The following is a 72,089-nucleotide window of genomic DNA, read 5'->3' on the forward strand; positions in this document are numbered from 1 at the left end:
CAGTCAGAATGGCTGCTATCCAAACGTCTACAAGCAATAAATGCTGGAGAGGGTGTGGAGAGAAGGGAACCCTCTTACACTGTTGGTGGGAATGCAAACTAGTACAACCACTATGGAGAACAGTGTGGCGATTCCATAAAAAACTCGAAATAGAACTGCCATACGACCCAGCAATCGCACCCCTGGGTATACACACCGAGGAAACCAGAATTGAAAGAGACACATGTACTCCAATGTTCATCGCAGCACTGTTTATAATAGCCAGGACATGGAAGCAACCTAGATGTCCATCTACAGACGAATGGATAAGAAAGCTGTGGTACATTTACACAATGGAGTATTATTCAGCAATTAAAAAGAATACATTTGAATCAGTCCTAATGAGGTGGATGAAACTGGAGCCTATTATGCAGAGTGAAGTAAGCCAGAAAGGAAAACACCAATACAGTATATTAACGCATATATATGGAATTTAGAAAGATGATAACGATAACCCTATATACGAGATAGCAAAAGAGACACGGATGTATGGAACAGTCTTTTGGACTCTGTGGGAGAGGGTGAGGGTGGGATGGTTTGGGAGAATGGCATTGAAACATGTATATTATCATATGTGAAACGAATCGCCAGTCCAAGTTCGATGCATGATACAAGATGCTCGGGGCTGGTGTACTGGGATGAACCAGAGGGATGGGATGGGGAGGGAGGTGGGAAGGGGGTTCAAGATAGGGAACATATGTACACCCGGGGCAGAGTCATGTTAATGTATGGGAAAATCAATACAATAGTGTAAAGTAATTAGCCTCCAATTAAAATAAATAAATAAATTAAAGAGGGGTCGACGGGAAGATGGCGGAGGAATAGGACAGGACGGCCACTTTCCCCCCAACAAAATCAACAAAAGAACATTTGAACGCTGAGTAGATCCCACAAAAAAAACTTCTGAATACCGGCAGAGGACATCAGGCACTCAGAAAAGCAGCCCATAGTCGTCGAAAGGAGGTAGGAAATAGATAAAAAGAGAGACAAAAGAGGGAGGGACGGAGCTCCCTCCCGGGAAGGGAGGCTTAAAAAAAAAAAAGAGAGAGAGAGAGAAGGTTCCAAACACCTGGAAACACTGGCGAGTGGAACCTCAGAGGGCCGCATAACTGGGAGACAAAAGACATAAATAATTAAAACTCACAGACTAAGTGCTCAGAGGAAACTCTCAGCGGAGAAGCGGCTCAGACGCCCGCGCCCCTCACTAGCAGGTGGGGGCTGGGCAGGGAGGCGCCGGCAGCAGCGCTTAGAGGGAGAACCAGCGCCAGCGGCGGCGCTTAGAGGGAGAGCCGGCGCCCGCGCTTGGAGGGAGACCCGGCGGCTGCGCTTAGAGGGAGAACGGCTGCGTGCTTGGAGGGAGAACCGGCAGCGGCGCTTAGAGGGAGAGCCGGCACCCGCGTTTGGAGGGAGAGCCGGCGCCCGCGCTTGGAGGGAGAGCCGGCACCCGCGCTTGGAGGGAGAGCCGGCGGCTGCGCTTAGAGGGAGAACCGGGCTTGGGCGCGCCAGCCCCCAGCCCCCGCCGACGCGGGCGGGGAGGGCAGCCAGCGCTGGGGCGGGGGCAGCCGCGGCCCCAGAGAGGCTTCCCCTGCCAAGCTGCAGGCAGGCTTCCTTGCTGGCCAGGACTTCTTGGGTTCGGGCCGGTCGATATCCGCCTGAGAAACTGCGCCGGTTGTACTCCCAGAAAACCGAGCGGCGGGGACCGGGAAGGCGATAAGTCGCAGCGACTGCGCTCGCCAAACGCCTGGTCACCTGAGCTGCTAGGACCGGGGAAGGCACAAAACGCAGGCCCAGCCAAGTCTGTGCCTTTGTCGAGTACCCGAGGACCTGAACCTGAGCCGCTCAGACCTGGGAAGTGCATGCAACCCAGCACCAGCCGCGGACAGCTTGCAGCAGAGCAAACTAAAGCCTAAGCAGCATAAACAGGGAAAGCACACACGCCTCGAGCGGGAGCATTCCCAGTGTAGCGGAGACACCGCGAGCACTCCCCACAGACGCCAGGGATATTTGTTAGTTGTTCCTCCCTCCCTACAGCAGGACTGAATAGGAGAGCCTGGGGAAAAAAAAAAAGTGTCCACCACCGCATTCTGGTGTCAGGACGGGAATTAGACACTGAGGAGACCAGAAAACAGAAGAGGGAGAAGCCTTGAGCCTCCTGCAAGAATAAGACTGAAAACCAGAGGCAGAGGCTTAAGGCCAAATCCTGAGAACACCAGAGATCTCCGGTTCCAGAGAACATTAATTGATAGGTACTCATCAAAGGCCTCCATACATACACTGAAACCAGGCACCACCCAAGGGTCAACAAGTTTCAGTGAAAGACATACTACGCAAGCTATCCAGCAACACAGGAGAATAGCACTGAACTTCAATATACAGGCTGCCCAAAGCCACCCCAAACCCACGGACATCTCAAACTCATTACTGGACACTTCCTTGCACTCCAGAGAGAAGAAATCCAGTTCCACCCACCAGAACATCTACTCAAGCTTCCCTAACCAGGGAACCTTGACAAGTCACCCATCCAACCCCACACACAACGAGGTAACTACATAATAAAGAGAATTCCATAGACTGTCAGAAGACAGAAAGGCCACCCGAACACAGCAATATAAGCAAGATGAAGAGGGAGAGAAATACCCAACAAGTAAAGGAACAGGATAAATGCCCACCAACACAAACAAAAGAGGAAGATATAGGGAACCTACCCGATAAAGAATTTCGAATTTTAATTGTGAAAATGATTCAAAATCTGGAAAGCAAAATGGAGTTACAGATAAATAAACTGGAGAAAAGGATGGAGAAGATGGAAGAAATGTTCAATAAAGAATTAGAGGAAATAAAAAAGAGTCAATATACAATGAATAATACAATAGACGAGATCAGAAACACTCTCGAGGGCACAAACAGTAGAATAACGGAGGCAGAAGACAGGATAAGCGAGCTAGAAGATAGAATTGTAGAAATAAATGAAACAGAGACGGAAAAAGAAAAACGAATTAAAAGAAATGAGGACAATATTAGAGACATATGGGACAATATTAAACGCCCCAACATTCGAACCATAGGAGTCCCAGAAGAAGAAGACAAAAAGAAAGACCATGAGAGAATACTCGAGGAGATAATAGTTGAAAATTTCCCTAAAATGGGGAAGGAAATAATCACCCAAGTCCAAGAAACACAGAGAGTCCCTAACAGGATAAACCCAAGGCGAAATACCCCAAGGCACATATTAATCAAATTAACAAAGATCAAACACAAAGAAAAAATATTAAAAGCAGCAAGGGAAAAACAACAAATAACACACAAGGGGATCCCCATAAGGATAACAGCTGATCTTTCAACAGAAACTCTTCAGGCCAGGAGGGAATGGCAAGACATACTTAAAGTGATGAAAGAAAATACCCTACAGCCCAGATTACTATACCCAGCAAGGATCTCATTCAAATATGAAGGAGAAATCAAAAGCTTTACAGAAAGCAAAAGCTGAGAGGATTCAGCATCACCAAACCAGCTCTCCAACAAACACTAAAGGATCTTCTCTAGACTGGAAACACAGAAAGGGTATATAAACTTGAACCCAAACAATAATGAAAATGGCAATGGGATCATACTTATCAATAATCACCTTAAACGTAAATGGGTTGAATGCCCCAACCAAAAGACAAAGGCTGGCTGAATGGATACAAAAACAAGACCCCCATATATGTTGTCTACAAGAGACCCACCTCAAATCGAGGGACACATACAGACTGAAAGTGAAGGGCTGGAAAAAGATATTCCACACAAATAGAGACCAAAAGAAAGCAGGAGTAGCAATACTCATATCAGATAAAATTGATTTTAAAACAAAGGCTGTGAAAAGAGACAAAGAAGGAAACTACATAATGATCAAAGGATCAATCCAAGAAGAAGATATAACAATTATAAATATTTATGCACCCAACATAAGAGCACCGCAATATGTAAAACAATTACTAACAATTATGAAAGGGGAAATTAACAATAACACAATAATAGTGGGAGACTTTAATACCCCACTTACATCTATGGATAGATCAACTAAACAGAAAATTAACAAGGAAACACAAACTTTAAATGATACAATAGACCAGTTAGACCTAATAGATATCTATAGGACATTTCACCCCAAAACAATGAATTTCACCTTTTTCTCAAGTGCACACGGAACCTTTTCCAGGATAGATCACATCCTGGGCCATAAATCTAGCCTTGGTAAATTCAAAAAAATTGAAATCATTCCAAGCATCTTTTCTGACCACAATGCAGTAAGATTAGATCTCAATTAGGCGAGAAAAACTATTAAAAATGCCAACATATGGAGGCTGAACAACACACTGCTGAATAATGAACAAATCATAGAAGAAATCAAAAGAGAAATTAAAATATGCATAGAAATGAATGAAAATGAAAACACAACAACCCAAAACCTCTGGGACACTGTAAAAGCAGTGCTAAGGGGGAAGTTCATAGCAATACAGGCACACCTCAAGAAACAAGAAAAAAGTCAGATAAATAACCTAACTCTACATCTAAAGAAACTAGAAAAGGAAGAAATGGAGAACCCCAGGGTTAGCAGAAGGAAAGAAATCATAAAAATTAGGGCAGAGATAAATGCAAAAGAAACAAAAGAGACCATAGCAAAAATCAACAAAGCCAAAGCTGGTTCTTTGAGAAGGTAAATAAAATTGACAAACCACTAGCCAGACTCATCAAGAAAGAAAGGGAGAAGAACCAAATCAATAAAATTAGAAATGAAAAGGGAGAAATCACAACTGACAACACAGAAATACAAAGGATTATTAGAGAATACTATCAGCAATTATATGGCAATAAAATGAATAACTTGGAAGAAATGGACAAATTCCTAGAAAAGGACACCTTGCCAAAACTGAACCAGGAAGAAATAAAAAATCTGAACAGACCCATCACAAGCACGGAAATAGAGGAAGTAATCGGAAAGCTTCCAGCAAACAAAAGCCCAGGTCCAGACGGCTTCACAGCTGAATTCTACCAAAAATTTAGTGAAGAGCTAACACCTATTCTACTCAAACTCTTTCAGAAAATTGCTGAGGAAGGAAAACTTCCAAACTCATTCTATGAGGCCACTATCACCCTAATCCCAAAACCTGGTAAAGATCCCACAAAAAAAGAAAACTACAGGCCAATATCACTGATGAACATAGATGCAAAAATCCTTAACAAAATTCTAGCAATCAGAATCCAACAACATATTAAGAAGATCATACATCATGACCAAGTGGGCTTTATCCCAGGAATGCAAGGATTCTTCAATATCCGCAAATCAATCAGCGTAATACACCACATTAACAAACTGAAAAATAAAAATCATATGATTATCTCAATAGATGCAGAGAAAGCCTTTGACAAAGTACAACATCCATTTATGATAAAAACTCTCCAGAAAGTGGGAATAGAAGGGACATATCTCAACATAATAAGAGCTATATACGACAAACCCACCGCAAACATTATCCTCAATGGTGAAAAACTGAAAGCATTTCCCCTAAAGTCAGGAACAAGACAAGGGTGCCCACTCTCACCACTACTATTCAACATAGTGCTGGAAGTTTTGGCTACAGCAATCAGAGCAGAAAAAGACATAAAAGGAATACAAATTGGAAAAGAAGAAGTAAAACTTTCACTGTTCGCTGATGACATGATCCTCTACACAGAAAACCCTAAAGACTCTACCAGAAAACTACTAGAGCTAATCAATGAATACAGTAAAGTTGCAGGATATAAAATCAACACACAGAAATCCCTTGCATTCCTATACACTAATAATGAGAAAATAGAAAGAGAAATTAAGGAAACTATTCCATTCACTGTTGCAACGAAAAGAATTAAATACTTAGGAATATATCTACCTAAGGAAACAAAAGACTTGTACATAGAAAACTATAAAACACTAGTGAAAGTAATCAAAGAGGACACTAATAGATGGAGAAATATACCGTGTTCGCGGATTGGAAGAATAAATATTGTGAAAATGAGTATACTACCCAAAGTAATTTATACATTCAATGCAATCCCTATCAAGCTACCAATGATATTTTTCACAGAACTAGAACAAATAATCTCACAGTTTGTATGGAAATACAAAAAACCTCGAATAGCCAAAGCAATCTTGAAGAAGAAAAATGGAACTGGAGGAATTAACCTGCCAGACTTCAGGCTCTACTACAAAGCCACAGTCATCAAGACAGTATGGTACTGGCATAAAGACAGAAATATAGATCAATGGAACAAAATAGAAATCCCAGAGATAAACCCACGCACCTATGGACACCTTATCTTTGACAAAGGAGGCAAGAATATAAAATGGACAAAAGACAGTCTCTTTAACAAGTGGTGCTGGGAAAACTGGTCAGCCACTTGTAAAAGAATGAAATTAGAACACTTCCTAACACCATACACCAAAATAAACTCAAAATGGATTAGAGAGCTAAATGTAAGACCAGATACTATAGAACTCCTAGAGGAGAACGTAGGCAAAACACTCTCTGACATAAATCACAGCAGGATCCTCCAAGACCCACCTCCCAGAATATTGGAAATAAAAGCAAAAATAAACAAATGGGACCTAATTAAAATCAAAAGCTTCTGCACAGCAAAAGAAACTCTAAGCAAGGTGAAAAGACAGCCTTCAGAATGGGAGAAAATAATAGCAAATGAAGCAACTGATAAAGGATTAATCTCCAAAATATACAAGCAGCTCCTGCAGCTCAATTCCAGAAAACTAAGTGACCCAATCAAAAAATGGGCCAAAGAACTAAACAGACATTTCTCCAAAGAAGACATAAAGATGGCTAACAAACACATGAAAAAATGCTCAACATCCCTCATAATCAGAGAAATGCAAATCAAAACCACAATGAGATACCATTTCACACCAGTCAGAATGGCTGCTATCCAAAAGTCTACATGCAATAAATGCTGGAGAGGGTGTGGAGAGAAAGGAACCCTCTTACACTGTTGGTGGGAATACAAACTAGTACAGCCACTATGGAGAACAGTGTGGAGATTCCTCAAAAAACTGGAAATAGAACTGCCATATGATCCAGCAATCGCACTCCTGGGCATACACACCGAGGAAACCAGAATTGAAAGAGACACATGTACTCCAATGTTCATTGCAGCACTGTTTATAATAGCCAGGACATGGAAGCAACCTAGATGTCCATCTGCAGATGAATGGATAAGAAAGCTTTGGTACATATACACAATGGAGTATTTTTCAGCCATCAAGAAGAATGCATTTGAATCAGTTTTAATGAGGTGGATGAAATTGGAGCCAATTATACAGAGTGAAGTAAGCCAGAAAGAAAAACACCAATACAGTATACTGATGCATATATATGGAATTTAGAAAGATGGAAACCTGAAACCTGTGTACGAGACTGCAAAAGAGACATAGACATATAGAACAGTCTTTGGGACTCTGTGGGAGAGGGTGAGGGTGGGATGGTTTGGGAGAATGGCATTGAAACGTGTATATTATCATATGTGAAACGAATCGCCAGTCCAAGTTCGATGCATGATACAAGATGCTCGGGGCTGGTGTACTGGGATGAACCAGAGGGATGGGATGGGGAGGGAGGTGGGAAGGGGGTTCAAGATGGGGAACATATGTACACGCGGGGCAGAGTCACGTTAATGTATGGGAAAATCAATACAATAGTGTAAAGTAATTAGCCTCCAATTAAAATAAATAAATAAATTAAAATGTTTTAAATAATTTTTAAATGCTTCCGTTTTAAATTTTCTTTTATTGTTTTTATTTTTTCCTCTTTTGTCCCTAATTGTCAGGCTGATACGGAAAATAGATCTATTTCTTGGATAAAATCAGTATTAAGATGATTTTTGACCTTTATATTCAAAAATATATTATTACAGAGAAAACTGGTTATACACTTTTTCCTGCTGATTTATGTACTTTGAAAATATTATTTTGTTTGATCCAAGACAGTATAATGCAGAAATAAAGGTTAACACTATGTCTACTCAAAAAAAATGAACAGATCTGGTAGCCATGGGTCAACATCCCACATAGTGATTGCCCCTCTTTTCATGAGGCGTGCATTCTCCAGCTGGCCTATTTCACTCTTTTAGATTACTGCCTGGACTTGATGGGAATTTGAGTTTGTGTGCCATGTCCCTTGTTTTACTCTGTCACGACACGGCCACAGCTAATGACTGAAGTTGAATCTTGGCTCTCTCAAAGAGAGAGAGCTGTGTCCAGGCATTTCTGGATAATTTCTGAGTATCCCGACTATTCTGTATCTTCAGAAAAAGCAGAAGTGAAAAGTGGAGGGCAAGAAACTCCTGATGACATTGTTTGAGTCTCTGGATCAAGCTGGATCTGAAGCCGGGAGCTGCTTGCACTTTCCAGTTCCATGAACCATTATGTTTCCTTTATGAGCAAGTTCATTTAAGCTAGATTTCTGCCACTTAAGCCAAAAATTAGTACCTCCAAATATCAGACCAGACAAACTGCAGAGTGAATGTGGTCCCTCATATTACCGACAGGACGGAGATGTGGCTGCACTTGGAGGTGACACATAAACAGGGGTGGGAAAAGCCACTTTCTCCAAAACTAATACTGGAGGGTTAACTTAGAAAGGGAAAAGGTTGTCTGGGAATTGGCAACGCTGAGACATTGCTTGGGCAAGTAGTGAGCCAGTAGTGAGCCACGGTAACGGTATAATCTGAGATGCAGTGGGATTGCCTGGGAGAAGAGGAGATGATGGCAAAGAACTTGCAGTCATGATGAGGAGCCTTGTCCTTCACCAGGGTCATGTGCCTGTCATCCTCCTAATTGGCACCTCAATTTAGGAGCCAGGAACACTGCTTTTACATGCTAGTACCTTTAGGAAACTATCACACAGGCTGGTGCTGTCCATTCCCACCATCCTGAGAGATGGAAAGTTTTGGAAAAGAGGAAGTGAGAGTATTATGGATTATGGGGAATTTCCTGGAGAGGTGAGGGTTGAAGTGGACACTTAAATGATGGTTCCTGGAAACAGAAAGTCTTCAAGGGGCCTTCTGGACCGTATCTGCCACAGTCCAGCTCTCATCCTGACCTCTGCAGGCAAACTTCTCCCTCTACCGTGTTGCCTGTGGGGTATCGGTGTGATGTGCCCTACTCCTCAGTGGGGTCCAGAAATAGTCATCTGCTCAGAAGCCATCTGATGCCCCCAGAAGGCCATCCTACCCTTTAGCTAAGGCTTCCTGGGGACAGGGACCTCCCAGGTGAAGGTCTGTCCTCCCAAGCAGCCGCAGCCAGCTTCCCCAGCTCAGTCCAGCCAGCCTTTTCCAAGTCCTATCTGAGTCAATCCAGCTTGCCCTGCTTTGCACTAGGCTAGGAACCAAGATGACCTCTGATCTTGGGCATCGTTGTATGAAACCAAGACTCCAGTTGGAGGTTCTCTGCCCCTGGAATACCTGATTAAACTTGGTGCAACCTGAATGCCACAGCCTTGCAGAAATCCAGACTCCACACCCGAGATTTCCCTCTATTCCTTTGGCCCGTTTTCTCCCTCTCCAACTGCCCTCCCCAATCGGGAGTCCCACACAGGTCCAGCAGCAGGTCCTGTCGTACTGAATGTCCTCCTTGGCAAACCAGTTGCTCTCCCAGCTCAAGAAAGAAGGCAGGGCCAGTGCCTCCTTGGAAGGAGGAAGGCATAAAGTAAGAGACAGCTGGAGAACCTGGAAACGCTGCCCCTTCTACTCCAAGAGTTGCAGAAGAGTAGAAGGCGGGACCTCAGGGTGAACATCTATTTCTGTTTTATTGACTATGTCAAAGCCTTTGACTGTGTGGATCACAATAAACTGTGGAAAATTCTGAAAGAGATGGGAATACCAGACCACCTGACCTGCCTCTTGAGAAACCTGTATGCAGGTCAGGAAGCAACAGTTAGAACTGGACATGGAACAACAGACTGGTTCCAAATAGGAAAAGGAGTACGTCAAGGCTGTATATTGTCACCCTGCTTATTTAACTTCTATGCAGAGTACATCATGAGAAACGCTGGGATGGAGGAAGCACAAGCTGGAATCAAGATTGCTGGGAGAAATATCAATAACCTCAGATATGCAGATGACACCACCTTTATGGCAGAAAGTGAAGAGGCACTAAAAAGCCTCTTGATGAAAGTGAAAGAGGGGAGTGAAAAAGTTGACTTGAAGCTCAACATTCAGAAAACAAAGATCATGGCATCTGGTCCCATCACTTCGTGGGAAATAGATGAGAAAACGGTGGAAACAGTGTCAGACTTTATTATTTTGGGCTCCAAAATCACTGCAGATGCTGATTGCAGCCATGAAACTAAAAGATGCTTACTCCTTGGAAGGAAAGTTATGACAAACCTAGACAGCATATTAAAAAGCAGAGACATTACTTTGCCAACCAAGGTCTGTCTAGTCAAGGCTATGGTTTTTCCAGTGGTCATGTATGGATGTGAGAGTTGGGCTGTGAAGAAAGCTGATCGCCGAAGAATTGATGCTTTTGAACTGTGGTGTTGGAGAAGACCCTTGAGAGTCCCTTGGACTGCAAGGAGATCCAACCAGTCCATCCCAAAGACCAATCCTGGGTGTGCATTGGAAGGACTGATGCTGAAACTGAAACTCCAATACTTTGGCCACCTCATGCAAAGAGTTGACTCATTGGAAAAGACCCTGATGGTAGGAGGGATTGGGGGCAGGAGGAGAAGGGGATGACAGAGGATGAGATGGCTGGATGGCATCACCGACTCGATGGACATGAGTGAGTGAACTCCGGGAGTTGGTGATGGACAGGGAGGCCTGGTGTGCTGCAGTTCACGGGGTCACAAAGAGTCGGACAAGACTGAGCGACTGAACTGAACTGGGTGAACAAGTGGAGAGCAGTTTGTCATACAATTCTCCCTTCAGACCAGAGGTTGGGGGGAAACTTGAATTCAGAGAAGCTTGTGTGCAGCCTTAGTCATTGTGGTGCATCCATGCAATGGGACACACCACCCAGCAAACCACTGATAGATTCAGTATGAATGGATTTCACAGACATGGTTTGGAGCAAAACAGTCAGACTCATGAGGGTAAATACTTTTTCCCATTTATGTGAAATCAAGAACAGTCAAAACCATCGTAGAAGAACTTCCCTGATGATTCAGTGGTTAAGACTTCACCTTCCAAGGCAGGGGGTGCAGGTCTGATCCCTGGTAGGGGGACCTAAGATCCCACATGTCTTGAGGCTAGAAAACCAAAACAGAGACAATGTTGTAACAAATTCAACAAAGACTTTTAAAAAATGATCCACTTCCAAAAAGTCTTAAAAGAAAAAAAAACAGTCATAGATATCAAATAGTGGTTACTTTTAGGGGATTCACTGCAAAAAAAAAAAAAAAAAGAAAGAAAGAAATGTGAGGGAGGGAAGTCCCTGGTGGTCCAGTGGTTAGGACTCTGCACTTCCACTCCCAGTGGCCAGCGTTCAATCCCTGTTCAAGGAATTAAGATTCCACAAGCCTTTTGGCAAGGCGAAAAAAGAGAGTGAACAAGAGAGAAACTTCTGAGGAGCTGACAATGTTCTTTATCTGGGTCTGGGTGATGACTACACACACATATCCATGTGCCAAAATTCATCAAGCCGTAAGAGGCACACACTTAGCTCTATGCAAGCCACACCTCAATAATTCCTTTTAAGTTTTTTATTTCGTTTTTTGGCTGTGCCGGTTCTTTGTCACTGCTTGGACTTTTCTCTAGCTGTGATGAGCAGGGGCCACTCTCTCGTTGCAGAGCACGGGCTTCTCATTTCAGTGGCCTCTCTTGTTTTGGAGCACAGGCTGCAGAACGCATGGACTTCAGTGGTTGTTGTTCCCAGGCCCTGGAGCACAGGCTCAGGAGTTAGGGTGCAGAGGCTTAGCGGCTCTGCAGCATGTGGGAACTTCCCGAACCAGGGACCGAAGCTGTGTCTCCTGTATTGGCAGGCAGATTCCCCACCACTGAGCCACCAGGGAAGCCCTTCAATAATTTTTTTAATAGGGAGCTGGGGGAACGGTAAAGCAGAGATAGCAGTTCTGTACTATGCTCTTGGGAACTGCGTATCTACCAGGCGAAGGGCAGCTGGTATTGCAGAGGGAGCTGACGTCACCAAACTGTCTGGCTCTACTCTAGGTGTAGCATATTCTAAACTGTAATCTACATGGCATTTTTAAATGGGAAACAGGGAATGGGGAGGAGATGGGGAAATGCTCCTGGCTGTAGAGGGGCATGACCCTCTTAAGGACTAACCCAGGCTACCAAATCCACACACATGCAAATGCAGGACACATTGCTCTAGGAGTGAACAGGGGGAAGGGAGCACTGTTGGAAAACAGACTGCCACATTTTACTCCCTGTCAGGATATTTAGGGATATTTTCCTATTTCTGTCCCCTCTTCCCTTCCCTGAGGGCTCCTGCAGCCCTTGCAGGGGAGAGTTGATGCAGGGCAGAGAGCAAAACTGGAGGTCTCTGGCTTGTGTTCTAAAAGCCGACGCCCTCTGCACAAAGAACAAAAGAAGATTCAAAGTGCATTTCCTTCATGTCTTCACCAGAATTATTAAAGAGGGAGGATTTCTTCCAGGACAAAAAAAAAAAGAGTTCTGCTGAGAGTCCAGGGTTAGTAGGTGCAAACTATTACCTTTAGAATAGATAAACAGGGACTTCCCTGGTGGTCCAGTGGTTAAGATTTCCACTGCAGGGAGCGAGTGTTCTGTCCCCAGTCGGGGAACTAAGATCCCACATGCCCTGTGGCACAGCCAAAAAGAATAGAATGGATAAACAACAAGGTCCTACTGGATAGCACAGGGAACTGTATCCAATCTCCTGGAATAAACCTTAAAGGAAAAGGGTATTTTTTAAATGTATGCATGTGTATAACAGAGTCACTTTGCTGTTCAGCAGAAATTAACACAATATTGTAAATCAACTGCACCTCAATTAAAAAAAAAGAAAGAAAGAGAATGAAACACTCATTTAGAAGGAAAAAAAAAAAAAGGTGGGGTTGGAATTCCCTGCTGACCCGGTGGTTAGGATTCTGGACCTTCATTGCTAGGGCCCCGGGTTTGACCTGATCAAGGAACTAGGATCCTGCATTTCGGCATGGCCAAGAAAAGAAAGAGAGGGAGTCTTGGTTTGGGCTGGAGGGAGGCAGGTGCAACCTCGCATCCCAGCACCATTGCCGGGAAGCAGGTGTCAAGACAGATAAACAAGAGCATTGCTCAGCACCCGGCTTTACGAAGGTTAGGTCATAACCTGCTGCAGAAGCTGCCCGACAGCACGCTCTGAGGGGAAATGAAGCCCACAACAGGATGTACAGACATTTTCTAATTTTCCCTGTCATGTCTTCTTAGACACACCCGTCATTTAAAAGTGGACATTTAATTTCAAAATACATGGGGTTTTTTAAGTATCGTTGATATTAATTTTCCATTTTGACATTAATTTCTCATTTAAGCACTTTCTTCTCTGCAATCAGCCTCTGTGTTTCTTCAGTCTTTCATCTTTATTGAGGCTTTCAAAGGCTAAGTCAAAGATCTCTCTTGGTAAACATCACACTGTACTTGAAAACATGTGGGTTATTTTCAAATATCTTTTGATATTGATTTCTAACATAATTCTTCAGTGATAAGAGGACAGACTCCATGGTTTCTGTACCTGCAGACCATGAAATTTTTGCACCTTGTTTTATGTCCCTGTATATGTTCCAGTGTCTCCTGGCTTATAGACTACGGGGACTTGACTAGAATTTGTATTCTGATATTGTGTGAAAATTGTATAAATCTTAACTATGTGAATTGGTTCATAGTGCTTCTCAGGTCTACCATATCCTTCTACCTTTCTATCTTTTCATCCTATTAATTTTTGAGAGTTTGACATTGAAACTCCAACTTAAAAAGAAATCTTAATTTATCTACTTAAAAAATAATTGTAATATATAGTGGAACTATGCGTAACCTTGTTCTGTATTTTCCAAGACTGCTGTAAATGCGTTATCAAAGTTTCATAATTTAAACTTAAAAATAAATACAGAAACTGTAATGTATAGTGGAATTATATGTAACCTTGCTCTGTGTTTTCCAAGCCTCCTGTAAATGTGTTATCATACTTTCATAATTTATAAAGGAAAAAAGAGAAGACCACAACAAGATGAGACACTCTGGGCCTCAGAGAAGCAGACCCCTCAGTTGCTTATCTCAGGAAGAACTTGAATGACCCGGATTCTCACCTCTTCCCATGCACTGAACGTCACTGACACCTTTCACCTGAGACAGCTGTGCTCCGTGACTAGTGGTGCCCTTTCACCAAGGTGTTTGCTTGACTGCTCGTAACCCTCAGCCGATAGTCGCACACACCCTGGCTCCCCCCACACACTTCCTTAGAGCAACTCTGCAGAGCGACTGAGAGGCTGGCTCCCGGGCTGCAGTCCTCAGCCAGTCCCTGAAGGAAACCTGAAGCCACAGCTCACACACTGTGTCTTTTTCTTTAGGCCGACACAGGGGAGACCCCAAAGAAGAAGGGCTGTGAAGAACATTCAGACAGAAGGCCCAAGTCCTGGAGAAGGTCTCTGTGTCCTCAAGCGAACCCCAGACTATCGGAACACCACCACACCCCCCAGTCCACACTAACCCCAGGGAGGAAGGCTCAGCAGTAACTGGTGGTGACAGGTCACCAAATGGGGGCCCCAATGCCTGGAACACCCCCCAGAAAGGTGACATCAAAGCTTCTCACCAGGCCAGCAACAGGGCAGGATAAAAATACATTTCAGACCAGGTTATAGTGGTAAAGTTCTCTTTCCTATAAACCTGAGTCTATAACTTAGATTCCAGCCATAGCTCTAGGTGCTTCTGCATTACTTGGATCCATTTTAATGATCTGAATGTTTTCTGTGTTTGCGTTTTACTTGCATCATTTCCCCTCATTCTTGTTACCCTGTGTCTCCAGCATGGAGACCTACAAGGGAGGAGTCCACTGGAGGTGCTCCCACCCTGGCTTCCCTGAGACTTTTGTCTGCCCACAGATGCCCTTGCCCCTTCATCCTGAGGGTGGACCACAGTTGGATAGCTAGCTGTCTCCCTCCTGGGCTCACAGAGCAGCCTGAGGCTCCTGGCTGCATAACTGACAGGGTGCTTCCCCCACCTCCTTTCTTGCCTTACTACAAAGCAGAGTCCCTGCCAGGACCACCATCCCACCCTCACCCCCCAGGGGAGAGGAGGGGGAAGGGAAGGGCCCAAGCTCAGAAAACCCCCCACTGCCTAGCCAGCCCTGGCCTCGCTCGTTCTTGTCTGCTTATATCTCACAATGGCTGGGGAACTGTCCTCCCAATCCTGCCTGGGAGCCTGAAATAGAAATTCTGAGTCATGAGCATGCCTCCACTTCCCCTTTTCTAGCTGGAGTCCTCCTCAGTTCTTCCTAAGAAGCCTCCATTCTCAAACCCACTTGTGACCCACAACCCTGTCACAGCCCAGCTCCAAGAAGCAAGGGGTGGGGCAGTGGGAAATGAAAAGGAAAATCACACTCAGTGACCATCTTGTTCTGTGTCAGGTACCTTACAGTTCAGTTCAGTTGCTCAGTCATGTCCGACTCTTTGCGACCTCATGGACTGCAACACACCAGGCCTCCCTGTCCATCAGCAGCTCCCGAAGTTTACTCAAACTCATGTCCATCGAGTTGGTGAGGTCATCTAACCATCTCATCCTCTGTCGTCGCCTTCTCCTCCCACCTTCAATCTTTCCCAGCATCAAGGTCTTTTCCAATGAGTCATTTCTTTGCATCAGGTGGCCAAAGTATTGGAGTTCCAGCTTCAGCATCAGTTCCTCCAATGAATATTCAGGACTGATTTCCTTTACGATTGACTGCTTTGATTTCCTTGCAGCCCAAGAGACTCTCAAGAGTCTTCTCCAACACCACAGTTCAAAATCATCAATTCTTCTGACGCCCAGCATCCTTTATGTCTCTTAATCCTAATATCTACCCTGCAGGGCAGGGATTTTAGCCATAGGGCATACGAGAAAACCATGGAGAATTCAGAATTCAAGCAACTTGCTCCAACACACCCAGCTAGTCAGTGACCAAGCCAAAATTCAAATCTGTGTCTGTCTGATGCCAAGGTTCCCAGAGGGACCGATCAATGCCTGTCTCTATGGGCCATAGTCATAGCATCTACACGCCCAGCTCAATGTCCACGCCTACTAGCTGAGGAAGGTCCTGTGCCCCCACTTTTTCTCCATCTCCAAGGCCACAGCAGAGAAATCTTTCTGGCCCAGCTCATGCTTTTAATCCAGGCCCCACGACCACTGGCTGGCCCTCTACAGCAAGCCGCTGCCTCCCTGCCCCAGGGCCCACCCCCAGCAAGATGGGAATGCTGGGGAAGTCATCCTGAAGAGCCCTTGATCAATGATAGACCCACGCTGGTGGGCAAATCATTCAGCTTCTCCCTCCACACCATGTGCCAGGGTCCTCAAAGAGGACTTTGAGTCCAAAGTGCCCCATTATGATGGTTTGCTGTTGTTTAGTTGCTCAGTCATGTCCAACTCTGTGTGATCCCGTGGATGGTAGCCCGCCAGGCTCCTCTGTCCATGGGATTCTTCAGGCAAGAACACTGGAGTGGGTTGCCATTTCCTTCTCCAGGGGATCTTCCCAACTCAGGGATCGAACCTACAGTCTCTTGCCTTGGCAGGCAGATTCTTTACCGCTGAGCTACCAGGGAAGCCCATTTACAATAGCAATCTGCTCAGTAAAGAAACCTGCAGGGGCATTCTTACTTTTTATGCTCCATTTCTTTGTGTGCCTCCTGGAAATTCCTGGAATCATCTCCCAGGGAAGCTGTTGTTGCTCAGTAGCCAAGTCACATCCAACTCTTCCAAACCTCATGGACTGCAGCACGCCAGGCTCAAAGAAGTGTGTGAGAATGAAAAGTCAAGGACGACGACTCCCAGGTTGTTGGCCTGAGCAGTAGAGTTTCATCATCTTAGCTTAAGCAGCTACTTATCTGGAGCACCTGCCTTACACATTCAGCTGGGCCCATGACATGGAACATGCCGATCAACTATCCCAGCCCCAGCGTGTCCTGCACAGGATCAGCCCCATGTTACCAATAAGGAAACAGGCTTGATTAAGTTCACCCCTTTGCCCAGGGTCAAACAGCTAGTAAGTGGTGGAACTGGCTTTCAAGGAGCTGAGGGAAGTAGCAAGTCCACACTGCTTTGGCCTGGGCCCAAAACCTGGGATCTTGACGATCCCTAATTACCAGGAGCCAGATCCTCACTCCTAACAGGAAAGTTCCCCTTTCCTCACAATAGAGATTCTTTTTTCTTTTTTTATGATAAGCATTTGATGTTTATTCTAGGTGTGCTTTATGCCTTTTTTTTCTCTTCTCATTTTTAAGTCTTTTATTGGAGTATAGATGCTTTACAATGTTGAGTCATTTTCTGCTATACAGCAAAGGGCATCAGCTGGACACACATATCCCTTTCCTCGTAAACCTGCCTCCCAGCACCCCCATCTCACCCCTCCAGCTCATCAGCACTGAGGTGAGCTCCCTGTGCAATACAGCAGCTTCCCACTCGCTATCTATCGTACACATGGGAGTGTGCATATGCCGATCCGAATCTCTCAATTCGTCTCATCCTTCCCGTCCCCCTGTGTCCACATGTCTGTTCTACTATTGGGATTCTGAATGATGCTTACACTCACCTTATCACTGGTGGAAAAATGGAGGCAAGAGAGAACGAAAAGAGAGAGAGAGACCAAAAGTACAAAGGGGAGGCGAGAATAAGCAAGACCATATCGGCTGGTCTGTACTGAGTGCTTCAGTTCAGTTCAGTCGCTCAGTCGTGTCCGACTCTGCAACCCCATGAATCACAGCACGCCAGGCCTCCCTGTCCATCACCAGCTCCCAGAGTTCACACAAACTCATGTCCATCTGTGCTAAATCCTATTCAATCCTTTATATTATCTCAGAGAATCTTGCCAAAGCCATAGGGGAAGAATTGTTTAAATTATTCCCTATTTAACAGAAAGGGAGAAAGGACAAGTTCAACAGAACAGTAAAGAGAAAATCTACCCACCTGATGTCCTGGTGGCCTGGGTCTAGCCCCACTGCCCTGTGACTCAACCTCCATACTTTCCATTTCTTTTCTTTCTAATTTTTTAACAAAACCATTCCACATCCTACTCTCTGAGCCTTTTCTACCTGGTCCCTGGGAGGGAAATTAAGCCTCATAAAGAGGACTGAAGGCGACTTCCCTGGTAGTCCAATGGCTGAGACTCCACACTGCCAATGCAGGGGGCCCAGATTTAATCCCAAGTCAGGGAACTAGACCCCACACGCCACAGCAAAGATCGAAGATTCCATGTGCCCCAAATAAGACTTGGCCCAGTCACATAAATAAAAAAGTTTTGTTGTTTTCTTTCTTTCTTTCTTTTTTTAAAAGAGACTGAAGCTACAAGTCACAGGACAGCTACATGACAGAAAAAGGAGGGTCCCTTGTGCTCTCAGCCGCACCAGCAGGGCTTTGCAGAGACAGATGCTCTGAGTATCTGCAGCACTGAGGCCGGAGAGCAGCCTGTGTGTCTGCAACCCAAGAGGGTGGTTTTGTGGCTGGAGAGTGTCGCTGATCTGCGACAGCGGGGTGATCCTTTACCGTGCATCATGCGGCAGTGTCAAAAACGGACATGTCACCACTTAGCTACACCCCCAAAGACGGATGTTCTCTTTGTTCTCGGGAACTGATCCCACACTGGATCCCATCCTCAAGGATGGACGATGGGAAACCCTCTCCAAGAGGGCCTGGGGATGCAAGGGGCACTGAAGTGGCCTGGAGGCCCTGGCTGGGGGTGAGGGGTGTGACTCTCACCCTGCGGGTTCCGGTTTCTGCCTGAGGAGGTGTCACCTCACCTTGCTCTGAGCTCCGGGGACTCGCGGTCTGCTCACTGGTCGTGGTGGCCAGAGCCCCTGGTCCCTCACTTGCAGCCTCTGCCCCACCCCGTTCTCCTCGACCTGAGTCTCAGCATGTCCTCCCTCCTTTTTAAGCCACCCACCTGGCAGGTCCTGCTCTGGGGTCATCTGGAGCCTCACCAAAATATCCCCAAAACTGGTTCTCTCCGGCATCTCAGCGTCTGCAAGCTGTCAGGAAGCTCAGCCCATCCACATGCCCTCGTGAGAACCGAAGGCTGGGGCTGGGTCCTGCCACCTCTCCTCTCCAGTTCCCAGCCTCCACTGAATTCTTCCTTCCTTCACACGCAGGGCCCTCATCTCCCCAAAGTAACCCCTCTGTGAGTTATTGGGTGTTAACAGATGTTTACTGGAAATCTGGGCATAAGATAGGTTCTGAATGTAGCACAGAATAATTTGGGTGAGAACTTAAAATTAGGTATTAGGGTCTTCCCTGGCAGTCCAGTGGCTAGGACTCTGTGCTCCCAATACAGGGTGTCTGATCCTGGTTCAATCCCTGGTCAGGGAACTAGATTCCACATGCCACAACTAAGAGTTCATATGCTGCAACTAAGAGTTTCGTTGCAGCAACTACAGATCGCATATGCTGCAATAAAGATTGAAGAGCCTGCGTGCTGTAACTAAGACTCAGCCCAGCCAAATAAATAAATTTAAAAATAAATAAATAATAAAATGAGATATTAGCCGTAAAAACCCCTGCTTTAAAAATCCACTGGCCAGAGACTTCTCTGGTAGTCCACCGGTTAAGAATCTGCCTGCCAATGTAGGGAACACGTGTTTGACCCCTGGTTCCAGAAGACGTCATGTGCCACGGGCAACTAAACACCATGGGGCAACTAAGCTCCAACTACTGAAGCCCCGCACCTCAATGAAGAGTGGCCCCTGCTCACCTCAGCTAGAGAAAGCCCGGGTACAGCAAGAAAGACCCAACACAGCCAAAAATAAATAAATAGCTAGCTAGCTAGATAAATTTATTTTTAAAATCCACTGGCCATTTCCTGACAGAAAAATATTAATCTCTTCCTGGCCTGACTTTCTTCCCGAGACCTGGGACTCTTGGGCATCTCCCTTCTCCTCCCTCACGACTCCACACCAGCTCTCACACTGACCATGAAAAACTCTCAAACCTGTTTCTTTCTTTTGCAGAAAAATTAGCCCTCTCTAGACAACAGAGGAAGGGTGGGGTAAGGCAGGGAGTCTCCCCTTTTTAATCAGACATGCCCATTATGCACCTTTTCCCCAAACCCAACAGTAATTCCCTCCCTAAGAAGATTTTTGCCCTCATTTTAGACCAATCAGCTCAGCTTTAACCAGCTCTCCTGAGACAACATTTTTGTACTGCCTCACACATTTCTGTGAATCCTCACAGTGAAAAGTAGGCAGCATTATTATCCCCATTTCACAGACAAGGAAACTGAGGCTCTGAAAAGTTAAAGAACACAGCCAATGAGTGAATCAACATCCAGGCAAGGACTCCAACGCAGGCGGGCCTTACTCGAAACTCTGTGCCCTCCACCACTGCCCCCGCCTTGAAGGTGTGGGTGTTTCTGTAGCTGGGAGGAAAACCCCATTTTAAAAACAATTTCCAAGTGGCAGGAAAGGCCAGTGTGCTGCAGAGTCACGTGTGGAGTCAGGAAATAAGAACCCCTGATGCCGGGGTCATGCCAGCCTCCCAGAGCAGCTGCCAACACTCCTGCTTCTTCCTGAGTCAGGCTCTTCCTTGACCAGAGTCACCACCATGAACACCAGGGCAAGTCCCGTCCTGCAAACAGTCACCTTGGGGCCGACCACACCATCTCCAGACGTCAGAGCTACAGAGAGGCGGCTGTAGACTTGAGGTTCTCTCAGACTACTTAATCACTGAGCATTCCTGGCAGGCAGGCACCATGCCCTTTCACCTCTACCCAGCAAGGGGCCAAGATCAGGGGGCCCTCAATTCCAACCACCACTGTTTCTTCCCTCCCTCGTGAGAAGAGGCCACCCCGACTTCAGTGACCATGGGCGCAGCTGCAGCTATTCGCGGAGCAGCTGCTGTGTGCCAGGCACTGTACACAATGACCTCCTCTCGTCTTTCCAGTCCCAGGACTCAGTAGCAGTCAGCCCGTTTTACAGATGAGCAGACCATCTAGAAAGATCACGGCAGTTTCTTGAACTTTCACAGCTTTGGCAGCAGAAGCTGGAATTGGAAACTAAGCTTGTGCAACTGCAAAGCCGGTGCAGTTTCCACTACACAACACCCTCTATCGGAGGACATAGTAATCCATCCCTCCTTTCCCAGGGTTCAGACATCATTCTTCTTCTAGGGGAAGGCACAGAAGGCTGTGTTTCTGGGGCCAAAGCACGATTCCAAAAGCCAACGCAACTGGTGGGACGAGGGATTGGGTGAAAGACTGCAGCAAGGATGAGCCTCTGGGTGAGTTGTCCCACCCCCGTGAGACCTGGGTCCCTCATTGGATTTAGAGATCAAAGAGACTCTAAGACCGAGCCTGAAATGCCAAGGGACTCCTGGGCACTTCCTGCCAGATGACTGTTTATAAACTGACAGAAAATCCACATGATACTAAATTCTGAAGATACAAAAATAGCATCCCTCTGGTGGGGAGGAATAAGTTGGGAGTTTAGGATTGACATATACACACTATTACGTTTAAAATAGATAATCAACAAGGACAGGGAACTCTGCTCTATATTCTGTAATAACCTAAATGGGAAAAGATTTTGAAAAAGAACAGATACATGTATATGTTTAACTGAATCACTTTCTTGAACACATGAAACACAACATCGTTAATCAACTGTTGTCGTTCAGTCGCTAAGTCATGTCCTTCTCTTTGCGACTGCAGCACAGTAGGCTTCCCTGTCCTTCACTCTCTCCTGGAGCTTGCTCAAACTCATGTCCATTGATGCCATCCAACCATCTCATCCTCTGTCGTCCCCTTCTCCTCCTGCCTTCAATCTTTCCCAGCATCAGGGTCTTTTCCAATGAGTCAGTTCTTCGCATCAGGTGGCCAAAGGATTGGAGCTTCAGCTTCAGCGTCAGTCCTTCCAGTGAATATTCAGGGCTGCTTTTCGTTAGGATTGACTAGTTTGATTTCCTTGCAATCCAAGGGACTCTCAAGAGTCTTCTCCAACACCACAGTTCAAAAGCAGCAATTCTTAGACATTCAGCCTTCTTTATGGTACAACTCTCAAATCCATAAATAACTACTGGAGAAACCATCGCTTTGACTATACAGACGTTTGTCAGCAAAGTGGCACCCCAATATAAAATTAAAATTTTAGAAAAAAATTCAAACAAGTTTGGTGAAGGAGTCATGTAAAAAAGGTAATTTTTTTTTACCAGAAACTGAAAATAAATACTATAATAATTTTGAATGGTTATACTGTTTAAAATGATACACGTTGGGGCTTCCCTGGTGCTCCAGTGGTTAATACTCCGTGTTTCCAATGCCAGGAGCCTGGGTTCAACCCCTGGTCAGGGAGTTAAGAGCCCACATGCTGTGCAGTGTGGCCAAGAAGTAAAACAATAATAATAATAATAACAAATTAAAAAAGAAGGACTCATGTCAATGTTTCAAAGTATACTTTTGTCCTAAATAAACTCACCTTTTTCTTTTGGGCTCTGCCATGCAGTGTGTAGGGTCTTAGTTCCCCTACCATGGATTGAACCCGGTACCCCTTGCATTAAGAGCTTGGAGTCTTTGCCACTGGACTGCCAGGGAAGTCCCTAAACTCATGTTTTAAGTGTCTGAAAGCTTAAAAGAAAAAAGGCACTGCCCCTCTTACCCATGCCCCCAGGCCTCCTTTGCATTGCCCTTTCTGATAGGAAGGGAAGGTAATTATTACTAGTTTCCCACGAGCCTCCAGAAGAGAATCTGTACATATACAAGCATGGATGAGTTTTCTTTTGTCACACACATGAAGCACACTTCAAAAGCTACTCTGTTTCTTGCCTCTTGTATCTTGGAGATCATTTCATAACTGCACATAAAGAACTACATCATTCTTTTTAGTAGCGGCCTAAAATTCCATTATATGGAAGCACCAGATTAATCAGCCCCTTGCATGCTCAGGCCCTTCAGTTGTTTTCAACTCTTTGCAACCCTGTGGACTGTAGCCCACCAGGCTCTTCTGTCCATGGAATTCTCCAGGCAAGAATACCGGAGTGGATTGCCATGCCCTCTTCCAGGGGTTCTTGTTGACCCAGGAATCGCACAAACATCGGCTGCAGCTCCTGCATGTCAATAGGCAGATTCTTTACCACTGAGTCATGGGGGAAGCCCCAGTCAGCCCCTTCCTGATGGACAATGAGGCTGTCTGCAGCGTTCATTGTTACAGACCATGACTATTTTGTAAATATTAGTTTGTGCACGTGTGCATATGAATGTAAGATCAATTCCTAGAAGTAGAATTGCTAGTGCTTATTAAATACAGTATGCGCTTTGAAAATTTGAATGAATTTTGCCAAGCAACCCTCCAGAGAGGTGGCAGTGTGTGTAGACCACCAGCAATGAAAGGCAGCGCAGAGAGTGCTTTCCATATGAGGAATGACTGTTAGCTGCAAGAGATGAGCTGGGGGCCTGTGCCTGAACAGACATTCATCCTAGGACACGTGACAAAGATTAAGCAACACCACCAACAGGCAAGCCACCCATTTTACAGATGACAAAACAGGCACTGGGAATTGACAAGCTTCACCCAGGGTCATGGCCTGGGTCCTGTAAGCATGGGGCAATTTCCAGACAATATCTGTTTCACCCTCTGATCTCAGCTCTGATCTCTTGTGCTGACTTAGCAAAAACTTGGAAAACCAGCTCCTTTCTACTGTGAACTGAAAGCTGAGCCACCCACGTATTTCAGGGCTTTCTGAGTCACTGTATTCACTTCTACAAGAAACCGGGATCTGCTCACACACACACACACACACACACACACACACACACTCACCCAGGGACTGTTTCCAACCAGCATGGGGCCCACAGAGCCCTGACCATCCACAGATCCAAGGTGAGTAGCAGTGATTATCCTGGACATTCATCCACCAGCCTAAAGAACCAAAAATCTCACCAGACCCTCTCCGTGGTGACCGCTAGGTGGAGGGCAGTGAGGACTGGAAAGAAGTGAGAGGGACACGTGAGCCAGGAGTGTTCTCATTAGCCATTCTGGAGACAGAAATAAGCACGGCAAAAATAGTTCTCTGTCTTTGTACTTGGAAAGTACCTCACACCCACTAACTCACCCCACTTCACAGAACTTCCCTGAGTTATACCGGGCTGCTGCTGCTGCTGCTAAGTCACTTCAGTCGTGTCCGACTCTGTGTGACCCCATAGACGGAAGCCCACTAGGCTCCCCCGTCCCTGGGATTCTCCAGGCAAGAACACTGCCGGGCAGGGATTCTTATATTCACAGTCCCCGTTTGAGAGCTGTTAAAAAGGAACTAGGACTTCCTTACTGCTAGAGAGGTAAAGAGACTAGAGGCAGAGCCTAGGATTCAGAGGTTAAATCCTGGCCACATCCTGTTGTGCACTTGTGGTGAGCAATCTCCTGCAATACACGTCCACAAAAACCATCCCTTGTCTGCCCGCATGCAAAGCGAGTCACTCTGTCCCTAGAAATGTTGTTAGAGGCCCTCCAGTGCGTGGCTAGACATGAATTCCTTTCTCTGGGTCCTCATCTTTGTTTCAGCTCCATAAATACATCCTTTGTATGTACATCCAAGAAGACTCTTGGGATATTTCTGAGGGATACGTTTGCACTCTATCAAGTGCCTGGTATGGCCTCTGGAACACGAAAGTGAAAGTGAAGTCTCTCAGTCGTGTCTTACTCTTTGCGACCCCATGGACTGTAGCCTACCAGGCTCCTCAGTCCGTGGAATTTTCCAGGCAAGAGTACTGGAGCGGGTTGCCATTTCCTTTTCCAGGGGATCTTCCCAACCCAGGGATCGAACATGGGTCTCCCGCATTGCAGGCAGACGCTTTACCGTCTGAGCCAGCGGTGCTAAATAAAAATGTGTTTCTTCAGGGACTTCCCTGATGATCCGGTGTTTAAGACTCCACTCTTCCAATGAAGAGGGCACAGGTTCCATCCCTGGTCGGGGAACTAGGATCCTACATGCCACACAGACCAAAAAAAAAAAAAAAAAAAAGGCTTTTTTAGTGTGTTTCTTCTGCTATATTTAAAATAGATAACCAACAAGGACCTACTGCTCTAGCACAGGGAACTCTGCTCACTGTTTTGCAGCAGCCTGGATTGGAGGGGAGTTTGAGGGAGAAGGGATACATGTATATGTATGCCTAGTCCCTTCACCGTTCACCAGAAACTATTACAACATTGATAATCAGCTATCAGTTCAGTTCAGTTCAGTTCAGTCGCTCAGTCGTGTCCGACTCTTTGTGACCCCATGAATCACAGCATGCCAGGCCTCCCTGTCCACCAACTCCCAGAGTTCCCTCAAACTCATGTCCATCGAGTGGGTGATGCCATCCAGCCATCTCACTCTCTGTCGTTCCCGTCTCCTCCTGCCCCCAATCACTCCCCGCATCAGAGTCTTTTCCAGTGAGTCAACTCGTCGCAAGAGGTGGCCAAAGTATTGGAGTTTCAGCTTTAGCATCAGTCCTTCCAATGAACACCCAGAACTGATCTCCTTTCAGATGGAATAGTTGGATCTCCTTGCAGTCCAAGGGACTCTCAAGAGTCTTCTCCAGCACCATACCCCAATACGAAATAAAAGGTTTTGGCTTTTTTTTTTTTTTAAGCGTTTTTCTGGGTTGGCTGAAAGTATAGCTAGATAAACGGACAGATGGAGAGATTAATGGGTGGATGGTTGGGCGGAGTATGGGTTTAATATGTTTCTGTGTTTGTTTTTTAACTTCCTTACACAGTATCCATTCTCCCTTCCAAATATCATCTTGATATCCTTTTGTGGACTTATTTCTCCTCCAGGCTCTACAGTCTCAGTGGTACTGCAAATCCCAGAGTTCTATCCTCTCCCAGAGAAGAAGCAAGCAAATGACACCAGCTTGGCTGTTTACCCTCCCTCCCCTAGGACTATGAATCTTTAATAGATTGAGACGTGGATAGGAAACATGGTTGGGGTATTTTTGTTTCAACAGTGGTACCCTAATGAGGTACCACTGCCGCCCAGATGCCCTGGTTTCTCACTTGCCCTTTTTCCAAGTCAGGTTCTCCAATGCTCTGTCCACTCTGTGAACTACTCAGCATCGCCCCCAGTACAATACCCTCCTGCTTAAGTTGTTTTCTACATTAATAAACAAAGAATTCTATTTTTTATTATTTTATTTCTATTTGGCTGTGCTGGATTTTCATTGCCGTGAGGGCTTTTTTTCTCTAGTTGCACAGGCGGGAGCTGCCCTCAAGGTGCAGTGCACAGGCTTCTCACTGCGGTGGCTTCCCTTGTTGTGGAGCACAGGCCCTAGGGCGTGCGGGCTTTAATAGTTGTGGCACGTGGGCTCAGTAGTTGTGGCTCCTGGGCTGTAGGGCACAGGCTCAGTAGTTGTGGCGCAAAGGCTTAGTAGTCACACAGCATGTGGGATCTTCCTGGACCAGGGATCGAACCCGTGTTTCCTGCATTGGCAGGTGGATTCTTAACCACTGAGCCACCAGGGAAGCCCCGAAGAATTTTACATGTCACAGACGTAGAAATGAATGGAAAGGTGGCGGGGGTGGGGGATGCAGGGGGTGGAGAAAGGGAAGGAGTGACGGAGGGAGTGAGGTGAAAGGACCGACCAGTACTGCCCACACAAGGACTTCATGAGCTAGGGAGTAAGGTGAGTCCCGGGTCTTGGTGAGTCCCTTCCCTTGGACGGGAAGGAAGGAGAGATGATAAGATAACCCCTCAGCCTTAGCTGCAGGAGAAGTGATGTGAATCGATTTTAGGGGCAATAGCACACGTACCCCCAACTCTCCTCCGGAATACCACAAATCCTCTAGTTTTGTATCTTTCAACCGAGAACAGCCTCAGGAACAATACTGTCAAACCTCCACTTCCTAGATGAGGAAATGGAGGGCCTCAAAGGGCAGAGGTCTGCCACCATCTCACAAAGAGGACTGGAGCTGAACTGGGGCCAGAGCCCAGATCTAAATCCCTGTCCCCCCTCTCTTGTCACTGCCCAGAGCTGCCTCTGTCCAGAGGGACTAAGGTGCAGAATTTCCAAATCCCATTTTGAGAAAATTCCCCATGGGGGTTTCCTCACAAATGCCTCAGGAGGTCCTAAGGTCCCTCTCTCTGTGGCCTGAACACTCTGCGGCCAGGGGTGTGTTGGGGGCAGGTTGGAAAAGAAACAGGAGACTGCAGACCCCCAGCCCCAGGCATGGCTGCAACAGGCAATAGGTCAAGGGGTCTCTCAGAACCAGCTCTTAAAAGGGGGCAGAATCCAGACTGCAGTCACAGAGCCCTGTGAGATTCTGAAACTTGTGTTACTTCCTTTGTCAGTCTGTCTGTGAAACTTTGAAGAAGGGGTCTGTGTGCTGGCCTGCAGGGCCAGCCAGCAAAGGGAAAGTGGGGACCAGGTCTCACCCAGTGGCCAGGCTCAGAGGACGAGAAATCCAGGGCCTGAGTCTCTGAAATCTGCCACACAGAAGGCAGGAAAGTTCAAGGCAGGCCTGAGTCATTACTGATTTTTGTGTGCTTTCTGCCTAATAACGAAATAATGCCTGAAAGATCTAGCAATGCCTAAAATATCCAGCACAGTGCTGAACAGCTAGTGGAAAATCACCGTCAATTTCCCTCACCTGCCCCCATGTCTCCTGACACTGAGTTGAGCTGAATACCTCTCCTGGGCGGGGGTAGGGTGGGGGGCCGGGTATCATAAGGGAGGAAACTCTGGGGCCTGACATTTGGGAGGACAGAGAGAAGGCATTGCTTTCTTTGTGTGCTGGTGCCAGGACTGGGGATGGGCGGTCAACTGGTCACCTTCTTTCATCCTCTGGGGTGTCCCAGGAGCTAGGGGTTTCTGGCCTGTTCCTGGAAAGGAAACCGAAGTGTGGACGAGTTAATAATTCGACCAAAGATATACAGAGAGTAAATTATCTGTTTGATTTCAGCCCCAAGTTTGTCCCCGCCTTCGCCAGGCTTTCTCCTAGGGTCTAGGGACAGCGGAAGGGGGCTCAGAAAGTGCTCACAGAGAAAGGGGAAGCCTGCAACAAACACGCAAAGTAAAACCAAGAACAAACTCCCAAGTGTCAGGAGGAGGAGGCCCTGAAATTGCCCCATCCCCCATCCCCAGCAATTTTGGAAGAACCGATCCTTCTGTCCGGGCCTTGATGCCCCACCTCCAGGGCGCCTTGTGGTGGGCTCCTCCAGTACCCCCCAAACCTGGCCCGAAGCGAAAGGGGTGAGCACACGAGCAAACACACCACCTGTGGTCTCCAGCTGCAGTAAACAAGCAGGGTGCACACAGCCCCTGTCCTGTGTGGTGAAGGTGCCAGCAGAGGGGAAGCTGAAAGGCTGCAGCCCTTCGACCCTGCTGTGGTTGAACCCGGAGAACGGGTGTCATGGTCGGTGCCCTGACAGTGAAATGTAGCAGGGGATGGAAAAGGGAAGGGTGGCCCAGAATAGGAAGACAGGATGAGCAAACCGCAGCTGGGCCAACAGGTGATACCATGCAGGGCCCCCTGGGGCTCCTGAGCACAAGGCATTCTGTGTCCCCCGTTTCTTTGATTAACGGCCTTCATTCAGCCTCCATGACCTTCCCTGAGTTCCACTGGGCAGATTCAGGCAGTTGTTAATTAAGGAAAGGAGGGGATGAGAGACCAGGGAGAAACAGTGGCAGCTGCTCACGTGGAGTAGCTGTCCCCATGTCGGTGTTTTTGTCATCGACTGTGCCGTTCCTGCTCTAGTGTGACTGCCCGCCCCCGGGTGGGTAGGATTCACAAATGGCAGCCGCCAGGCTCGCTCTCCCCGGCTCATCCTCCCTCTAGGAGGTTCCCCAGACCCTCAGTAGGAGTGGGCTCTGCTGCGGGTGTGAGTGTGTGTGTGTCCTCGTGCCTCGTGTGACATGCACGGTTAGCCGCACTGTGTTTGCACGCTTCCTCCCGCGCTCGTGGGATCAGGCAGCGTGGCAGGAATGCAGGGGCTGGATTCCGCTGCAGTCAGGACTTGCTCCTGCTGAGCTTCGGGGTGAGTACTGGCAAGCCTGGTCCCGCGGGGGCATGGAGGCCACACCATGGGAGTGGAGGGTCAGCGGGTCTCTGGAGGTCGGCCTGGGAGAGCCCTCAGCAGCAGAGAATGTGACCTTGGCGCCCGGTTGGCGCCGGACTGGTCAGAGCACGGCCCAAGGCTCCCACGCGTCCGTGTGCACGGGTGTCCCTCCCACAGAGGCAGTGCTGCCGGCCATGCCCTGCGTGCACAGTCTTGGAGGGAGCAGGGCCCAGGGCGTCAGGGTTCTCGAGGCTGCCCTGCCCTGGGCCTCTCTGCACGGAGGCCAGCATTTCTCACGGAGGTGCACCAGCATCTGGGGCTCGGCCGCCGCTGAGGGGCCACCCTCCCTTGCAGGTGCTGCTCTGGGCGGTCCTCTGGTGGGGCCGGCCCGGGGGCCCAGCCCTGCTCCAGCTGCTCTGAGGGCAGGAGGCTGTATGCTCTGTCCTGTTCCCCTCTCAGCTAGAAAGCTGGATTGGGTTTTGGGGATTGTTACCAGCAGCTTTTAGCTATACGTCAGAATAAAGTCCGCCACAGAGTTCTCTCCTTCATCTGCTTGGTCCTCCGTGTTTCTCTGAATTCTCAAAGCCCCTGAAGCCCTGAATGGGGTTGGGGGGTGTGTGTCTGGAGGGGCAGGGGCTCGGGTACCAGCCGCCGTCCCAGGACTGACTCGTCTGTGTGTTTCCAGTTTACCCACACTACTTCTACAGGTGATTAGACAGCGTCCAGGATACGACATAGACTACATTTTCAACTCGATGCAATCTTTAATCTGTTGATATTTGTTATATGGACCCGAAGATATTTTATGACAGGGTTTTTAATTAGTGAAAAGCTCATGGATACCATAGAGAAAATATTTTAGAATTTCATGTTTCTTATGTTTATGTAAACTTATGACTTCATTTATATAATTACTTACTTTTTAATGTATATTCAGGCTATAAATATCCTTTCAGAGCAATTCGTGTTATGATACCTGATTTTAGTCTTTCAAATGAATGTACTGTAGTGCTTGTCTGTGTCAATCCTATGAACAAATATAGGGCTTTTGTAAATGATGCATTTATTGTAATTATTCTTGTTTAACTTTTACATGTTAAACCATGAGAGAAGGGCTTTTCCTGCGATTGTAAAATCACGACACAGTGTGCATTACCCTTCCAGACTGTAACCGAGCTCTCGAACAATCACTCTGAAATCAGCAAACTTAATTCCAACCAATGGTTGTTGGATTTTAACGACTGACCTAAACCGTACTTTTTCTGGCAAGAAATGCTTTTTGTCTGCAGCGTGAAGCGATTTAAAAGTACTGGGTGTTAAATGTGAGCTTCTGATGAAATTTGGGCTGAAAGGATGACTAGAAGCCGGCTATGAAAATCTCTCCGGTAACCTAGTCTCTGGACTCGGATCCCATCTCTCCGGTGAGACTCATCGGGGACCAATTGCGATGCCCTGTGCCTGCTGCGGAGCCATCCAGCTGGACAGCGAAGGTGCCACTTCCCAGACAGACAGCGTAGTGCAGCTCTGACAAAGGCCTTATTTGTATGTAAATCACCTTTTTACATCTGTTTCTAAACATGTTTAAAGAATGGAACTAGGCGTACATTTTTAGATTGCAATGACATAGCCATTCTGGATTGTATAAGTACAAATGTAACTTTTACTTTTTCAGTGGCACATTAAAAAAGCCAGCAAGAGATGCGTTCAGATCATGGTGCGATATTTATTATGCAGCTGGATCTCGGTAGACAGAGACAGCATGTCTCTTTACATGTAGGTTCCACCTTTAATTTACTTGTACAATTCATTCTTACCGTTGTTTTCCTATTACTCTTTTGTGAACTTCCTGAATATGTGACAAAGTACGCACAGTCTACTTCTGAACTTTTTTTATTGCAGTATTATTTATTGTTTTCTTTCAATAAAGTATTGAAGCAAAATTTCCCACTGCCAATCAAGAGTGCCGAGGGTAAGCTGTCCTCTCCCTGAGAACAGACCAGAGCTGGTAATGGGAGCCCGTGTCATCACACGGACATTCTGGTAGGAGAAGCCGATGGATACAGTGGAAAGGCCAGAAGGCGAAGACATAGGTGTCCGCAAAGGACGACCGACGGGGTGTTCGTGCCCTTGGCTCCGGAGCCAAGGGGTTCCATCACTTCGGCATCTGCGGGGACAGGGCCCCGCTGCTGCTGAGGCGTGGGCAGCGGGCCAAGGGTGGGAACAAAGTGCAGGTGTCAAGGCGCACTGTGGGTTCCAGAGGTTCGGCCGAGGGCAACCCTGACGCGGACCCGAATGATGCACTAGGGAGTGTGTGTGTGCACGCTTGTGTGTGGGAGCTTTTTATGTTATCTCAGTCAACAGTCTTTACTATTCATGTATCCATAGAAACAAGAATGCAGCAAGGGGAGGTGGGGGGTGATTCAAGAGGGAGGGGACACACGTACACCTATGGCTAACTCATGCTGATGTACGGCAGAAATCAAACCGATAGTGCACAGCAACTATGCTTCAGGAAAAGAGAACATAGAAGGGCGGCTAGGAATGTATGAGAAAAAGATTTCTCACTGAGGTTTATACTCAACTCTGTGAACATCTGGGAGCAGGCTGCACCCCATCATCAGACCTGCCCCCTAGCATCAGGCCCACCCCCAGTGTCAGGCCCTAGTCCAGCATCAGATCTTCCCCCAGCATCAGGCCCTAGTCCAGCATCAGGCCTTCCCCCAGCATCAGGCCCTCCCCACGCATCAGACCCTAATCCAGCATCAGAGGGTCCCCCCAGCATCAGACGTTTGCCCCTAGCGTCAGGCCCACTCCAGCATCAGACCCTCCCTCAACATCAGGGCCTAGCCTCGCTTCAGACACGACCCAGCATCAGGCCCTACTTCAGCATCAGACCCTAGGCCAGCATCAGAGGTTCCCCCCGCATCAGGCCCTAGTCCACTATCAGGCTCTCCCCCCACCATTAAGCCCTCCCCCGGGATCAGACCTTTCCCAAGCATCAGACCCTCCCCCAGGGTCAGACCCTAATCCAGTATCAGGTCCTCTCCCAGCATCAGACCCTAGTCCAGCATCAGGCCGTTCCCCAGCATCAGGCCCTAGTCCAGCATCATGCCCTGCCCCAGCATGAGACCCTAGTCCAGCATCTGGCCCCCCTCACCCTCAGACACTCCCCAGGCATTAGACCCTTCCCAGTATCAGGCCCTCCACCTCCAGTATGAGGCCCTAGTCCAGCATCAGATCTTCCCCCAGCATCAGGCCCTAGTCCAGCATCAGGCCTTCCCCCAGCATCAGGCCCTCCCCACGCATCAGACCCTAATCCAGCATCAGAGGGTCCCCCCAGCATCAGACGTTTGCCCCTAGCGTCAGGCCCACTCCAGCATCAGACCCTCCCTCAACATCAGGGCCTAGCCTCGCTTCAGACACGACCCAGCATCAGGCCCTACTTCAGTTTTCTGACACTCCTTAGCACACTCAGGCAGCCCCAGTGCAGCAGGACAACAGCTCTTGCAGGAGGTGCATTTTTAGGAATCACCTGCGGAGCAGCAGCAGCTGGGGTTCCTTTCAGGTCAAGGAGAAGCAAAGAAGAGGCACTTGCGCAGAAGGCAGTGGTGGCTGAGGGCACGTTCCCCAGCTCTGATTCCTCCCCGTGGGGGCTTTGCTTTCCTGCTCTCTCACAGGCCCCAGGGCGGTGTCCGTCCAGATTCACGGTCTCCTTGATGTCTCAAGCCCAAGTCCTGAGTTGTGTCCCAGTCCTGCGTGGCAGAGGGCTGGGAACACCCAAGATCAAGGGCTGAAAAGATCCCAGGGGACAGCCGGGCCCCAGAGGGTGGCAGGGCAGGGGATGAGCGTGGCCGCCCACAGAGGGCCCCGCAGCAGCACTGGAAGGAGAGCAGTGATGTCTTAGCTCACTCGGGGACGCTGCCCAGTCTAGCACTCAGAGATGTTACTGCCAGCAGCTCTGGGGACGCAGGAAGCCCGGTGAGTGACACTACTCCACTCGGGCCGTGTAGGTGGGCACTGCTGACCATGGCCTCGGTTTCCGTTCCAGTTCTACTGTCCCTCGAGGGCTGATGGGCTCCTCTTCCGAATGGCACGGGTATTTTCTTTATGTGGGTGAGCGCATCCTAGCTTGTTTCCATCAGCACTGCTGTCGCTCATCCTGCGTTTCCCACTTTACAACCTGTGCTTGCTGCTCTTTTGGTTTAACTTAGGAGCAGCCCTTATTTTCTGCATTTCCTAGTTGTCAGCACTCACTGGGGCTTTCCAGGTGGCACTCGTGGTAAAGATCCTACCTGCCAATGCAAGAGATAACGAGAGACGTGGGTTCGATCCCTGGGTCAAGAAGATGCCCTGGAGGAGGGCATGACAACCCACTCCAGTATTCTTGCCTGGAGAATCCCCTGGACAGAGGAGCTACTGGGCTACAGTTCCTGGGCTTGCAGAGGGTCGGACACGACTGAAGCAGTTCAGCACACACTCAGGTTTTAGTTCAGTCGCTCAGTTGTGCCCGACTCTTTGCCGCTCCGTGGACGGCAGCACTCCGGGCTTTCCTGTCCTTTTCACTATTTCCTGGAGTTTGCTAAAACTCTCGTCCATTGAATCAGTGATGCCATAGAACCATCTCATTCCTGCTGCATCCACCGGAGAGGTGGCTGGGGTTCGGCAAAGTGCCCGGTCCCGCTGCGTGGGTGTGAACCTGCCTCACCACTCCCTAACCGCGGGGCCATGTCTCCTCTGTAAATCGGGAGGTGGCAGCCCCTGCTTGGTGAGGGGCATGTGCAGCATTTGGTACACAGTCAATGCAGCATCCCTCTCAGTGCTGTATTTCTGAATAACAGGGAGAGATGTAATAACCTGCTCCTTTTCCCCTCTTGTCCCTAAACTGTGCTCCAGACCACATCTGCATTACTTACCCCTGTACATCCCACACCCAGTACAAACAAGACACTCAGCAAATATCTGGCTGGAGAGGCAGGAACACACCCTGTCCTCCAGGAGATGGCGCCGAGCGAGGTGGGGGCCTGGTGATGACACTGTGTGCTGAGGAGCCCCCAGGAGGACCTGCGCGGCTGTGGGGTGGGGCGGGGGCCGTGGGCAGAGCCCCTGACGGGCTCCTGGGGGTGGGGACGGTGGCAGGAAGGAGGGGGCTGTTCCTTGTGGGCTGTCCACAGATTGTACCTCACCCCTCACTGATGAGCACTTAGCCGTTTCCAAACACCTGTCACTGTTCTGGAGGAAACAACCATTGCCCAGCTCCTACTCAAGCAATTTCTGAGACTATGTTTCTAGCACTGGAGTATAAACATCTGCTTTATTCATTCCATGCTCCCTTCATCCACCCATCCAGCCAGCCATCTGTTCATCCACTCATTAATCCATCCACCCATCCCCTGACGAATTCATCCATCCATCCACCCAACCACTCATTAACTCATCAGATCATCTCAGACCCACCGAGAAGACAGACGCCTCCTCCGTTCCTGCTCCCAGGAGGACCCCCAGCGTCAGTGACAGGTGCCTCGTGGGGATGACGGAGGACACACAGAAGGGACATGCCTGCAGGCCCCCTAACTCTGAACGGTGAAGCACCCACCTGGTCCTAATGCCTCCTTGCCGGGGTGTCCAGGCCGGCCCTTTTACTTCTTTTGAAATATGCGGCTGATGGAGTACCTGATGCTTTTGTCTTTTGCTGCTTTGTGCGGCGAGTCCTGGCTGCTGCTGCTGGGAGCCTGTCGAGCTTCGGGGAGAGAAAACGACCGTTATCTGGCACCCTTGTGCAAACACACACCCGTCCACAGGACCTACTGATAGAACGGGGCACCCAGCAACACCAGCACCTCAACCTCGCAGCAGACTGTGGAGTCTCCTTCACCAAGCACACTCCACACGAGCAAAGCAGGCTCCTGGCCACAGACAACCACCCCGGGAAGCTGCGATTCCCTGCCTCTAGCTCTCCCCCAAGGAGGACTTGACCCCAGGCCAGCTGGTGCAGAGGGCGCTCCAACCTTCCCTCAGGGTCGCTGCTCGGCAGGTGACGACACTCCCAGAGAAGGCGAGCTCCCCGGCTCTGGGCAGTAGCCCTGCCTCCCGCACGGTGACTGCCCCTGGCAGTGGCAGGAGAGCGACGGTCACCGTGCAGGGCTGCTGGTCAGGTGACCACACGTGCCCTCCATCGAGTGCTGCCTGGCTCAGGACAGGAGATCAGCAGGTGGTGGTCTGAATGAGGACAGTGTCAGTCACGGGAGTGGACAGAGTCTCCTGAGAGGAGACGCTTGAGGAAAAGGGAGGGACCCTCAAGAGTGAACCCGAGAGGCAAGGGGCCGCCACCGGCAGGAACGCACCCCGGGCCGGGCAGACCTCTAGCAAGAGCAGGAGGAAAGCTCCCACAGGAGTCAATCCATCGAGACAGATGTTTCCTAAAATCACTGAGGTCACTGAGCTCTCCTCCCCCAGCACCTGAAGTCCACCACTAAACCCAGGCACCGAACCCAGTGGGATTCATGTAAAATCATCCTTGCAACTCTTTCAAGACAAGAGGCGCAGGGCTCCTGAAACTGATGCCGAGGCGCGCAGGCCCCTTACTTGCAGGCGTCCCTGATGGCCTCGTGGCTGGCTGTGCGCAGCGACCCCGTGTGCAGCCGGTCCAGCCGAAGGGACCGTGGCGAGGCAGGGGTCGAGGTTTTGCCTTCGATGTCTCCTACCTCTTCCCGGATAGCTGGCGGCTGAGGGATTGAGGTAAGTGTAAAATTGGGTAACAAAAGACTGTCGTAAAAGGCAATCTCACAGGCTTTACATTATAACCAGAAACTTATTTGAAAATCTATTAGCTATGCTTTCCCCCAAGTACAAAATAAACCCTTGTTATAGCTTAATGCCATCTTAAAGGACTGTCTTGTTCAAGAGAGGCAGGGCTGTGGGGCAGCGAGAGCACCCGACTGAGTGCAGAGACCCCCGACCAGAGCCTCCCTGCAGCCGGGCTCTGCCCTCCCTGGAATCCAACAACCAGATTGCCCTGCCGGGCAGGAGGGCAGAGCGATGCCAGCACTGTGAACCCTGCATGGCATGAACTGCCCTGATGAAAGGACTGTGCTCATCGCCAGACGCTGCTCAGAAGCACCAGTTTCAAGAGTAAGAAACCTCTCAGCAAAGCCGTCCAGACCTTTCTGTTTGAAGAAGGAAAGCACACCACTTGTGCCACCACCCAAGATCATTTGTAGTGATGATGCAGGTTACTGGAACCCATCACGACCAGAGAAACACAGAAAAGGTACCTAACCCCTCCATGCGAACACCACGGGTCTGCCTTGGATTTTTCGGGAACACACAGACTGGGGGCTACACCTTGAAGTGCTTACACACTGTTCGAGTGTAATTCGCTCACTGTGGTTGCCATAAAGCACCCCTAGGTCTCACTAACAGATGATCTTGTATCAACCTAGAGCAGTGGAATGGGGAGGGAGATTTGAGTTAGGTTCAAAAGGGAGGGGACACATGGGTGTCTACGGCTGATCCATGTTGAGGTTTGACAGAGTGGCACACCCCGGCCACCAACCCCAGGGTGACGGCGCTGCCCTGCTGTGCCCAGCAGGAGGGCTCCCGGGCACTGAGCTGCCTGAACCAGAGTGCGGCTGCCCGAGTCCTGCGGGAAGGCCCCAGGAGTCCTCGGTCAGCGGGCTGGGAGCGGGAGAGGGACAAGGAAGGCCAACCCTCGGCGCACTGGATCCCAACAAGAGGGCCTCATCCAAGTGACCCGAGGGGAGCGGCACCGAGCTCCCTCCTGATGCTCCCTCCATCGGGGATGCCGTGATGGACACGAGAGCCTCAGGAGGAAAGAGAGCTGGACGGCACCACGGGTACACGTCCAGGCTCTGATCAGACCAGTCCGCACCGCTCTGCTGTGTGTGTGAGCCTGGGCTCTCTCAGCCTCAGTGTCCATGTCTGCTGAATGGGGATAACAGCAGCCTAGACCTCACCTGGGTGTCTGTGGGATGAGATGACAGACTTGGAAAGCACTTGACACGGTGCCCGGTGCACAGAGTCTCCTGCACACTGCTACCCACCGTCAGTAAATTGGCTTCCCGCAAATCTAACATCTATGTCTTTTAAGAAAATCTAACAGTCATGACTTTTAAGAAAACACTGAGTGTAAATTCCATGGTGGTCAGAGGTTAGGACTTGGCACTTTCACTGCCGGGACACTGGTCTGATCCCTGGTTGCGGAACTAAGATCCCATAAGCTGTGCAGCATGGCAAAAAAAATAAGTAAAGAAAACTTTAAAAATAACCAATGATACTATGTCTATTATAAATAAGCATGAGATGATTAGAAGGCAAACAAGTGGGAGAAAGCAAACTGTTACAATTGTCCCAACAAATGACCTATTTCCAACAGAACCATCAGCATATTTTAAGTGGTAGGTGAGCTTCGTTACTTCCATTAAAACGTCAATTATTCACCAGTACATAACCACATAGTGTTCATTCATGTTAAACGATAAGGACTGTTTAATACTTCACAGAGAAATAAAGGCATGCTAAAGTACTAAGTAGTTTACCTTTCAACGATGCTTCCTTAAATCACTAGGTTGATAGATGCATGCAAAGAAATGAAAAGAAACCAGATTATTGTGACTCTGAAGCTAAAAATTCAAGAATCAGTATAGGCAAAGACAGTAAAGCAAAAAAGACTGCAAACATATAAGTGGGATGAAGATTTAGAGAACATGTAACTGGAAACAGAACATATTTTTGACCACAGAAATTAAATAAGCTATTGAAGATTTACTAGAGAAACACTATCAATTATTACTCAGATGATACAATTCCATTACAATATCGTGATTTAATAAAGCACAGCGTTCTGTACAATAAAGGGCCTTAACAGTTGTCTATTCTCAGCCAAATTTCTCTATAAATTAGTTTCTCTCAAAAAAAAAATGTTAAACATTAAATTAGTAATTTAACTGATGAGGAAGGTACCATAATACCTATTTCAACATTGAAGAAATCTGACCACTTATTGGATATTTATGTAAAATCCTTACAAAGAATTTGATTTAAAACTTCTCAAAATAAATTCATTAAAGCAGGTTCCCTGTGAAAATATGTAAGAATGAAAACTAGCATAATAGCAGGTGCAGTCATTAACCATAGAAGATACTTTTTTAAAGTCTAAAAGAGACATTAACTGTGCAAAAGCTGATGACATTGAGAGTCTTAAATACAAGCACCTACACAGAAAGGATATTGTGTCAAAAGTCCATTAAATCTACACTTAAGAGGGTCATTTCTTTATGTAAGGATCATCTCATTTATGAATTACACACGTTATGTAGTTTAGGATCCATCTACATTATGCTTATAACTGCATGCTGCTGCTGCTGCTGCTGCTAAGTCGCTTCAGTCGTGTTCCCTCTGTGCGACCCCATAGATGGCAGCCCACCAGGCTCCCCCGTCCCTGGGATTCTCCAGGCAAGAACACTGGAGTGGGTTGCCATTTCCTTCTCCAATGCATGGAAGTGAAAACGGGAAGTGAAAACGGAAAGTGAATTCGCTCAGTCGTGTCTGACTCTTTGCGACCCCATGGACTGAAGCCTACCAGGCTCCTCCGTCCATGGGATTTTCCAGGCGAGAGTACTGGAGTGGGGGTGCCATTGCCTTCTCCTGTAACTGCTTAGTGATACGCTAATTCAAACTTACTGCTATGGGGGAAACACACCATTTAATGAGACATGAAGACAAAGCACAAACCCGACTAAGGGGACACATGCTGTGGACCACAGCACCGCTATGACCAGAGCAAGTGGGAGGACGGGGGAGGGGGGACAGATGGGCAAACGACAGCTGATTGACAACGACTGATTGACCGTTGCCTGACTGACAACGACTAAGCAGACAGCAGGATGAGACAGGAAATCAAAACCAATGACGAAAGCAGACACACCGTCAGAGAAGTCCAACAGCAAGGAAAACATACACAGAACTGTTCTTTTACAAATACTCGGAAAGAAATCAAGCATGAAACCACAGAGAAATCGTCAAAGAATTTTAAATTTCAACTACTTAGTCAATGATGCAAATTATAAAAACAGCGTGTCAGAAGACCACAACATGGACTAGTTACCACTTCACATGCCACTAAAATAATTCACAGTGAATTTAATTATATGCTGACTAACAACATAGCTAACATGAAATGGGTGGTAACGGAAACAGTGATAATGCAAGTGCAATTACAAAGCAGAGTGTTGTACACGTGATTTCATGGGGTAAAGAGCAATGCACTCACAAAACCTAAGCTAAACATGGAAGCAAGCTGGTACATGTGCTTTAGAGCCACACACTCTGTCACCAAAAGCCCTAGGTAGTCATCCTGTTTTTAGACTCGGAAGAGTGAGGAAGCCCGACTTCTTCCCTGGGGCCCCCGGCTTTTAACCTGGTTTCACACGTAGAGCTGGCCTGAGCGCACGGCCAGGCCCATCAGCAAGCAGACCAGTTGAGATTCTTGGGTTTTGTCCCCACCGCATGCCCTGCACCCTGCAACCAGGCATCCCCAGTGGAAAATGTGCGGCACGGTTTTCACATGCCATGAGAGCTGCCTATGGTTACTTTCATGAAGCTGTCTGCTCCCTGAGAAGAGAAACTTCCCTGCAGCTGCTGTGCCCAGCACAGGCCAGGCCCAATGTTACAGAGGCAGGCTCTGGCTGAGTTCACGATGACGTGGTAAGCCAGTGGTCCAGAACTGAACTGAACTGAATTTGTCACGGTGCCATTATGGAATGATTAAAGACTAGGCAGTTTTAAAAAATCTTAGACCTCTGAGCGTAGCAAATGTACCTGATTTTCTTCTGGGTAAATAGAGAAAAAACAAACAAACAAAAGAAAACCAGTGTGCTGGGGGAGGGACGCGGCAGGGAGGAGGCAGACACATATCCCAGTCGTGATGCCCAGCTTGTCTACTTCCTGCGGCGGGCTGTGCCACCTCCTTTGGGGCTTGGAGCGCCCACTGCTGGGCGAGCAGGAGCTGGGAAGCGAGGAGGCGGGATACAGGTTGAGGGAGTATGTATGGCAAAACCAACCAATATAGTATTGTAAAGTAATTAGCCTCCAAAAAGAATAATAATAATAAATAACTAAATACACTGAAAGAAGACATAAAGCCATTGACAGGACACATAGACATCCCTTTAATAAAATATAAATTTGACAACCTGAAAAAATTAATAAATAAATAAAAAATAAATAAAATGACGGAGGTTGCCTAAGCTCCCGCTGCCCACACTGCTCTCAGTCTCCTCGGCCGACTGCTCCGTGTTCTTCTCTTCGATCAACCTAAAATAGAATAAAACCCGTCACGTGCCTTTGTCAGCAGGGGAGTGTGTCTCGACAACACATTTGGGCTGGCATTCTGTGTCACGATTAGCAAATTCCAGGAACAGTTGCTCAATTAACATCTCAGCAAAAAGGTTCAACTTTCCCTCTTTTGAATATTCTCAAACTTAGAGTAACTAGCACTGAGTCTTACAAAGTGGCCCCTGATCATTCACGTTTGATTGCACTTATTTACTCTAACATTCTGACGGGGCCTGGATGGCGACTCTCTCCCTGTGAGGAGATACCTGAAGTTGACAACCTCTACCTTTTCCCTGCTCTCAGGGCAGAGATGCACGTCAGTGCCTCAAGTCTTTTCCACTGGGAATCGGGAACTCTGTACAGTCAAAACAGAGATTCACGAACAAGCTGGAGTTTCCAAATACAAGTCCCCAGACCAGATGAAGTGCTGAGTTGATCTTTTTTTTTTTTTTTTTTTGAGGTTGTGTATGTACAAACGCATCACTTGATGAAGTTCTCCCCCAGCTTTATGTGAGTTTCTGGATTCATGTCAATGTGCCGTATTAACCTAGAATTCATGGTTACTGCTCTTCTCCCCTAGTGTGTCATGGAGGATGTTATACAGCAGTTTAAATACTCGATTATGCAAATAAAATGATTTTCAAATTAAAATATAAGATTCTTACAGGAACTAAACTCTCCAGTTTCACTTCTACTTATACATCTTGAAAGTTTTTCAGTGTTGATAAGTTGATGGACAGAATTTACCATTACATCAAGTCAACTTGTTGTATAAGGAAAAATCACTTTTACCTGACAACTTGCTGTAAAAATAAGAATATTAATATATAACCATTCCATATTTCCTGCGGGGATGGGGAAAGACAATCTTTCTGAGCTCGTCTGTGCTCAAACACGGCCTACAAAGCAGTCCGTCTATGGCGTCAAAAGTGAGGTGGCACAACCAGCAAATGCTGGTTGTGCCATCTATCCCCTGCCTTTCCCCCAGTCCCCCCACGCTCGGCTGACAGGGACGGGCACCTCGGCCTCAGCTGACGTGACGAGAACAATCTGAGCAGCAGCTCTCCCAGGTCCTGTGCAGGGTCGCCGGCCTGCAGCCACTCTGAACGTGGACTAGGGACAGGGGAACCGCTGTGCGGGTGTGGCACCAGGCAGGCCTCGGGGCCCCCAGCCACCTGGCTGTACCCAGGCCCAAGGCCCCCTGCTCACCACTAGGTGGGCCTTTGGATTCTGTCCCCTTTTGTAAATTGCTATAACTGCCAAGACGATGTCTAAAGAAAACTTCTTAAATCTACTGATGAGATGAGTAAAACTCAAACACATGTCCTTGGACCACTGTCTTCCAACATGCCAATCTTCACACGGTATTAAGTTAAAAGGGAAAATGCAGATCTGAGTGGGAATTTGCTAACCACAAAACCCCAGCTTTTCTGATCCAGGCGGCTTTTCACCAGAACGTGGGAGGCTCTGAGCGACACAGGAGGGCACGCCCTCAGTGCTGGAGGGTGCACGGGCTGCAGGGGACACCGCCTCAGCACCTCACCCACCTTGGGGCTCAGAGCTGAGGGGGGGACACCCCACAATGCCCCCCACAGAGTGCTGACACCACACTGTGGACAGAACGCCTTGGCTGACTGAGCGCTAGAATCAAGGGCAATCTTGGAACTGAAAATTCTTGAGGCAGACATGAAGTCAGTTTTCTTACTATGGAACACTCAGACTTCTCTAAGGAGAAGACAGTTCCCCAGAGAAACCGAGTTTCCGGGGAGCTGGCATCAGGCGCACCCACCGGATCTCTTCGATGATGGTGTCCAGCTGCCCCTGAAGCATCACAGTCGGAGTCTCAGCATCGTTCTGCCCGCTGGGCGACAGCTGAGTGGCCGAGCTGAAGAGGGTGACCCCGTCGCCCTTGCCATCAGACACGCCCTCGTCACTCTCGAACGCCTGGGCCACGTTGGCCAGCATGCTGGCTTGCTGCACGCGATCCCAGCCCTGTTCCTTCAGGGTCTGCACCTGGGCACGAGAGGACCACGTCTCGTCAGCGACATTCAGGGAAGCTCAAGTCTATCAGGAACTGAACACAATTTTACATGGAAGCCCTGACTGAGGATAAATGGGCCATGCTTAGGAGACACTGGCATCTCTTAAGCGAGCAGTACTGAAGAAACGGGCAGGAGAATTCAGTTCCCATATGGCCTGGTGACACTCAGCTCTTAGCGTGGACAGAAGGCAATCCTATGAGGTTATTCACAAGCGAGGGCTGATGGAGTCAGGGACAGAAAGCAAACATTAAAAAAAATACATCCATGCCCCCATCAGCCAGGCTGAAGGAAAATAAGGAAAAGCAATCCTTCAGCTCCAGAGCCGCTGGGTCCACCTCAGCTGTCATCACTTGTACTGGTTCACCGAGGAGGGCCATCCTCGCAGGTTCCCAGCCCTCCGTTTTCCAGGCTGGTCTGAACTCCCACAGACAGGAGAGAGCAGGGGCAGCCAGCGGACAGGAGGGCCAGCCCCGCCGCAGCTCTCCTCTCGGGGCACAGGCCCTCGGCTGTTCTGGGCGGCGGCCCCTCGCACTGCAAGGGCGGCTCTGTCATCAGAGACGCACGGGAGCGTGCCTGCGGGGCCCCGTGCCGCCCTCCCGCTCTCACACCTCACACCCTTCTCTCCGCAAATGTCCCCCCTGCCCCACTGTCACCCAGGTCCTGCCTTCTTTTCCCAGACATGACCTCAAAGCAACTGAGGGGCAGCCTCGAGATGCTGGTTTGCCGGCTCCCTGTCCCCCGGGGCCAGTGCCCTCGCCCCCTGTCTTCGTCACGACCCCTCCCCAGGGCAGGGCCACCCCCTTCGCTGGCTCCAGGACCACCTGCCATCATTCCTGCTCCGCTCCAGCGAACCAACTGCCTATTGGTTCACCCCCATTCACCCCCGCGCCTTCAAATCGCACAACGGGAACCAGCAGATTCCTCCTCCAGGGCTCCCTGCAGCGCCTGCTGCGAGTCTCTGAAAGTTCCCTGGGAGCGGCCTCTACTGTCCCCCTCCCTGCCTGGTCTCCAGCTCTCTGCAAGCAGGCAGTGTGCCCCGCCCCGCAGGGCAGCTCCGCGGGGGCTCTCAACCCCTGGACTGCCAGAAAAGCCCCAGAAATAAACTTCTAAGAAAGAAACGAAGGGGTGAGGGTGGACCGAGAACAAAGTTCGAGCACGGCGGCTGCTAACACTGGGGCCATCGGGGGATCTGGCTCACTGATGCTTTCTGTAAGGGTTGTGGGCACAGGTCTACGTCTGTTCCTTTACACACTGCCTGTGGATGCTGTCACGCTTATTGACTAGCATGAAATGCTGCTACTCAATTATTCGTAACCAGTAAAGACATTCACTCTGAGGCCCTCTTGGGAACAGTTTTCCAACTCCTGTCCTGGAGCTTTTCCCCACACACAGACCAAGCCGGGACAGGCCACGCCAGATGTGCCTCTTTGTAAAGGGGCCATGGGGCTGGCTCACCTTATCCTCCAGATCATCCATTCTCTTATTGTGTTCTTCCTTCACATCGTCTCCCTGCCTTGCCTACAACAGGAAAAACAAAAACTCATGAACTTCAAGAGCAAAGTACGGTCCTTCTCTTAAAAGCACCGGGGAGGGGAGAAGGAACAAGATGGCGGAGGAATAGGACGGCGAGACCACTCTCTCCCCCACAAATTCATCAAAAGAACATTTGAACGCAGAGTAAAGTCCACAAAACAACTTCTAAATGCTGGCAGAGGACGTCAGGCACCCAGAAAAGCAGCCCATTGTCTTCGAAAGGAGGTAGGAAAAAACATAAAAGATAAAAAGCGAGACAAAAGAAGTAAGGATGGAGCTCCGTTCCGGGAAGGGAGGCTTTAAAAAGAGAGAAGTTTCCAAACACCGGGAAACACTCTCAATGGCGAATCTGTGGCGAGACTTGGAAGCTCAGAGGGCCACATAACCCTCTTTTTTTTTTAAGATTTTTTTTAAAACCCACAGATTACCCGCCAAACGGTAACTCCCAGCAGAGAAGCAGCGCAGACGCCTGCATACGCCATTAGCAAGCGGGGGCTGGGCATGGAGGAGCTGGCTGAACTTAGAGAGAGGACTGGGCTTGAATGCCGCGAGAACATTTTGAGAGAACTGGGGAGAGCAAAGCAGACTGTGGGACAGCTTCCCCACGAAAAGGCGGAAAGCTCTAACCTAAGACTCGGCCAGCCCCACTCACAGAATAAAGGACTGAGCAGAGTGAGCCGGCTGCGGTCGGCCCATCCCCCATCCCCCCCCCCCCAAGACAGGTAGGGAGCGTAGCCAGAGCCGGAGCGGGTAACCGCAGCCCAAGAAAGGCATCTGATACAAAGTGCAGACAGGCTTCTTGCTAGTCAAGACTTCTTGGGCTCGGGCCGGTCGATATCCCCCTGAGAAGGTGCGCCGGTTTTACACCCAGAAAACTGAGTGGCGGGGACTGGGGAGGCGATAAGTCGCAGCGACCGCGCTCGCCAAACACCTGGTCCCCTGAGCTGCTCGGACCAGGGAAGGCACAAAACGCAGGCCCAACCAAGTCTGCGCCTTTTTGGAGTACCTGAGAACCTGAACTTGAGCCGCTCAGACCTGGGAAGTGCATACAACCCGGCGCTGGCCTCGGACAGTTCCCGGCAGAGCAACCTAGAGCCTGTGCAGTGTAGACTGGGACAGCGTACGTGCTGTGAGTGGGGGCAAACCCAGTGTGGCCGAGACGCTGCGAGCACTCCCCACAGATGCCAGAGATATTCGTCTGCAGCGTTCCTCCTTTCCCAGAACAGGACTGAACAACTGAGCCTTAAAAAGTGTCCACCCACCTCCTAGTATCAGGGCGGAAATCAGACACTGAAGAGACAAGCAAACAGAAGCTAAAACAGAGGGAACCACCTTGGAAATGACAGATAGAGACGTCTAGAGGCTACTCCAAGAATAAGACCAAAAACCAGAGGCAAGAGGCTTAAGCCTGAATCCTGAGAACACCAGAGAACTCCTGACTCCAGGGAACATTAATCGATAGGAGCTCATCAAACGTCTCCATACCTACACTAAAACCAAGCACCACCCAAGGGTCAACAAGTTCCAGAGCAAGACATACCACGCAAATTCTCCAGTAACACAGCAAACTAGCCCTGAGCTTCAATATACAGGCTGCCCAAAGTCACTCCAAACCCACTGACATCTCATAACTCATTACTGGACACTTCATTGCACTCCAGAGAGAACAAATCCAGCTCCACCCACCAGAGCACCGACACAAGCTTCCATAACCAGGGAACCTTGACAAGTCACCTGTCCAACCCCACACACAGTGAGGAAACTACATAATAAAGAGAACTCCACAAACGGCCAGAAGAGGGAAAGGCCACCCCAAGCAAAGCATTATAAGCAAGATGAAGAGGCAGAGAAATACCCAGCAAGTAAAGGAACAAGATAAATGCCCACAACACAAACAAAAGAGGAAGATATAGGGAATCTACCCGACAAAGAATTTCGAATTTTGGTGGTGAAAATGATTCAAAATCTTGAAAGCAAAATAGAGTTACAGATAAATAACCTGGAGAAAAGGATTGAGAAGATGGAAGAAAGGTTTAATAAGGACTTAGAGGAAATAAAAAAGAATCAATATACAATGAATAATGCAATAGATGAGATCAGAAACACTCTGGAGGGAACAAACAGTAGAATAACAGAGGCAGAAGACAGGATAAGCGAGCTAGAAGATAGAATTGTAGAAATAAATGAAACAGAGAGGAAAAAAGAAAAACAAATTAAAAGAAATGAGAACAATATTAGAGACCTCTGGGACAATGTTAAACGCTCCAACATTCGAAACATAGGAATCCCAGAAGAAGAAGACAAAAAGAAAGACCATGAAAGAATACTTGAGGAGATAATAGTTGAAAACTTCCCTAAAATAGGGAAAGAAATAATCACCCAAGTCGAAGAAACCCAGAGAGTCCCCAACAGGATAAACCCAAGGCGAAATACTCCAAGACACATATTAATCCAATTAACAAAGATCAAACACAAAGAACAAATATTAAAAGCAGCAAGGGAAAAAACAGCAAATAACACACAAGGGGATTCCCATAAGGATAACAGCTGATCTTTCAACAGAAACTCTTTAGGCCAGGAGGGAATGGCAAGAAATACTTAAAGTGATGAAAGAAAATAACCTACAGCCCAGACTACTGTACCCAGCAAGGATCTCATTCAAATAGGAAGGAGAAATCAAAAGCTTTACAGACAAGCAAAAGCTGAGAGAATTCAGCATTACCAAACCAGCTCTCCAACAAATGCTAAAGGATTTTTTCTAGACAGGAAAAACAGAAAGGGTGTATAAACTCGAACCCAAAGCAATAAAGAAAATGGCTACAGGATCGTACTTATCAATAATTACCTTAAACGTAAATGGGTTAAATGTCCCAACCAAAAGACAAAGGCTGGCTGAATGGATACAAAAACAAGACCCCCATATATGTTGTCTGCAAGAGACCCACCTCAAAACGAGGGACACATACAGACTGAAAGTGAAGGGCTGAAAAAGATATTCCATTCTAATAGAGACCAATAGAAAGCAGGAGTAGCAATACTCATATCAGATAAAATAGACTTTAAAACAAAGGCTGTGAAAAGAGACAAAGAAGGAAACTACATAATGATCAAAGGATCAATCCAAGATGAAGATATAACAATTATAATTATTTATGCACCCAACATAGGAGCACCACAATATTTAAGACAATTACTAACAAGTATGAAAGGGGAAATTAACAATAATGCAATAATAGTGGGAGATTTTAATACCCCACTTACACCTATGGATAGATCAACTAAACAGAAAATTAACAAGGAAACACAAACTTTAAATGATACAATAGACCAGTTAGACCTAATAGATATCTACAGGACATTTCAGCCCAAAACAATGAATTTCACCTTTTTCTCAAGAGCACATGGAACCTTTTCCAGGATAGATCACATCCTGGGCCATAAATCTAGCCTTGGTAAATTCAAAAAAGTTGAAATCATTCCATGCATCTTTTCTGACCACAATGCAGTAAGATTAGATCTCAATTACGTGAGAAAAACTATTAAAAATGCCAAAATATGGAGGCTGAACAACACGCTGCTGAATAATGAACAAATCATAGAAGAAATCAAAAGAGAAATCAAAATATGCATAGAAATGAATGAAAATGAAAACACAGCAACCCAAAACCTCTGGGACACTGTAAAAGCAGTGCTAAGGGGGAAGTTCATAGCAATACAGGCACACCTCAAGAAACAAGAAAAAAGTCAACTGATTAACCTAACTGTACATCTAAAGAACTAGAAAAGGAAGAAATGAAGAACCCCAGGGTCAGTAGAAGGAAAGAAATTGTAAAAATTAGGGCAGAGATAAATGCAAAAGAAACAAAAGAGACCATAGCAAAAATCAACAAAGCCAAAAGCTGGTTCCTTGAGAAGGTAAATAAAATTGACAAACCACTAGCCAGACTCATCAAGAAACAAAGGGAGAAGAACCAAATCAATAAAATTAGAAATGAAAATGGAGAGATCACAACTGACAACACAGAAATACAAAGGATTATTAGAGAATACTATCAGCAATTATATGGCAATAAAATGAATAACCTTGAAGAAATGGACAAATTCCTAGAAAAGTACAACTTTCCAAAACTGAACCAGGAAGAAATAGAAAATCTGAACAGACCCATCACAAGCACGGAACTAGAGGCTGTAATCAGGAATCTTCCAGCAAACAAAAGCCCAGGTCCAGACGGCTTCACTGCCGAATTCTACCAAAAATTTAAAGAAGAGCTAACACCTATTCTACTCAAACTCTTCCAGAAAATAGCAGAGGAAAGGAAACTTCCAAACTCATTCTATGAGGCCAACATCACCCTAATCCCAAAACCTGGTAAAGACCCCACAAAAAAAGAAAACTACAGGCCAATATCACTGATGAACATAGATGCAAAAATCCTTAACAAAATTCTAGCAATCAGAATCCAACAACACATTAAGAAGATCATACATCATGACCAAGTGGGCTTTATCCCAGGAATGCAAGTTTTCTTCAATATCCGCAAATCAATCAGCGTAATACACCACATTAACAAACTAAAAAATAAAAATCATATGATTATCTCAATAGATGCAGAGAAAGCCTTCGACAAAATTCAACATCCATTTATGATAAAAACCCTCCAGAAAGTGGGAATAGAAGGGACATACCTCAACATAATAAAAGCTATATATGACAAACCTACAGCAAACATTATCCTCAATGGTGAAAAACTGAAAGCATTTCCCCTAAAGTCAGGAACAAGACAAGGGTGCCCACTCTCATCACTACTATTCAACATAGTCCTGGAAGTTTTGGCCACAGCAATCAGAGCAGAAAAAGACATAAAAGGAATACAAATTCGAAAAGAAGAAGTAAAACTATCACTGTTCACTGATGACATGATCCTCTACACAGAAAACCCTAGAGGCTCTGCCAGAAAACTACTAGAGCTAATCAATGATTACAGTAACGTTGCAGGATATAAAATCAACACACAGAAATCCCTTGCATTCCTATACACTAATAATGAGAAAATAGAAAGAGAAATTAAGGAAACTATTCCATTCACTGTTGCAACGAAAAGAATTAAATACTTAGGAATATATCTACCTAAGGAAACAAAAGACTTGTACATAGAAAACTATAAAATGCTATTGAAAGCAATCAAAGACGACACTAATAGATGGAGAAATATACCATGTTCATGGATTGGAAGAATAAATATTGTAAAAATGAGTATACTACCCAAAGTAATTTATACATTCAATGCAATCCCTATCAAGCTACCAACGATATTTTTCACAGAAGTAGAACAAATAATCTCACAATTTGTATGGAAATACAAAAAATCTCGAATACCCAAAGCAATCTTGAGGAAGAAAAATGGAACTGGGGGAATTAACCTGCCGGACTTCACGCTCTACTACAAAGCCACAGTCATCAAGACAGTATGGTACTGGCATAAAGACAGAAATATAGATCAACGGAACAAAATAGAAAGCCCACAGATAAATCCACGCACCTATGGACACCTCATCTTTGACAAAGGAGGCAAGAATATAAAATGGAGAAAAGACAGTCTCTTTAACAAGTGGTGCTGGGAAAACTGGTCGGCCACTTGTAAAAGAATGAAACTAGAACACTTCCTAACACCATACACCAAAATAAACTCAAAATGGATTAGAGCGCTAAATGTAAGACCAGAAACTATAAAACTCCTAGAGGAGAACGTAGGCAAAACACTCTCCGACATAAATCACAGCAGGATCCTCCATGACCCACCTCCCAGAATATTGGAAATAAAAGCAAAAATAAACAAATGGGACCTAATTATAATCAAAAGCTTCTGCACAGCAAAGGAAACTATAAGTAAGGTGAAAAGACAGCCTTCAGAATGGGAGAAAATAATAGCAAATGAAGCAACTGATAAAGGATTAATCTCCAAAATATACAAGCAGCTCCTGCAGCTCAATTCCAGAAAACTAAGTGACCCAATCAAAAAATGGGCCAAAGAACTAAACAGACATTTCTCCAAAGAAGACATAAAGATGGCTAACAAACACATGAAAAAATGCTCAACATCCCTCATAATCAGAGAGATGCAAATCAAAACCACAATGAGATACCATTTCACACCAATCAGAATGGCTGCTATCCAAAAATCTACATGCAATAAATCTGGAGAGGATGTGGAGAGAAAGGAACCCTCTTACACTGTTGGTGGGAATGGAAACCAGTACAGCCACTGTGGAGAACAGTGTGGAGATTCCTCAAAAAACTGGAAATAGAACTGCCATATGATCCAGCAATCGCACTCCTGGGCATACACACTGAGGAAACCAGAATTGAAAGAGACACATGTACTCCAATGTTCACTGCAGCACTGTTTATAATAGCCCGGACATGGAAGCAACCTAGATGTCCATCTGCAGACGAATGGATAAGAAAGCTTTGGTACATATACATAATGGAGTATTATTCAGCCATTAAAAAGAAAACATTTGAATCAGTTCTAATGAGGTGGATGAAACTGGAGCCTATTATACAGAGTGAAGTAAGCCAGAAAGAAAAATACCAATACAGTATATTAACGCATATATATGGAATTTAGAAAGATGCAAATGATAACCTGTATACGAGACAGCAAAAGAGATACAGATGTATAGAACAGTCTTTGGGACTCTATGGGAGAGGGTGAGGGTGGGATGATTTGGGAGAATGGCATTGAAACACGTATGTTGTTATATGTGAAATGAATCACTAGTTCAGGGTCAATGCATGTTATAGGATGCTCGGGGCTGGCATGCGGGGATGACCCAGAGGGAGGATAAAGGGAGGAGGGAGGTGGGAGGGGGGTTCAGGAGGGGGAACTTATGTAAACCCGGGGCGAATTCATGTCAATGTATGGCAAAACCAACCAATATAATATTGTAAAATAATTTGCCTCCAATAAAAAATAAATTAATTACCAAAAAATAAATAAATAAATAAAAGCACCGGGGAGCCATGACGTGAGCAGCCTGTGCGCTGGTTCTCGAGGCGGTCCCCTCCCACGGCCACCTCTGGTGGGCTCTTGAGCATCCCCAGAGCAGACGGGCAGGGGCAGAGAGAGGCAGGGACTTCACTTGTCAAAGGTCACTCCCAATGCTTCTCTTTGGCTGAGCACCTGGGGGACCTTAGTGTCACCAGCCATTACCTGTTGGAGGAGCTCGGGGAGCAAGCAAATTTACACTCAGAAACAAGCAGACTTTAAAGGGGATCAGCTTACACACACGTTGGTAGAGAAAATTCCCAGTACATAATCAGAAGCTTGAGTCTGGTTTAAGGGGGTAAAATGAATTCAAATTATAAAGCAAAAGGTGAGAAAATTCATTTTGGGAAAAAAGCCAGTGGAGATAGACGTTCACATATTTTTCTTTACATGCAACATCACTTAAATTCTTTGTAATGATTGCTGTTGTTCAGGCGTGTCTGACTCTTTGTGACCCCATGGACTGCAGCATGCCAGGCTTCCCTGTCCTTCACTATCTCCCAGAAGTTGCTCAAACTCACGTCCATCGGGTCAGTGATGCCATCCAACCGTCTCGTCCTCTGTCGCACCTTCTCCTCCTGCCTTCGATCTTTCCTAGCATCAGGGTCTTTTCCAATCTGTCAGTTCTTTGCATCAGGTGGCCAAAGTACTGAACCTTCAGCCTCAGCATCAGTCCTTCCAATGCATATTCAGGACTGATTTCCTTTAGGATTGATTGATCTCCATGCAGTCCAGGGGACTCTCAAGATTCTTCTCCAACACCTCAGTTCAGAAGCATCGATTCTTTGGTGCTCAGCTTCTTTACGGTCCAACTCTCACATCCATACATGACTACTGGAAAAACCATAGCTGTAACTAGGTGTTCCTTTGGTGGCAAAGTAATGTCTCTGCTTTTTAATATGCTGTCTAGCTTGGCCATAGTTTTTCTCCCAATGATAATTCATATTCAGTTCAGTTCACTTGCTCAGTCGTGTCTGACTGTGCGACCCCATGAATCACAGCACGCCAGGCTTCCCTGTCCATCACCAACTCCCAGAACTTGCTCAAACTCATGTCCATTGAGTTGGTGAGGCCGTCCAACCATCTCATCCTCTGTCACCCACTCTCTTCCTGCCTTCAATCTTTCCCAGCATCAGGGTCTTTTCCAATATGAAAATTCATATTAAAAAACTGGAAATAATTACCTCAAGCAATTTTTAAATGTAATAACAAAGTTGGCAAGTCTGTGTTTTACAAAATGGGCATCAAGCTCGTGGTTTAAAAAGCTGTTTTAGGACCTACTATATATTAAAAAAAAAAAAAAATGGAGAGAAGACAAAAGAATGATCTATTTGAGACTGGCCCTGTGTTTGAAATTGCTGAGGCTAATTGCTGGGTCATGGGCATTTATTATACTATATTATAGAAGTGGTATATGATTATAACACTTTTTTGCATGTTTGAAATTTTCCACCTTAAAAAATTAAAACACAGGTTCAGTTCAGTTCAGTCGCTCAGTCGCGTCTGACTCTCCGCGACCCCATGAATCACAGCACGCCAGGCCTCCCTGTCCATCACCAACTCCCGGAGTTCACTCAAACTCATGTCCATAGAGTCGGTGATGCCATCCAGCCATCTCATCTCAGTCGTCCCCTTCTCCTCCCGCCCCCAACCTTTCCCAGCATCAGAGTCTTTTCCAGTGAGTCAACTCGTCGCATGAGGTGGCCAAAGTATTGCAGCTTCAGCTTTAGCATCAGTCCTTCCAATGAACACCCAGGATCGATCTCCCCCAGAATGGACTGGTTGGATCTCCTTGCGGTACAAGGGTCTCTCAAGAGTCTTCTCCAGCACCACAGTTCAAAAGCATCAATTCTTCGGCGATCAGCTTTCTTCACAGTCCAACCCTCACATCCATACATGACCATGGGAAAAACCATAGCCTTGACTAGACGGACCTTTCTTGGCAAAGTAATGTCTCTGCTTTTTAATATATTATCAAGGTTGATCATAACTTTCCTTCCAAGGAGTAAGCGTCTTTTAATTTCATGGCTGCAATCAGCATCTGCAGTGATTTTGGAGCCCAAAAAAACAAAGTCTGACACTGTTTTATTTTCTGTTAAAGTCTTCTCCAGCAACACAGTTCGAAAGCATCAGTTCTTCAATGCTCAGCCTTCTTTATGGTCCAATTTTCACACCCATACGTAACTACTGGAAAAACGATAGCTTTGACTATACGGACCTTTGTCGGCAAAGTGATGTCTCTACTTCTCAATATGCTGTCTAGGTTTGTCATAGCTTTCGAAGGAGTAAGCATTTTTAAATCTCATGGCTGTAGTCACAGTCTGCAGTGATTTTTGAGCCCAAGGAAACAAAACCTCTCACAGCTTCCACAGTACGGCATCGGCATTCAAATATTTTTAAAGCAAAACAAAAGTTTACTTTGAACTGGCTTAGTCATAAACAGCATCCCAAGCTCAACAGCCTCTGAGCAGCTGTTCTGAAAGTAAGGAAGTGCACCCCTGATTGGGAGACATTGAGCTCTCTGCCTAAGCGGGGAGGGCGCCTCACCGTGGGTCTCACCATTGGAGTCAGAACCACTGCCCCCTGGGAGCCCACGTCTGAGGCTCTGCAGTCCAGGCCCAGGAACACAGGCATGGTGGGGACAGTGCTGACACGTGAGGCTTTAAAACCCTCAGTAAACAATAGCATATGGTACGTAGTATTTTCTGATCTGCCTTTGGCAGCCACTATTTTGTATATCGTAATGCATTCCACCTCATACATTTCAATGACTTTCTAGTGTTTTATTTTTGTGGTGGGGCCAATGATACATGTTGGCACACACCGGCCCGACTCACTTTGTTTGAGAGAAGCCAGATTTGGTTTTCCTGGTTAAGTCCTGATTATCTGAGACCACACGGGAACAGGAGCGAGTAAGGCTCATCAAAACATAGGAAGGACAAATCCTAATCAGACCGGAGCTCTAACCCTGCCTTTTGTCACAATGACCCAGTTCTCAACAGGCTAGCCCACTGCCCTGAAGTTCCCTGCTGCTCTCTGCTCTTTCAGTAAAAACGCTAACAAGCCAACAGATTCACGTTCAAATAAAACAAGGGAGTCAGGAGAGGAATTCCACAAAATGGTTAAACCAAGTCCCAAATAATTCAAACCTGCAAGTTGCAGTCACCCCCAAATTTTAAAAAATGTATTTCTTTCCAGTACGCTGATTTACCATGATTTACCATGATGTACATCATGATTTACCATGATATACCGTGATGTACATAATTTACATGATGTACATGTTTTAGGGTCATAAGAACTTTACACGGGGACTTGATTTCCAACGTGGGAGGTCACATGAAAAGGTCTTTACCTTCCCTCCTCAGTAATTCAATACTATAAAAGTCAGACACAGTACAGTAAAGGCCATTACCTGTCGATGCATAGAATCCTCATTTGCGATTTCATTTTCAAGTTTATCATTGAAGTCATGCACATAGGCAGCTTCACGCTGTGTGGCGAGGGAGCGTTTCTCTAGGGTAATGATTCTCTTTTCCATGTCCTCCTTCTGGGCCATGGCCTACACCGGGCATTGCAGAGGAGAAAAGGTAAGTTGTTATCATGGAACACTCCGATACACTTAAGAGTAACAAAGCTGGACTAAATCCTAAGTTTCAAATCAAACATAAAGTCAGTGTACTCAAAATTAAACTCCTAGACGTGGCAGTTTTCTTGAATGTGAGCAAAAACACTCCTACCTCAAAGGTCACATTTGCCACGATGGGCAGCCATCTGTCGGAATGTTCTGCCCGACTACTCGGTTTACCAAGCTTCTTTGCTATATAATAAATCCAAACAGCAAACAAAAAGTATACTAATCTACCCTGTTATTGCAAGAATTCCAGGAGGGAAGGTATCTGGCATGAAGTCAGGACCTCTGTCTGCTACACCATACAGGCGGACTTGACCCAGAACAGGGAGGGACCTTCAACAGACCCAAGAGGGGGCTCTGAGGCTCGTTTCCTCGGGTAAAAGTTGGAAAAATCTCATGCAATTTCCTCAAAATTAAAGTAAGACTATTAATGAGTGGAAACAGAAGTCAAAGTGTAACACAACTGGAGGCAGCCTTCTCAAGCAGAGTTAAACCACATGTATGAAATGCTCAAACCAGGACCAGAACTTGCTGCTGGTGCGACTCCTGTCTGCCAGCTCAAAATCCATTTTGGGTCCCTCCGCGGTCACTAAGTAACCAATGTAGGCCAAGTCCTAATATTAAAAGTGAAAGGTCTTAAAAACACTTTTTCCAGAATTCTCAACGTATTAAACTCTGTCACCTAATCTCCTCCTGTTGCCAAAGAGTAGTGTGAGAAGGTTATACAAACATGTGCAAATATTTCTGTTTTGAGTTCTCACACAGAATTCCTCACACCAAGCTACTAAACAAGTACACCTGCTGGAACACATGCTGGAGGGGCTCTGTCTGAGACGGTGTCACGGGGGAGGGGTGGGGCAGGGTGGGGGCTGTCTGTCTGCATACAGAGGAGAGATGAGGCTCACAGGAGGAGGCCTGAACCCCCAGCACTCTTCTGTTTTCACAATGACCGTTAGGTAGTTTCTCATAAATCATGACACCCGCAGACACGACTGCCAGAAACATCAGGAGTCTACGCGGTTACACAGCTAGGGCCTGAGGACCTGAGGGTGAGCAAGTGCCACTCGACTGGTCTGACCGCCGGGATCACCGTCACACATCCCTGTCAAGGAGCGGAAGCTCAGCAAACCAGAGAAGACGGCCAGGCAAGCTGCCTCGGCAGAACCCACACAGCATGCTCCCATCTCTCTGAGAGAACGGCCTCCACAGACGTCACCAGACTCGGCTGAGCGAATCAGAAGGAAATCTCAGCATCGTCAGGAATACATTCGACAGGCAGGTGGGGGGGCGGGTGAACTGGGAGACTGGGGCTGGCATGTATACACTGCTGATACTACGTATCAAGTCAACAGCCAGTAAGGACCTAGTGTACAGCACAGGGAAGGCTCCTCAGTGCTCTGTGGTGAAGGAAATGGGTAGGAAATCTAAACAACAGGGATATACGTAGATATATATACACATATACATGACTGATTCAGTTTGCTGCACAGCAGAAATTGATCCAGCAGTGTAAAGCAACTACATGCCAAGAAATGAATGAATGGATAAATGAATGTTTTAAAAGGAACACACTGGGCCCCCTAGAACTTGTAGAAATGAGGAGTCCACACCCAGGGTGCAGCACAGTGCAAGGGCTACCCTCATGTTGGTCCACTGCCAACGGACCGCCTGGATCAGGCCTCTTCTACCGCAGAGACCTCGACACAGAGGCGGGGAGACAGCCTGTCGTGGTCTCACCAGAGCTCTGCTCTTACTCGTGCAGCCATCCCGAGGCTGAGATCACCGGGAGAACAAGGGACCCACAACCACCTCAGGGCAACAGACACGGCAGCCGTCACTCACTTCACGGACATCCCGCTCCAGTTTCATGTTCACTTCCTCAGACTTGAGGAGTTTCTTCCTGGCCGTGCCCAGGTCCTCCTCCAGCTCTCTCACGTGGGCAGAGAGGGCTGCCAGGCGCTCTTTCATCTGGCTCTGCTCCCGCAACTGCTTGTCTATGACTTCCTGGAGCTCACTCATCTTAGCCAGGTTTTGCTCGTGGCTTAGAGAGCCATCAGACGATCTCTGAGGGGGAAAGGAAGCCTTAGACAGCCTTGTTTTGGGAGGGAGGGGACACAGCACTTCCAGGAAATCGGCGAGGTCAAAACTGCCTTCTGCACCTCTGGGAGTTCACAGGACCCTCACGGCCGCTCAGACCTACATGGTGCATTGGTGATGTTGTCCATCCCGATTAGAACCGGGTGATTAGAGTCAGACTTTGTCTTCTCCTGGACAAAGGGGTGCTTAAGAGATCCTGCAGCTCTGAGCCACAAGTCTAGTTTGCTAGTCATTAAAATACCCCAGGTGGGCGGGTCCTCAATCAGAAAGATAAATAGCATGTGATTCCCACCACTACAGCCTTCATACATTTTTAAAACGAAAGGATACAAATGACAAACCTTTAACTGAAATTACACGATGACTGATCAAACTTACCTCTTTATGTGTAGCACCTAATTCTTCTTCTAACAAATGACACCTTTCGAGTGCTATACCTAACCGCTCTCTGAACTCAAATACAAGGCGTCGAGTCACTGTGTGTTGATGTGTGTATACACGTTAGTGCACTCCTCATTCTATACTCACTCTAATACATGGCTACTGTAACAGATTATCTTTAATGGCTCTCATTGATCTTAACATCAAGAAAATCTGCTTGTTAACAGCTTTAAATTCTAAGTTTGAGAGAACAAAATGTTATCCTAAATTAATTATATTGCCCAGTTTTTAACTGCAAATTGATATACAGAATATAATAAACCTTGAGACATTTATGCCAACTAATACTTTTTAACTGGGGGCTTCCCAGGTGGCTCAGTGGTAAAGAACCCGCCTGCCAACGCAAGAGGGCAGGTTCGATCCCTGGGTTGGGAAGATCCCCTGGAGTAGAAGATGGCCACCCACTCCAGTATTCTTGCCTGGGAAGCCCCATGAAGAGAGGAGCATGGTGGGCTATAGTCCACAGGGTCACAAAGATACAGACATGACTGAGCATATACGTAGGCAATGCTTTTTAACCATATAAAACTCTGACTTCTTACAGAAAATATGTATTTACAAGAATTCAAGAAGCTCAAAAGTCAACTAGTTACATAAATACATGCATCATCCACCTAACAAGGCAGCAAGTGTACAAATTCAGGAGGTTGGGTGGCTGGTACCTTCTCATCCAGGGCCTTGTGGTGGTCAAAAAGAAATTTCAGCGCCCTGAGCACCTCCAACTCGCTGGTCATGCTGGCTGGGGGCTGCTCCTGCTGCTTGCCCACCGTCATCTGGAGGGATGGCACATTCCGGGAAACCAGGTACTCCAGGTGCTCCAGCAGCAGCTGCAGGGTGGGGCCAAAGGAGCACCTTCAACCTCATACTTGCATTCAGGGCCGGTAACTCCTCTCAGCCTCACTCTAAAACCGAAACCATGCTAAGGCATGTCAGAATCCCGCCAGTTCAGTCTCAAGTAAGAGTGGACTTCCCAGGTGGCCCAGTTGTTAAGACTCCACACTTCTGCAGGGGTCATGGGTTTTAATCCCTGGTCGGGGAACTAAGATCCCACACAAAGTGTAGCATGGACAAAAATGTAAGTGAAGAGAACTCCCCCTCAAATGTAATAAAATTACATTAGCTCTCATCATAAATTTGAAGCAAGGTATGAGAACCACGAACTGATCCACCCCAGTCTGCTCAGTGGGACGATGTGAAAAATGACTTGAAAATCAGACAGAGTTTAAAGTCAGCAGCACAGAGCCCAGAGGTAACTGCCGTGGGGCAAATGTCAACACGTCAGAATCCCTCTACTGACCCTGGTGTTGTTCCTTTCGGCTCTGAGCTCAGCGAGTTCTTCTTCTCTTTCCAGGAGCTGCTTCCTATATACATTTACCTCCTTGGTAGAAGTCGGAAACTTCTAGAAAACAATTAAATGAGTCACTAAATGCAAACACAAGTTAAAAAGAGAGCGAGACAATGAAGACTGACCCTGTCAAGTCTCTGCAGGCTCCACACAAAGGATCTCCCTGCTCCCCCAGAGAAGAGGGGGTCCGCTGACCCCAAGACCACACAGACCACCACAACTCAGACCGGCCATCAGCCTCCACCACGACCTGGCTGGCACGCGGCAAGGGAGAACCCAGAATCCAAGCCTGCCTTCTCAAGACCCAGGGACATCTGAGAAACGTTCCTAAACATAAACCTAACAACAAAGTGGATGAAGAGATTCTTAAACGACACACAGACAAGTGACCTAGAACCACTGGGGAGAGTGAAGAAGAAAGGCAAGGTCTACAAGGCCACCAGGCTTTGGAGTGTTCCTCTGGGAAAAAGGCTGATGGCACCCCAAGGCCATCTGTTAGCTTGACTCTAGTGAAGTCACACAGTCATTCAATAAACTGGTTAAAATGTTAAATCAGACAGAGACGCTGGAGCGCTCCTCCCTGGGGTCAGGGGGGGACGGTGGGGGAAGGCTGCTGAGACTGAGCTTACAAGGACCCCCTAGCCTCAAGTCACTCAAACCCTGAGTGAACAGAGAGCTCTGTGTCCACTAGAGGTCTGCGTCAGAGGAAACTCTGGAGAAGACAGCATCACCAGAACCTCTAGGGTTTTCCATACAGAATGCCCAACATGCAACCAAAAAAGCAAAAAAGGGTGTAACAACAAATACGAGCAAGAGAAAAAGAAACGAAACAGACCCAGAGGTATCAATGTATATCAGCATATCAGAGGTGTGTGTGTGCTACAGGGATCAAATGCAAATGTCACCAGTTCAAAAATACACTTGAAAAAAGGAAAAATTTCTGAGAATCAAAAGCGATTCTAGAACTTTACAATAACAGTGAACTGAATTTAAGATCTCAGTCTCTGGGCTTAACATCAAATTGGACGTAGCTGAAGAGAGGATCAGTGAACTGAAGGATGGATCGGTTAAAAAAAAAAAAAATATATATATATATATATATGTGGGGAAAAAAGTATAGAATATATCAAAGGAGCCCATTGTTAAACTACGTTGTTAAAAACTATAAATGGGGACCCTCATGGTGGAGAAAAGACAGAAAGGGGAATAAGAAATGCCTACAGGGGTTGAAACTTAAGAGTCTCTTAATGAAAGTGAAAGAAGAGAGTGAAAAAGCTGGCATAAAACTCAACATGCAAAAAATGAAGATCATGGCATACGGCCCCATCACTTCATGGCAAATAAATGGGGAAACAATGGAAACAGTGACAGATTTTATTTTCTTGGGCTCCAAAATTACTGCAGATGGTGAAATTAAAAGATGTTTGCTCCTTGGAAGGAAAGCTATGAAAAACCTAGACAGCATATTAAAAAGCAGAGATATTACTTTGCCGACAAAGGTTCATTTAGCCAAAGCTATGTAGGAGCTCCTTTAGTACTAGTTCATTTGGTCAAAGCCAGCAGTCATGTATGGATGTGAGAGTTGGTCCATGAAGAAGGCTGAATGCCAAAGAATCAATGCTTCTGAACTATGGTGTTGGAGAAGACTCTTGAGAGCCCCGTGGACTGCAAGGAAATCCAACCTGTCAATCCTAAAGCAAATCAGTCCTGAATATTCATTGGAAAGACTGGTGCTGAAGCTCCAATACTTTGGCCTCCTGATGCGAAGAACTGACTCATTGGAAAAGAACCTGATGCTGGGGAAGACTGAAGGCAGGAGGAGAAGGGGACGACAGAGGATGAGACGGTTGGATGGTATTACCGACTCGATGGACAGGAGCTTGAGCAGGCTCCAGGAGTTGGTGATGGACAAAGAAGCCTGGCATGCTGCAGTCCATGGGGTCGCAATGGGTCAGACACTGAGTGACTGAACTGACTGACAGGGACAGTGGCAAGAGTTGGTTCAAGAATCAGACCATTGACTCAAAAATGAAAACCACACATTGGTTTCAGCAGCTCTGCTGGTGCCTAAGGCAAGAAGAAAATGTTCAAGCTCAGAGGAAAAAAGGTGTGGCTTTGAATGGCACAGCAACACTGAGAGCTGACTTTTCAAGAACAAGGAAGTCAGAAGATAATGGACGGGCATCTGTAAAATGCTGAAAAACAACCACCCACCCACCTGGAATTCTATACCCCACAGAAACACTCTTCCAAAGTGAAAACAAAATAAAGACTTTTAGGGCAAATGGAAATGAGACAACTCATCACGCACAGACATGAACTAAAAAAATACTCAGGCAGCGCTTTGGGAAAAAGAAAAGTAGTCTCTGACAGAAATATAAAAAACAAGTAAAGACCAACAATGAGGTAACTGTGAGGGTAAACATTAACTCTACAAAACCATGATGTTAACGCCAAAAATATATCTAACAATTTAAAGTATAACAGTGACAAGGAGGAGACAGTCGTGTCAGGGAGGCAATAAAAGTACTAAGTTAGACTTGAATGTAAAACACACGCTCTATCTGTGAATGGACACCCAACAACCTGACAGAGGAGTACAGAACTAGAAAAAGACTTCACACTTCTACAAGAAGCAAGAGAAAAGAACACAGAATAGGTGAGACAGACAGAAAACAAACAGTAACACGGTATCTATGCACTGAAATATCAACATTATAAATAGAGCAAATACTCTCATTAAAAGATAAAAACGATCAATTGATGACAATGAAAACTATACACTAGTCACAGAGGTTCCTGTTAAGATGGAAGATCTTTTAGACAGGTGAAGGTAAAAGATACCCAGGCAAACAAGGACAGAAAACTGATGTGGCAATATCACTGTCAAATAGTGTCTAAAGTAAGAAGCATCACTAGCCTTAAAAAGGAGCTTCTCATACTGATACAAGTTCAGTCCAGCAAGAACATGAGGATTCCACATTTGAATGTACCGAATAACATAGCCTCAAAATATCAATACATAAAACTGACAGAAATAGAAAAGGAGTAACAGCCAAGTTCATACTCACAGTGGGAGACGTTAAAGACACATCTCTCAGGGAACTGGGCTCCCTGGGACGTAGTCACCCGCAGCCATGAAGTACCTGAATTGCGACTGGCTCTACGATGAGATGTGCTGCAAGCATGAAACACACACTGGATTTTAAAGACTTAGCGTGAACAAAAGAACGTGAAATATTTCATTAGGTTTTATCATGTTGATTACACACTGAAATGATAATATTTTTGGGTGTGTTAAAATAAAATACATTGCAAGTAATTTCACCTACTTCTGCTTTACAAAACGTGGCTACCGGAATCCGAATTACATGAGTCACAAACCTGATCTAACTGATACACACGGAATATTGCTGTCTCACTGATACATATTATTTTCAAGGGCCCAAGGAACATATCACAAAATGAATATATATTGGGCCATTAGGAAAGCTCAAACTCTTTCAAAGGACTGAACTAATGCGGGGTACACTTAGGGGCTGCAGTGGGCTGACGGTCTATGTGCCTCAAACTGCACCCCGCACGCGGTGATGAGCCCAGGAGGCAGGCACTCTGGGAGGGCTCAGGGCAGGAGGGAACGGGCGCCCATGCTGTGAGGACAGGGAGAAGCAGCAGGCAGTCTAGGAACCAGGAGACAGGCCTCACCAGACGTGGCACCCGCTGGTGCTCTTGGGACTTGCCAGCCTCCAGTACTATAAGAAACAACTTTCTGTTGTTTTTCAGCTAGTCTATGGTATTTATAACAGTAGCCCCAAAAGACTAAGACGGGGCTCTTCATGGAACTAAGCTAGAAATCAAACAAGGGTCACTAGAAAAACATCCCCAAACATTAAGTTAAATGACATACTGCTTGAAGAATTTCATGAATAATCATTTTTAAAAAACACAATGAAAATTAGAAAATAATTTTCCATAAAAATCTGGCTTACTCAAACTTGTGGGACGCAGCAAACTGTGTTTAGAGGGTAACTTAAAGCCTTACACACATATACTGGGAAAGAAGGAAGGCTAAAAATCAATTAAGCCTCTATCCCTGCTGCTGCTGCTGCTAAGTCACTCCAGTCGTGTCCGATTCTGTGCGACCCCATAGACAGCAGCCCACCAGGCTCCCCCGTCCCTGGTATTCTCCAGGAAAGAATACTGGAGTGGGTTGCCATTTCCTTCTCCAATGCATGAAGTGAAAAGTCAAAATGAAGTCGCTCAGTCGTGTCCGACCCTTAGCGACCCCATGGGCTGCAGAAACCAGAAAAAAAGCAAAGCAAACAAAACACAAGGCAGATGGGGAAAAAAGGAGAAGAAAATAAGGAAACCGAAAGCAATATGGAATTTTTTCAAAACAAAGCCAAAAGTGGGCTCTTTGAAAGGACTGCCAAAACTGATAAACCCCTAGAGAGACTGATTAAGAAAAACAGACAAAGCACAAATCACCAGTATCAAGGATTTTTCTAAGGGGAGACAACACATCTTGCAGATAAAAGGATATGATGAACCACAGTTCACTTACTAATTGGAGAGTCTGCTGGCCTCAATAAATTCCTAGCAGCGGGGAAAGGCTTTACACAACTAGACCCAAGAAGACATACAAAATCAGAAATTTTTATTTGCATGAAAAACATTACATCTGAAATTAAAAGCCTCCCCACAATGAAACCAACTGGTTTTGCCAAAAAATTCTTCCAAAAATCGAGGGAAGGAAACAGTAATCTCACAGGAACTCTGGGGATAAACAAGGAACACTCTCCAACCCTGTTTTATAAGACTAGCATAACCTTGATACTAAAACCAACAAGGAAGAAGTACAAGAAAGTAACATTACAGACTCTGGATATAGATGAAATAATCCTAAATAAAGCACTAACAAATAAAATCCAACAGAAGGAGAATACATCAAGATTAGGTTGGTGTTGTTTTAGAATCACAAAATTTTTTAAAAGTTAAGTCACCACATAAAAGAAAAATCACCTGTTTCAAAATCTACAGAAAATAAACTTAAGAAAACTTAATGTAATAATTTTAGTGCATGACTAAGAAAAAACTCTTAGTAAACTAACAGAGAAGAATTTACATATTTTGATAAAAATATCCATAAAAAAGCTAATATCATATGGGATGGTGAAATACTGAAAGGTTGAAAGGTTTTCCTCTGATAATGGGAAAGAGACAAGGATACTTATTCTCAGTACTTCTGTTCACCATTGTACTCGGTACTGGAGATCCTAGTCCGTACAATAAGGTAAGAAAAAGAAAAGGGTTATCACAGTTGCGAAGGGGTAAAAAGCACTTATTTGCAGACATAATTGTGTATACATAAGAAAATACAATTAGAATGATTTGAAATTAATGGATTTAGCAAGTGAATATAGAAAAGTCAATTCTATCTCTATTAGGAATTTATAATGGCACTGAAATATCAAGATATCTAATTAAACAAGTGCAAGACTTACAGCAAACTATAGACTTCTAAGATAAATTAAAGAAGATCTAAAAAAAATGGAGAGCTATCTATATTGTGTTCATGGATTATAAGAACAGCATAAAACACACACACACAGAGTTAACCGTGTGAGGCGATGCGAGTGTTGGGCAATCATTCCACGACATCTATGGGCATCAAGTCATCACAATCACAATGTAGACTTGAAATACACACAAACTGTATCTGTCAATGACTCCTTAGTGAAGCTGGGGGTCTAAAATCAGCGCCTGACACCTGGTAGCTGGAAGGCGTGGGAACCCGGGTTCACGGGCAGGCTGCACACACTCTTAATCACAGGTAAGTCCTGAAGCAACCCAGCAACTCTCCATTTTTCTGTTTCTGTTTTTCTCTGTTCCCCTTGCCATTTCTGTTGAACAGATTCCCAGTATCGAGTGAGCAGCGTCAATGCAGCGATGTTTCCCTATCTACGGCAGGAGCATGTAACCCCAGCAGACCTCCCAATTGCCCCGAGATAACTGGGGTGCCCCATCACAACAGAAAGCAAAGAAACGACATTCCCCGAGACAGAGCTGCCCGACAGCAGTGGCGACTATGGTCCACCAGACTTCCCAAGGGAACCCCCAGGGGCTTGGATCCCATGCTGGGCCCCTCAGCTTGAGGCCACACGTGCATTCCCACCATTCTGGGAGTCCTGGCAGAAGAAAGCCAGATCACAGAAGGGGGATGGTGTGGCCGGCCCATGGGACGCAGGGTAGGGCTGACTTGGGTCTGTGCTGGGCTCCACGTCCTGTCACCACCCTTGGAGTGTACAAAGTTCTTGGGATCATTGTAGGTTTTTAGCAAAAAACAATGGAGCCGAAGTCACTTAGGATGGTTTTTAAGAAGAAAACCTCACTGAGGATTCACTCAGCACCAGCCTCGGCCCCTAGTGAGATGCAGACTTCCGGTGGTCATCCATGGCTGTGCCCATCACCCACCAGGGCAAGGGGAGGCCCCCGGACACCGGGTGCCACGTGGGGTTCTTCCCCCACTTTGAGTGAAGGGCTGCATCCCCCTGGATGAACCCAGCTCACCCCTCCACCTCTGATGCTGAGGCCCCCGTGCCTCCCACGACCGGAGGATCTAGCCTCTCCCGGGCCTCCATGTCACTGCACAGACCATGTCCGTGCGGCTTCAGCAGGCAGGGTGAGTCCTGCGCGGAGCTTCCCAGCTCGCTGGCCTCGCTGTCCACATCGGGGCTGGGCAGGAGCACCGCATGTCCACTGAACGAGTGGATGAGGGCCCCAACAATGCCAGGGATGATGAAGGGGAGGTGAAGGGGGCTGAGATCCAAGTGTCAGTCCCTGATTCAGGCAGCAGTGCGTATTGACTCATTTAACCTCATGACAAAACTGTGTGTCAGCGGGTGGGGGGTGGGTCCTGCCACTGTTCTCACCTTGGAGCTGGCAAGTTCACTCTCAGTGTCCAGGGACAGCTGCAGCCACTGACCACAGACTGGACAACTTTAACACAAATTCATTCTCCCTCAGTTCTGGAGTCAGAAACCTGTGATCAAGGTGTGGGCAGGACTGAGCTCCCTCCAGAGGCTCCAGGGGAGGGTCCCTCTGGCCTTGTCCAGCCCTTGGCAGACCCCAGGCCTCCCTGGGCTTGTGGCCACATCACCCCAACCTCTGTGTCCATCTGCATAAACCTTCTCCCCTGGGTGACTCTGTGCCTCAGATCATGCCCTCTTCTCTTCCAAGGACACCCGTCATTGGATTCAGGGTCCACATGCATCCCGGGTGATCTGGTGCAGCGGTCAGGAACTTACTTCCATCTGCCAAGACTTTTCATCAGAATAAGGTCACCTTGGCAGGCTGCAGAAGGATGGATGGCTTTTGGGGCCACCACTTAGCCCACTACACTTGTCATGAAGCCACAAGGCAGAGCCTCACTGGGCTTGGTGCAGGGAGCTTCGAAGAAGCAGGGCTCCAGTCCTGGGCTGCCTCAAGAACACACTTAGGATCAGGACACTCGGGCACAGGGACCAGATGGGCAAGGCTCAGAGGTGTGCTGGTGGGCGTGGGGCTCACCTGCAGGGGGCCTGGAGCCTGACATGATGGCCCAGGGGTGGGGGACACAGCGCATGGTTTGGGAATGGACACATCCCCGCACGGATGAGAGGAGGCAGGCACGGGGGCTCAGGCCAGGGGAGCCCAGATCTTCCTGCTGCCCTCAAGGGGCCGGTCAGATGGGCACAGGAGGGAGCCGTGGTTTCAGCGACCTGGGTCGGAGTCCTGGTCTGCTGCTGTGCTGTCTCTGGCGAGTGACTCAGCCTCTCTGAGCCCACCTTTTGCTCCTCTGCAAATCTTTGCCACACGTGACTATCTTCACAGTTGTGGGGAGTTCTTGGTGCTCTCAGCAGCCCCGCCCAACCCCATGACTGGGGCTATGCCGCCTCTCCACGACCTTGAGGCCGCTAAGACCACCCCTGCACAGACTCTCTTTGCAAAGAAGCTGGAAGCTGCTTCTCCTACCCCAGGAGCCCTGGGGCACCCAGACCCAAGAGGCAGCAATGCCTCTAGCCTGGGGGCTCCCGGGCGAGGGGTTGACCACATGGGGCACTGGGAGTGACCGTGGATGGCCCCATATGGCCAACTCCATCTTTCCTGTTGCAGCCCAGGTTTATTTCTGTGTGCTCTGCTCAGCCGCACGCAAAGACCCAAAATATATCCCTCCGAGTCCGTGGAGATTTCTCTCGACGGTGGTCAAGAAGCAGTGCCTGGGCTGGCATCCCTGGGAAAACACGCTCTGCTGTTTACATGAGCGACAGGGTCCCTTCAAGAAAAACATCTGGCCAGATCAGGAAAGGGTCGTGGGACTCACTGGACAAATGGGATATCCTCGTTCTTACACACATGGGATGTTTTAAACGCTGGCACCCAGCCTGACAACAGCCTGATCCTGGCGGGAAGAAACCGAGAGATGCAGGTCCCCTCCCCCAGTCGGACACCCCAGACGGTGGCTTCTGTCTGGACTGGCCCTGTGGGTGGGGAGTCTGGAGGACACAGAACCACAGGGGCCTCGAGGCTTGGCGTGGGCGTGGGGAGGGCCAAGGGGCTCGGGGAGGCGACAGGGTCAGGGCCCTTGCAATGGACTGCCACCAAAGGCTGGACAAAGACAAGAAGTAAGAAAACGAATGCCACACCTTAAAGCTGCTCAAGAGCCAAGAAGGCCCAGAAGAGTGACCAGGACTGAGCCATCCAAGGTGGGGTAGTGGAGGAGGAGGCTCGCCCAGCTCAGACTGGACGGGGTTAAACCTCCGCTCCGGCTCAACTCACAGGAACCCCACCACAGTCACTCCTGACACTTTCCTTTTCGAAGGAAAAAGGGAATCACAGAACAGGCAACACCATCCCTGTGGGGGACTCTTGGCGGTCGAGGATGCCAAGGGCCCCTCTGCGTCCGCACGGCTGCCTGAGCCTGCATGTTGTGCATCACAGTCACCCGTCTCCGCTGAGGGGCAGCCTCCGAGCTTGTTGGAAGGTTGGCCTCAGCGAGGCCGAAATGGGGTCCCTAGCTGCCCCCAGAGGGCTCCCAGGCAGCACACCTCCCCAGCCCACCCTGAGCCCACGGCTGCTGCCCACCCCAGAGGGCCCCGTCACTGCCATCAGGGAATTAGGGGGTGCCAAGTGCTCAGACCCGAGGGTGGTGGGGGCGCCTCCATGGCATCCTGTGTGTACCCCTCCTCGGCTCATGGTCCAGCAGGAGCTGCGGGGAGCGTGTGTACACGGCAGGGACACACAGGACGCCTCCTGAGCACCGCCAGGCCAGGAAGCCCTGGAGCCCCGGTGGGAAGCCTGGGCCGGACTTCTGACCACCACAGGGGCCTGGTCAACCTCCCCTTCTCTGTGCCCTCGGCTTCCTCAGCTCCAAGGATAACACCACCTCTCGGAGAGCCTCTGATGCCAGGGCTGCTCTGTGGGAGGGATCGTGTTCTCCTCGAATGTGTTCAAGGCACGTGATGCCTGGTCAGTCCCTAATGACTGGCTGCATTCTTATCAGGCCTGGGGCCTGCCTGCTCTTCCTGTTGGCACCAGGGTCCCGCATGCATGTGAGTTGGCAGGCCTGTTCCAGGCTGGGTCTGTCTGCTTAGGTGACAGACGTGCCTCCTGGGAGGAAGAGCATCTGGCACGGGCTGGGCCCCATCCCCTGATTGGCGCCAGGACCAGCCTCCTTCTAGTTCCCGAATTGGGAAAACAGGGGCCATTTCTGGGTCACTTGAACGTGTCATCTCATGGGAGCGTGGCTTTATGATATTTGCTGAGTGATCCGGGTGGGGGTGGGGGTGGGGGACAGTCCTGCTGAGCTCCTACTGTGTGCTGGCAGAGGATGTTCCCGCAGTCCTTCCTTGACTTCTGGCAGCATCCTCGGGTTCACTTTAATACTCTTGGATGAGGAGGCAGGCTTGACTGCCACAGGGGGCAGACCCTGGCTTGCTCACGCCCGCCTGCCACCTGGACAGCTCCTGGAGGGGACAAGAAAGGGCTCAGTCCCTGGGCAAGTATCTGCAGGGAGGCATTTCTGCACCATGGTTCCTGCTGACCACATCTGCACCACCCTGGAGGAGCGGCTATGGTCACTCAGGCACGGTCACATGGGTGCTGGCCTAAGCATGCCTTCTACACAACCTGGACATGGTACCCTCGACTGTCTCCAGTGAGCCCGGACCCAGAACGTGGTCTCTGAGTTAACTGGAGCTGCAGGACTGGCTGGGGCGGATTTACCCCTCAGCTCTTGGCATAGGGTCTGGCTCCCAAGGCCTGGCTTGTTGAAGGAATAAAAGACATGTATTCATTCACAGGCCTGCTTTGATGATGGGTGGGTAGGTTACTCAGATCCACTCTCTCATGGTAAACAATTATTAAAAAAAAAAAAAAGTGTCACGCCTTAAAGTTGCTGAATACCTGAGAAGACCCAGAGGAGCAACTGCCCAAGATGAGGGATCTAACAGAAGACCCCTCCCTCCCCATGGAGCCAGACTCCCAGAAGACGACACTTTCAGGTGACCCAGAAAGGGCCTCCCTCCTCCAACCACGGGAATTACAAGGAAGGTGGTGCTGGTGCCGAGCAGGGGAAGAAGCAGGTGAAGACCCCAGTGGGTGCAGGCACATCAGCCTGTGACCTTGGTTCAAGGGGATCCTATCCATGACGCCTCAGATGAGTGGAGAATGCAAGTGCCAAGTCTTTCTGGATAAGGGCACCTTCTTCCCAGGCTTGGGAACTGCTCCGTGGGTTATGGAAGGGTGGTGGCCAGTGGGGAAGAGCGCCAGGCCCATCAGGATGAAAGCCAGCCGGAGGAGAACCAGCAGAAGTGACCCCCTCAGCTTTGGGAGCGACTTCACTTCTGAGACGATTAGATGGATAATAAATCTAAGAAATCAGCTAAGCTCACCTCGCTTAGAGAAATAAACCTCAAGATAGAAAGGTCCTGCAAAGACAGGAAACCATTAAAGAAAATGACACAGCCAACTTGAGAAAGAACCAAACAGAACATGCAGAAATTAAAAAGTGTCATAACGAGAAGCAAAAATACAACAGACACGTTTGAAGACACTTGACCTTTTCCGGAAAGGGAGACACGTGGGCACAGAGCAGGGGCATGCTGATAACGTATGCATCCCCTTGCCCAACCCCCTGCTCTCCAGGAAGAAAAACCAACCCTGAACTGTAGCTGCATCATTTGCCAATTTCCGCAGTGTAAATACTCCCACAGTGGCCTGATTCATGTACCAAAGGGTTAACACCCTGCCGGCAGAATTCCCCATGAAACAGAACTACCGGCCAAGAGACATGGGAGGACGTCAGAACCGCAACCCGAGGGGCACAGATTTCAGCCCAAATACCTGGGACCTGGGCAGAGCCGACCTTGGGGAACTTTAAAGACAAGACTCTTTAAACATGTCTAGAATTCACTTTATAACTTTGCCATTTCCTTCTCCTGTTTATAACAAGTACACTTCCACAAAACCAAGAGAGGCCCAGAGGAAACCAGGTGGGGTGTATAAAAGCCTCAGCACTTAAGACTCAAGAGACATAAAAGCTTTACGGGCAAAGAAATGCATGTGTAATGGTGGAATTATGAATAGAGATATGAATAGCTTCGGGACTAGACAATGGCCCCTGACACCTCATTGTAGGACAGGCTCATGGCATAGGCACTAAGCCTGGGGGTACGAGTGAGATGGGGGCTGAAGACCACGTTTTGTTGTTGTTTAGTCACTAAGTCACGTCCGACTCTTTGAGACCCCATGGACTGCAGCACACCAGGCTTCCCTGTCCTTCACCATCTCCCAGAGCTTACTCAAACTCATGCCCATGGAGTCAGTGATGCCATCCAACCATCTCTTCCTCTGATGGCCCCTTCTCCTCCTGCCCTCAATCTTTCCCAGCATCAGGGTCTTTTCCAATGAGTCAGCTCTTCACATCAGTTGGTCAAAGTACTGGAGCTTAAGCTTCAGCATCATTCCTTCCAATGAATAATTTTCAGGGTTGATTTCCTTTAGGATGGACTGGTTTGATGTCCTTGCAGTCCAAGGGACTTTCAAGAGTCTTCTCCGACACCACAGTTCAAAAGTATCAATTCTTTGGTGCTCAGCCTGCTCTATAGTCCAGTTCTCATGGTTCAGGGCAAAGAGACTGACACGAGGGTGCAGCATCCAATTTCAAGTGCTGGTTCTGCCCCTGCCGGGCCCAGTGGCCTTGGTCTCCTTGCCCCACCTCTCAGAGCCTCTGTTCCTTCTCTCGGTAAAGGGATCTGACCCTGCACCACAAGCCGGGTCGGGATGGGGGTTTGTGTCCAGGCTGAAAGTCCCCGAGAACACCTGCTGCTGCACTGTCCTTACATGCGGAGTTGTCAAAATTAGACTTGAGGTGCCTCAAAGTCTAGAACCCCCACCCCACTGTCCAGGCTATGAGGACGGGCCCCCGCCCCCAACTCCATGCTCATCACCACACTTAGCCAAGTCGGGGAACCGTCTTGGACACCAGCTCATGCCCACAAGGCCTCAGCTGGAAACTGCAAGAAACACGTCCCTCTCCCCTGTCCCATGTCCCCTGGCAGGGAGGACGTGCCATCACCTCCATTCTACAGATGGAAAAACTGAGGTTCCCAGTGTGGAAGCCATGTGCCTGAGGCTGCTGAGCCCCCAGGAAGTGGTCAGTCTGGGTCTGGACCCGCACACGTGGCCTCAGAGGGGCTAGGCCTCCCTGGGAGCTCAGGTACCCTCACCGCCTGACCGTGGGTCCTGGAGTCTGGTGTGGAGGCGGCTACCATCCTCCAGCAGGCAGCTCCTCGCTCTCTTTTCAAAAAACAACATCCACAAAGACAGGAAACAGATGCCGCCATGGCCCACACCAGCTCTGGGGAGGAACGAGGAGAAACTACAGCCCGCCAGCCCTGGGGTGCGGTGGCGAGCCCTGAACGGCAGCTTGAAAGCAAATTGACCTTGTAAGGTTCATGTGTCTGAGGCCTTAACAATTCTGCCAAAGACGGAGTCAAGTTCAACATCAGGCCAGGGCAGGCCTCCGTCATCCCCAGTACACAGCCGGGATTTTCCTGTGTGGCCTTCTCGGAGTGGACATAAATAATGCCCTGGCTTTGAGGTTGGACTTGAAAAATGTTGATGGGTTTCAGTTACAAGGAAACATGTTGGCCCACAAGCTGCTCTTGTCCATTTCCCAGAAAACCTGGCCGCTGACCCCAACGCCATCGGAGGGACAGAAGAGTGGGGGGTGGGTGGATGAGGTGCTCCTGCAGAAGGAAGGCCTGGGCCACCTGCCTCCGGGACCTTCCCCCACCATTTCTATCCTGTCTGCTGTCCCAGGGGTCTCTGACATGACACCCCTC

At 47.6% G+C, this 72,089-nt stretch overlaps 1 protein-coding gene across 1 annotated transcript; it reads right to left on the reverse strand.

Annotated features, from left to right (window-relative positions):
- Positions 1–40,430: 40,430 nt before the first annotated feature.
- Positions 40,431–54,746, reverse strand: LOC148777767 (liprin-alpha-1-like). Its single transcript, XM_088836649.1, has 4 exons — positions 54,603–54,746; positions 44,061–44,123; positions 42,353–42,576; positions 40,431–40,542 (listed from the first exon to the last, which is right to left on the reverse strand). The coding sequence occupies exons 1-4, from the start codon at positions 54,744–54,746 to the stop codon at positions 40,431–40,433; spliced, it is 543 nt and encodes a 180-aa protein (XP_088692775.1).
- Between the last annotated feature and the right edge of the window lie 17,343 nt (positions 54,747–72,089).

Source organism: Moschus berezovskii, chromosome 5 (assembly GCF_049115385.1).
Source record: "Moschus berezovskii isolate FMDL1 chromosome 5, NW_MosBer_1.0, whole genome shotgun sequence".
NCBI classification, from domain to species: domain Eukaryota; kingdom Metazoa; phylum Chordata; class Mammalia; order Artiodactyla; family Moschidae; genus Moschus; species Moschus berezovskii.

Bases quoted from the DNA above. Each gene is read 5' to 3' on its own strand.
- LOC148777767 (XM_088836649.1), bottom strand. From the start codon at position 54,746: ATGGCCCAGAAGGAGGACATGGAAAAGAGAATCATTACCCTAGAGAAA. The intron at 44,124-54,602 runs GTAATGGCCTTT...TTCCTGTTGTAG, and splicing joins AGGATTCTATGCATCGACAG to GCAAGGCAGGGAGACGATGT. The intron at 40,543-42,352 runs GTGGGTGCGCCT...ATTCTATTTTAG, and splicing joins ACCATCATCGAAGAGATCCG to GTTGATCGAAGAGAAGAACA.